This window comes from Saccopteryx leptura, chromosome 5, assembly GCF_036850995.1.
Source record: "Saccopteryx leptura isolate mSacLep1 chromosome 5, mSacLep1_pri_phased_curated, whole genome shotgun sequence".
Classification (NCBI taxonomy): Eukaryota; Metazoa; Chordata; class Mammalia; order Chiroptera; family Emballonuridae; genus Saccopteryx; species Saccopteryx leptura.
The window spans coordinates 220,346,761-220,414,374 of record NC_089507.1 but is presented as its reverse complement, the minus strand read 5'-3'; the positions used below and the strand labels follow the sequence as shown (position 1 = coordinate 220,414,374).

General features: G+C 62.7%; 2 protein-coding genes across 10 annotated transcripts in view; both read left to right on the top strand.

Moving 5' to 3' along the window:
- Positions 1 to 7,439, top strand: part of EEF1A2 (eukaryotic translation elongation factor 1 alpha 2) — a 9,115-nt gene extending 1,676 nt beyond the window's left edge. For both annotated transcript variants that reach the window (XM_066384401.1, XM_066384403.1), the window contains exons 2-8: positions 1 to 39; positions 1,816 to 1,995; positions 2,460 to 2,756; positions 3,990 to 4,140; positions 5,449 to 5,705; positions 6,360 to 6,594; positions 7,034 to 7,439. The exon at positions 1 to 39 is cut by the window's left edge and continues 180 nt beyond it. In XM_066384401.1, coding sequence (XP_066240498.1) covers positions 1 to 39; positions 1,816 to 1,995; positions 2,460 to 2,756; positions 3,990 to 4,140; positions 5,449 to 5,705; positions 6,360 to 6,594; positions 7,034 to 7,161 — 1,287 coding nt within the window. In that variant the 3' untranslated portion in view covers positions 7,162 to 7,439. The remainder of the gene's footprint in view (positions 40 to 1,815; positions 1,996 to 2,459; positions 2,757 to 3,989; positions 4,141 to 5,448; positions 5,706 to 6,359; positions 6,595 to 7,033) is intronic.
- Positions 7,440 to 19,402: 11,963 nt separating this feature from the next.
- On the top strand, positions 19,403 to 61,312 carry KCNQ2 (potassium voltage-gated channel subfamily Q member 2). 8 transcript variants are annotated; one of them, XM_066384398.1, is made up of 18 exons: positions 19,403 to 19,801; positions 32,645 to 32,735; positions 33,162 to 33,288; positions 33,566 to 33,741; positions 34,485 to 34,610; positions 35,786 to 35,896; positions 36,612 to 36,707; positions 38,311 to 38,405; positions 39,952 to 39,981; positions 43,094 to 43,162; positions 44,388 to 44,417; positions 49,246 to 49,299; positions 52,385 to 52,608; positions 53,253 to 53,361; positions 53,808 to 53,939; positions 56,355 to 56,462; positions 59,466 to 59,589; positions 60,109 to 61,312. In XM_066384398.1, the coding sequence occupies exons 1-18, from the start codon at positions 19,506 to 19,508 to the stop codon at positions 60,838 to 60,840; spliced, it is 2,730 nt and encodes a 909-aa protein (XP_066240495.1). In that variant the 5' UTR covers positions 19,403 to 19,505; the 3' UTR covers positions 60,841 to 61,312. The 8 variants fall into 8 exon arrangements, with proteins under 8 accessions (XP_066240495.1, XP_066240496.1, XP_066240497.1 ...); XM_066384399.1 differs by lacking the exon at positions 49,246 to 49,299; XM_066384400.1 differs by lacking the exon at positions 56,355 to 56,462.
- The last annotated feature ends 6,302 nt before the right edge of the window (positions 61,313 to 67,614 follow it).

Here is a 67,614-nt window from a genome sequence, read left to right as displayed (position 1 = left end):
AAGAGGACCATCGAGAAGTTTGAGAAGGAGGCTGCTGAGGTGAGTCTGGGGTTGAGGGGCAGGGGCTCCCACCTCTGCCCTCCGCCGTGAGGGTGGGTTCCCACTCAGGCTGGGCTCACCTTCTCTGACTCCGGGGCACGGGGTTCAGCTTACCTCCTCCAGGGCAGGAGAGGTCTGAGCCCTCAGGGACCTGGTATATCTCAGAGGGTCCAGATGGGAGTGGTTCTGGGGGGGGACCAGGGGCCTCTTCTCTCTTAGGATGTGGTTGGTGGGGGAGGTGGGTGGCTTGCTGCGTTCGGCCCAGGGTCAGAGGTGGTCTGGAGGCTGCATGTCTGACCTGCTCCGAAGGCTCCGGAACACTTTGCCACACTAGACTTGGGGGCCCTGGAGCCTGTCTTTTGGGGCCCCCCAGGGCTGGGTTCCCGTGTCCCTACCACTGAAGTCTGGGGCTGGAAGTGGTACTGCCCTCACTTGTCCCAGGGCTGGGCCAGGACTCTGGCTATTTATAGTTGATTGATGGGCACCTAGCCCATCAGCTCCATTTTCTCGTGTCTGGCTGGGGAGGGCTGCTTGTCCAGCGTGGTGCCCTTTGGCGGGGGGGGGGGGTGCTCGGTTACTAATAAGGATGAGAGAGGCCCCGTAGGCTGACCTCCCCTCTCTTGAAGCTGCTCCTTGGCCCCTGTGGGTGGGAAGTAGCCATGGAGTAAGGGTCTGCTTTCTGCACCCCTTACTCCCCTGTCCCTGGGCTCTGTGAGAGGCCCCTATCTGGGGAAGCTGTCAGGGCACTTGCCTGGGTGAGTGGCTGGGGCCAGGGCCCAGGAGGGGGCAGTTTCTGGCCTCGGGGTGGGGTGAGGGTGCTCTGAGGGGCCTCCCTTTATGCCTGGACCCCAACACTGTGTCACTCCTCCCTGTCAGTCTGGAGCCGGGCGGAGGCAGAGAGGCTGAGGGTGTTTCCAGGGCATCTGGTTCAGGTCTCCTGGGTCCAGTCTGGGTGGTCCCTCTGGCTGGGCGGCCTGGGTGTGTGTGTGTGTGTGAGTGTGTGAGTTTGTGCGCGTGCAGAATCCTGTCTGTACAGGGCCCTGGCAGGAAGCTCTGTCCAGCTGGGCAGTGGCCGGAGCCTCTGTCCTAACGGCATTTCCCGGCCCTGGCGTGGGGGTCTTGCTGGGCGCTGGGCACAGGTGTTTGTAAGCCAGTAGCCGGGCCTTGCTTCCCGGGCTCAGGTGGGGCCAGGGAGGGGGAGGAGCCTCAGCTCGGAAGCCTGGCTGGCCGTGGAAAGAGCTGGAAAGCCAGGCCTTCGCTTGCGACCTCATCGAGCCGTTCTCTTTTGTTCCCTTACAAAGAAATCACAGAGGGTTTTCTGGTTTGACAGCCTGAACCCAGTGGTGCTGTTGGCCTCTGGCGGAGGCGGGGATCTGGGGGGGTTCCCGCTTCAGATAAAGGGGAGCCCCCAGCCAGGGGAGGGGTTTGGCCAGCAGCTTCTCTCCAAGGGCTGGTCCCAGGCCCTTGCGCCATCTACTGGTGAATGCTTGAGTTGCGCCCATTTAAGCCACAGGAGGCTGGACTTGGGGAGCCAGGGTGACCTGTCCCAGGATTGGGGTCTAGCTGTTTCTCAGAGGTTCTCGTGTCCAGCTGCCTTGTTCCAGAGTGGGTCCAGCGTCCCAAGGTCCCAGTGGAGAGAGAGGGGGGCTGGGGTTCGTCTCCTGCCTCTCTTCCGGGCCTCTCTGCTGTGACATGCTGTTCCTGTGGCCCCTGGGACCTGCTGGCCAGGTTGGCCGGGTCCTGGGTCCTGCTCTGAGCCGTGCCACACCCCTCCAGATGGGGAAAGGCTCCTTCAAGTACGCCTGGGTGCTGGACAAGCTGAAGGCGGAGCGGGAGCGTGGCATCACCATCGACATCTCCCTGTGGAAGTTCGAGACCACCAAGTATTACATCACGATCATCGACGCTCCGGGCCACCGTGACTTCATCAAGAACATGATCACCGGCACGTCCCAGGTGGGCAGGCTGCCGGGGCCAGGGGTGGCCCAGGAGGTGGGGCAAGGGCGCCCGTCAGGAAGACTCTTGGGGACCCTGGAGTCATTGAGAGGTGGTTGGGTACCCTCTGCTTCCTTGTCAGGGCACAAGACCCTCCCCTTTGCCACCTCTTGGAACAGAGTCGCCCAGAGAACAGATTAAAGGCCCCAGCAGCTGAGCCAGGCAAGGGTGCCCATTAGGACAGCCAGCCCACGGTCAGGGCCACCTCTGCAGATAGACAAACTCAGAGGCTAGGACGAGGTCCCTGAGATGTGGGCAGAAATTCAGACAGACAGACAGACAGAGGGATGAGCCCCTGCCACTGCCTCTAAGGTCAAGATTCCCAGGCCCCACACCCAGTGACCCACCCAGGCCCGTCTGCTGCCCGGAGGAGGGCGGGACACAGGCAGGGTCTGGGCTCACACGGTGCCGGGCCCCGCGGGCAGGCGGACTGCGCCGTGCTGATCGTGGCCGCCGGAGTCGGCGAGTTCGAGGCGGGCATCTCCAAGAACGGGCAGACGCGGGAGCACGCGCTGCTGGCCTACACGCTGGGCGTGAAGCAGCTCATCGTGGGCGTCAACAAGATGGACTCCACGGAGCCCGCCTACAGCGAGAAGCGCTACGACGAGATCGTCAAGGAGGTCAGCGCCTACATCAAGAAGATCGGCTACAACCCGGCCACGGTGCCCTTCGTGCCCATCTCGGGCTGGCACGGCGACAACATGCTGGAGCCCTCGCCCAACGTGAGTGCCTGGTGGGGGTGGGGGGTGGGGCTGCTCAGACCCCTCCCCAAGCCAGGTCAAAAGCGCAGGGTCGGAGGGCTCGTTCCCAGACTCCCCTCGGCTGAACTGGTCTCCCTTAACCTGTACCATTGTGGGAGGCAGCCCCCTGTGGGTGTCCTTGGGGTCCACATGAGGCTGGCAGAGGCTTCTACGGCCCTTCCTCTGGCTAGAACAATCCGCCCAGGCCAACACTGCAGGAACGGCAGCCGCTGGGGCCCATGTGCCCTGCCGCTGGGCGCTGTGCCGTGGCACAGTGAGCTTTCATACCCTCCAGGGGCCCCTTGGAGCCTGGAGCTGGCTGGGCTCTGGGACGGGCCGAGGGGTGGCTCTCTGCTGGTCACTTGGGCAGTTCAGGACTCTGACTCGGCAGGAGGAGCTATGTGGTGCCTGGCTGTTTTGAATTTGTGGAACCCGAGACCTAGTGCCCAAGCACTGTCAAGCCAGGGCATACCCGGGCCCAGAAGGGTGGCTACTCACTCTGGCCAGCACCGCAGCTGTCCACATGGAGGGAGGCAGACGTGGAGGGGACCCTCGGGAGAGCCAGGAGAGGCAGTCCTGGAGCCCTGTGGCCATGGTTGCAGCTGGAGGACCCCCCCCCCCCCATCTTGCTGGGATGCATGTTTGCAGGTTGTGGATTGTACACTTCCTCACAAGATCTTGTGTAGAGCTGGCTGCACCCTCCACCCTCCTGAGCAGGCCGACAGGACACCCACCCCCACATTCTCCATGTGGGTAGCCTGCTGTATAGCTGGGTTCCCCTCACGGCTTTTGACCTGGTCTGTCTAGAGGACACTGTCCCCAGGAATGGGCCTGGGACGTGGGGTGGCAGGCCCACTCTCCTTATCTCCCCTGAGGCTGGTGGGTTGGGCGTTTGGTGCCAGGAGGCTGCTGGCTCTGCTGTCAGGAGAAGCCCTGGGTAGTGATGTGTTGGCTGCACCTGGAGACCGTGGGCGCAGTGATCTCCGGGGCCAAGGCTGGACTCTGTGCCTCTGGCCTGGCCAGATAACCTTTGTCTGGTCTGGGCCAAGGTGGGTGCTCTGTTTCCCTTTGTCTCCCTGCCCGGTGTCTCTGTGACGTTGGGAGTGTGAGCTGTGAAGGGGCCGGCTGTTTAGGAGCTCAGTGAGCCCTTAGGCAGTAGAGGGTGCGGTGGGCACAGGCCGGCTCTGTGATGGGTGCCACTATCTTCCTGCCCAGATGCCATGGTTCAAGGGCTGGAAAGTGGAGCGTAAAGAAGGGAACGCCAGTGGGGTGTCCCTTCTGGAGGCCCTGGACACGATCCTGCCCCCCACGCGCCCCACGGACAAACCCCTGCGCCTGCCCCTGCAGGACGTGTACAAGATTGGTGGTGAGTGAGGGCGTGGGACTCCCCTGTTGGTCCACTGCACGTACCTAGCCCACTTCAGTCATCTCTAGTTCTCAGACCCCTCTCCTGAGACCAGGGCACCCACAAGGAGCTCCCAAAGCCAGGGTATTTGTGCCTCTCCTCTTACACTACACAATTTCTGGGGTACCACCTATCCATCCCTCATCCATCCTTTATCCATCTTCATCCATCGATCCCCCATTCATCCATCCATCACAATCCATCATCATCCATCCATCGCCATCCATCCATCATCCATCCATCCAACACCCATCCATCCCTCGTCCAACCGTTCAACCATTCATCCATCCATCTCTTCATCTGTCTGTCCGTCTGTCCACTCAAAACCCCATCCATCTATATCCCCCTGTCCAACTGTCCTTTTATTCAGCTTCCCACCTCCACACATCTATCAGTCTGTCCAGTGTCTGCCAGGTCGTCCCCGCTAAGTAAGTGCTTGGTCTTATGCCAGGAGCTAGTGGCACAGGGTGATGGCACAGGAGTGACTCACAGATCTTCCTCTTCCTGGAAGTCCCCATCTTGTAGGAGACAGTCCACTCCAGGAATGAGTAATGCTGTTCATGAGATCATACAGAGATGTAAACAAGTGTGAGACCCATGAGGGTCTGTGGCTAGAGCTGTCAGGGGCCTGTGTGCAGGGTGGGGTGGGGGTGTCATGCTGACCCAGCACAGAGGGCAGCCACCAGCCTAGTCTTTGTCATACTGTAATGCCACATGAGTCTCCATCAGAGCCAGGGAGATGGAGGTGGAGCCTCCCCTGACATACTGTGGGGGAGACCAGACACCCACTGGGTGGCCACACAAGTGTGAGCAGAATCATGGGAAGTGTGGCGACGCCCATGTCCCTTTATGGATAACCCCTGGAACCAGCATCCTCAAAGCCGGGTCAGGCAATCCCAGGTCCGCTGTCCTCCACCTGCTGTGATACAGGTGCCTCACAAGGAGGGGCCTCAGAGAAGGAGAGACTATGTCCCCTTCTGGGACAGCTGCCACCTGGGGGCAGGAAAGGGACCGCTGGTCCAGATGGCCCTCTCTTTGCTCCTCTCCCCTTCTGAGAGGTTCTGAGAACTCTCCTGTTCAGTCCGTTCTTGTCCTGTGGGTTCGGGGGAGCCTCCACTTCTCTGTGAGCCTCTCAGTGTGTCTTCCTCATCCGGGGTCTCCCTGTCCCATCACTCTCTCCACATGACAATGCCCAGCGCCTGCCGGGCACGACCAGGGGCATCCCCTTGTTCCCGCCCACTCCTCACAGCCCCTTTCCTCTGGGCCCAGGCATTGGCACTGTGCCCGTGGGCCGAGTGGAGACGGGCATCCTTCGACCTGGCATGGTGGTGACCTTTGCACCCGTGAACATCACCACGGAGGTGAAGTCAGTGGAGATGCACCACGAGGCTCTGAGCGAGGCCCTGCCTGGCGACAACGTCGGCTTCAATGTGAAGAATGTGTCAGTCAAGGACATTCGCCGGGGCAATGTGTGTGGGGACAGCAAGTCCGACCCCCCCCAGGAGGCCGCCCAGTTCACCTCCCAGGTGGGTGGCCGTGTGGTGACCACTGGAGCCCGTTCCCACAGGGGTGGTAATGGGGCTGTAAGTGGCCACTGAACACCCTCTTGGCCTGGTGCTGGAGAGAACTCGGACCTCTACCCCAAGGCCTGGAGGGTTGATGTGGGGCTCAGAGCACACAGGAAGGGTGGATGTGAGGTGGGCCCAGGTCTGTCCCTTCAGTTCTCACTAAGGTCCCACTTGGGTCCTGAAAATGCTTTTTATCAAATTGTTGCCAGAGACATTGCTGTCATTCTTTTATTCTCTACGTTTTCACAGCACCTTCTTTGATCAACTCTTCACATGACAGCTCTGTAAAAAAAATGGTTTTATTGAGATGTAACTGACATAAAAACTGAGGCCCAGTTTTGTCATTTCCTTTGCCTTCATTCTGGCCAGGCTTGACAGGACAAGCGACCCACTGGCGCTTTCAAACAGCGCACCTGTCTGTTGTTTATCTCTGTTTCAAATGCTTAGTGATGACCTCAGGGTCCGGGTCTGGAGGGACTGGACTCCTATACAAAGCTGGACCTTCCTCCATGGTCAGCACTCTGGGCCCCAGGTACCCGGGAGGTGGGCTGTAGCCTCTCCCTGCTTTGGTGCCCACCTGTCACTGATGGCCTTATGTCACTCCACCCATAGGTCATCATTCTGAACCACCCTGGGCAGATCAGCGCCGGCTACTCGCCTGTCATTGACTGCCACACGGCCCACATTGCCTGCAAGTTTGCTGAGCTGAAGGAAAAGATAGACCGGCGCTCTGGCAAGAAGCTAGAGGACAACCCCAAGTCCCTGAAGTCGGGCGATGCGGCCATTGTGGAGATGGTCCCTGGCAAGCCCATGTGTGTGGAGAGCTTCTCCCAGTACCCACCTCTTGGTGAGTAGGGGGTGAGGGAAGTCCAGTCCCCAGGCAGCTGATCCAGGCCGAGGGCACCAGTGTGGGGGAGGGCAGCTTTACTTTTCTGCTGCTCTTAGAGCTTAGGGGACTCATGGCCTCCTCTTATGGGGCATAGGTGGCCCACTGAGTAGGCCTGGGATGGTGTCCCTCTCTGCAGATGATGGTCCTTAAGTGACACACCCAAGGCCCACAGCTAGTCTAAGTGGCGGAATTTGGACTGACCGCCGCCTGCCTCCAGCGGGCTGCCCTCGATACCGTAGGTGAACCCACAGGCATAGGAGCTTGGCGCCCAGCGCGAGATTCCTTGGCTGGTACCCAGGGCCTGCAGAGGATGCTGCGAGCGCGAGTGCGCACGCGCGCTGCATCCTGGTGGGCGGGGCCCGGGAGCTCCGCCCACCCCTCACGCTCCTCCCCACAGGTCGCTTTGCCGTGCGCGACATGCGGCAGACAGTGGCCGTGGGCGTCATCAAGAACGTGGAGAAGAAGAGCGGTGGCGCCGGCAAAGTCACCAAGTCGGCGCAGAAGGCGCAGAAAGCGGGCAAGTGAAGCGCGGGCGCCCGCGGCGCGACCCTTGCCGGCGGCGCCGCGCCCCGCCCCCTGCCCCGGCCCCGCCCTCCGCCCCGCCCCCGCCCCGGCGCCCCGCCCCCTCGCCAGGCGCATGTCTGCACCTCCGCTTGTCAGAGGCTCTCCGTCAGCGACTGGATGCTCGCCATCAAGGTCCAGTGGAAGTTCTTCAAGAGGAAAAGCGCCCCTGCCGCCCCGGCTTCCGCCTCCAGCCTCTGCCTCGCTCAGTGCCCGTTTTACCAATAAACCGAGCGACCCCAGAGCCGTGTGTGCCTGCTGCTGGGTGGGGTGGGGGCTGCCCGCCGGCCAGAGGGCCCCCTGCGCCCGTGCCCAGCAGCGTCCATCGCCCCGGCCGGCCGGTGACCTGTGTCGCCCAGGGGGGGACTGTGGGGCCTGGTTGCAGGGAGTGGCCCAGCCCAGGAGGTTGGATCCAAGTCCAGCTGGCCTGGCTGGCCATGAGGGGGCTTTGCAGTTGCCCCCATGGGGGCATCCAGGACAAGAATTGGCCACTTGGGGTCTGCAGGCTGGGGGTGGGAGAGGCCGGATGTTTTAGGGTCCCTGGGAGCCGGATGAGAGCTGAGCGCCTCTCTCTCTCTCTCTCTCTCTCTCCCTCTCTCCCTCTCTCCCTCTCTCTCTCTCTCTCTCTCCCTCTCTCTCTCTCCCATACACTGTCCCTCCTCCAGGTTCCCAGGGTTCCCTTCCCCAGCCGGTCACTCGTGGCTGGAGGCAGCACCACATCATTCCCCTGCCCCTCGGGAGGGTGGGGATGGCGGGATGACTCCCTGCTCAGCCGCCGGGTCTGCACAAGGGGTTGAGGTGCTCAGGGTGCAGGCCCCCAAAGTGTGAGAGCCTCCTGCAGCACGTGACCCTGGCTGCAAGCTCACAGCAGCAGGCAGGGACCCTCCCAGTCCAATATCAGAGTCACGGGGACAGAATCAAGATCAAGGCGTCGGCAGGGGCGCCCTCTCTCGGGGGGGAGAGGGCAGGGGGCCGCTCCTCGCTCTCCCCCTTGGCTGTGGCCGCTCCACTCCACAGTCTCTGCCTGGGCGGTCACATGGTCTCCTCTGCCTCCCTCTCACAAGGACATGTGATTGCATTGAAGGCCCCACCTGGATAATCTGGGATGATCTCATCCCAAGATCCTTAATGTAGTCACTCACTTTGGCAAAACCCTTTCTTCCTACAGAGGTCACATCACAAACCCCAGGGATGATGGGGCCTGAAATCTCTGGGGGCACATCCAGCCCATGACCATGGGGATGGAAATGCTGCCAGTCGGGAGAGGGGGCACGCGTGGTTCAGAGATGCCCGTGGTGGGGCTGCTGGGGTCTCCCCGTCGGTCCCGTGGAGGGGATGGGTCCCTGGAGGCTGCATGAAGGGAGAGTGGGACAAGGACAAGGAAGACCCCAGCAGCCGGAACGCACTTCCTGGGGGGTGGGGTGGGGCGGCTGCAGACCCGTGGGGAGGGGTCTGGGCTGACCCACCGTGGTCTCTTAGGAGGCAAACACAGACACAGGAACGCCCAGGCAAATTTGGATTTTGGACAAACAGGGTACTTTTCCACGTCAATCTGTCCCCTATAATATTTACACTGACAAAGTATTTGGTGTTTACCTGAGATTCAAACCAGTCTGTGGATTTTGTCTGGAGACCCTGCCCAAGGGAACTGGGTGCTTCCTGCCCCGGTATCGAGCCCCTGGCCTGACCTGGACCCTCCTTGGCCACTATCACAGGGGTGGGGGTGGGGTGGCGAGCCTAGTGTGACCCTGCAGAGCCTGTCTGCCCCGGAAGCGGTCCTAATACACTTGTCCCAGTTAGAATTAGGATCAAATTGAAGACACCTGCCGGCCTGAGGCAGGGTTGGCGTGGAAACCAGTCCCAGCGGGGTCCCTGAGTTGTCGCTCACCCTCCTATGCAGTCACTGGTCCCCTCTGGGAGCCTGTCCACACACCCGGCCATGCTGCCTGCCCTCCAGAGGGGTGTGCTTGGGATGGGGCCCCAGGTCCGCCCCGGCTGGTGGACTTCCAGGAGCGTGTGAGGACAGAGGTGAGAGCCTGTGCCCGTTCCCATCCACGGCCCCGAGTGGAGGCTGGGCCTTCTGAGGAGGGTCTTTATGCCTGGGGCACCACTTCGGGTGTGGGGTGATGGAGGAGGCAGGTCCAAGAAATTCCAAGCCCGCAAGTCTGAAACCTGGCAGGGCTCCGGGCCTCATTGCACTTTTGGCGACCGACTCGGGGCGGGGCCGCAAGGCGGGGTGGGCGGGGCAACAGTGACAAGAGAGGAGGCTGAAATCTGGTGCCTCGGTCTGGCGGGGCTCGCAGTACCTCCTGGTGCCCACGAGAGGGCAGCACCTCCCTCAAGATTTTCCCCTCTGACTTCTGGGTGGGGGGCTCCCCTGCCTCCAGCACCCTACAGGCTGGGGGTTGGGCAGGGGTCCCATCTCCTGCTGTTTCTGGCCAATCCACACTCAGTGGGAGGGATTTCTGTGTGGGGGTCGTGGCCTGGGGCCAAGTTGAGGTGAGCTGTGCCCGTCTGTCCGGAGGGGAGGCTGGGGGGTGTGCAGGGTGGGGCGGAGTGCCCAGCGTGACACTCAGGGATGTGGGTCTCAGGCTCTCCATGGTCAAATGTGGCTGAGGTGTAGCCTATGGACGCTGAGCAGACTGGAAATGAAAACCGAGACACTTAAAACAAGCACGCACGTCCCTGCACATCATGAGGAATCCTCGCTGTGCAGGACAGACTGCGGGGGAGTCTTCTGGAAGGTTCTGGGGACCCGGGGCGGTGGTCTCGGCAGGGGTGCTGAGTCCCAGCTCTGCTTGTCACACATGCTGAGGACAGGGCAGGTGGCACCCCGGCAGGCCGTGAGAAGGCCCGGATGACCGCTGTGGTCAGCGCTCCTGGGTGCACAATGTCCAGCTCCTGGAGTGACCATCAAAGCGGAGGCCGGGGCGGGCAGGGGTGGCATACCGGGGCACACACTGGGTCCTTTCCCTCCGCAGGCAGGCAGGCAGGGGAGCGGGGTAGGTAGGGGTGGCCTTGGCCTGGGGAGCCCCGTGGGAAGCTCACTGGACAGTGCAGTGGGCTGGTGAAGGGCCCTAGCCTGGGAGGTGGGAGAATCTAAGAGCCGGGGCCCAAGCTGGGGTCACGAGTGCTCACACCTGCTTGGACACCCGGGCTGCCAAGGGGGACGCAGGGGCTCGGAGCATGCCCATCGGTAGAGCTGGTGTCCGAGCCCTGAAACCAGCCTGGGGCGGATGCTTCCACCCTCCCCTGGGCTGGTGAATAATTTAGAGCGGGACCCGACCCGCAGGGACCCCGCCAGCAGCTTCAATCTGCACTGTGGGAGCCTCTGAAAAATTCATGAGCTGGGGAGGCCTCGGGGGCTGCTGAGCTGGCCGAGTGGGATCTGCCCCGGCCCTGGTGGTCCCCGGGGCTCACAACACCCTCCCCTCCGGGCAGGAAGCAACTTCTTCCCTCCCCAGCCTGCAGGGTGTCCTTGGCAGGACAGTCCAGTTTCCTAACAGCGGTTTCAGACCCCTGTGATCACACCCCAGGGTGGTCTGTCACCAGGGAGTGGCCCTTGTGGGTAGCCGTGCGTGGGTCTCTTGCTGGGTGCCGCAGTGGGGTCTGGGTGTGCTGGATGGCATGTGCGTCTGTGTGTGAGCCAGTGTCGGCCATGTGCTCCTGCGTGAGGGTGGCCTGCGGGTGGGGCTGTGCGGATCTGTGTGGGGTGCGGAGTGGGGTGTCCGGAGCCCTTGGAAGCTGGGGCAGTGAGCGTGTGCACATGTGTGCATGCATGTGTATGTTCATGCTCGTGCACGTGTGTATACACATGTGTGTATGTGCTAGAGAGAGAGAGCGTGTGCGTGCGTGTCCATGCATGTGAGCACGTGTCTTGACTCTACCTGCGCTGCTGGCTGGCAGCCTGGAGTCCAAATTGAGCCCCTGGGAGGTGTTCGTGGGCGGCTGGGCCCAAGCCCGCTGGGCAGCTGTCCCTGTTCTGCAGCCACGAGAGGGGAGGCTGACCAGGGTAGCTGGACTGTCAGGGGCTTGAGCTGTGGGGTGGGTCGGGGGGGAGGGAGGAGGGCAGATGGGGAAGCTGTGGGAGCTGTCTCCTTCTGAGGCTTCGGGGCTTGGCTTGCTGCTCCTGGTGTCTCACCGTGGGGGGGTCCTCTGGGGAGGAGGGGGAGGAGAGCCAGGGTGGCCGAGATGCCCATCAGGACAGCCTGAGGTGAGAACAACCCAGCCGTGGTTGCGGCCAGCGTGGAGGTCGGCTCAGCTCAGTCCCCCAGGGTCTGGGCCTGGACTGGGAGCCCAGTGGGGGCTGGAGGCAGGGCGGGGGAGATTCAAGCTGGAGGAGGCCAGAGAGCGTCCAGGCAGGCCTGCAGGGGTGGGGGTCGGGGTGGGCAGGAACCAGATCAGGCTTTGAGCAGCTTTCCTGAGGTGCTTAGCGAGGTGGCCCCAGACCTCGGAGGCTGTCTTTCAGGGCCCCCGGCAGCTCTGGGTGGGGAGGCAGCCTTGTACCTGTAGGCCCCGTGGACACGGTATGTGGGCCGTGGGCCGGGCTTGTGCCTACCCCGACTGCCTGACGGGCCCAGCTCCCAGGGTGGACTCTGCTGACAACTGCTGACCATTGTTTGAAGCTGGGCTGTAAAGCCAGCGGGGGCTCCTGGGTTCCAGGGCTCAGCTCCCTGGAAAGTGGGGGGCGGGGGGGGGGCAATGCAGAACAGAACGGAGTCAGAGGACACATCGAGGGATGGGGAGGGGGTGGAGAAGAGGAGCCGTGCCCAGTCCCCCTTCCATCTTCCAGCCTTTGCCCCTCAGAGGGGGCAGGGCCTAGTGGATGCCCACACCCCATTAGGACCCGGGGTCACTTCCCTGTGGCCGGTTGCTGTGGTCTCCGCAGGGGTGGGGCCTCCTGGGACATGAAGTGACTTCCTCCGTGTGTGTCCCGACACCGGGGCCGTCACCGGCACGCCGGGGGCTGGCAGTGCAGTCTGAGCCGGCCCCCGACATCGATTCATTTATTTTTACCGGAACGCTTATGTAACGCTTATTCATGCCAGGCCTTGCTCTTCTCGCTGCTTTACAAACCTTAACTCGTCATGCTGTCATCGTCTTGGGAAGGCCTTTTTACCACCGCTCCCTGTTTACAGGCCAGGAATCCCCGCCCAGAGGGGTGTGGCGGCCGAGCCAATGTCACAGGCTCAGTGCTGCGGGGTGGGCTGTGGCACCGCACGGCGATGGTCCAAGGGCGGCATTTTGTCATCGAGGCAGGAAGAGGTGACATAGAAACTCAGGGTGGTTGTGTCGAAGTCTGACGTCGGGCCCGCCCTGTTGCCACTGGGCGGCCGGGTGTGGCCCTCAACAGAGTCCTCCCCCACATCCCTGCCTCCCGCCTTCTTTCCCATGAAAATCCTCACCGCTTGGCTTAGGTATGGTCTTATTCTCCTGAGCTTCAGGGAGAAAAAAAAAATCCATTTGTTTGCACTATTTCATACTAAGGTGTGAATGGCTAACTTGCCAGAAATACAATGTGTCTGTAAAGTCCTGGTGCACTTTTGATCAGTCACAGGAAAGCAACAAAAGACGATAGAAATGTGAAATCTGCACCAAATAAAAGGAAAACCCTCCCAGTTTCTGTAGGATGATGTGGCAGCACGTGCGCATGCGCAGATGATGACGTAACACCGTGTATCCAGCGGAGCAGCCCACGGCCATGCCAGTCGAGATGTGGACGGTACAGAGGAAAGTTCAGTGTGTCCTGTGGCTCGCTAAATTCGAATCCGTGACCAAAGTGCAACGTGAATATCGGCGCGTTTATAACGAAGTGCCACCACATAGGAATAACATGACTCGGTGGGATAAGCAGTTGAAGGAAACTGGCAGTTTGGTGGAGAAACCCCGTTTTGGTAGGCCATCTGTCAGTGACGAGTCTGTAGAGGCTATACGGGATAGCTACCTAAGGAGCCCTAAAAAACCTGTGTGTGAGCCCACATCGAACTGCACTGAATAGGTATGAAACTGGGAGAGTTTTCCTTTTATTTGGTGCAGATTTCACATTTCTGTTGTCTTTTGTTGCTTTCCTGTGACCGGTCAAAAGTGCACCATGGCCCTGGCCGGTTGGCTCAGCGGTAGAGCGTTGGCCTGGCATGCGGGGGACCTGGTTTGATTCCCAGCCAGGGCACATAGGAGAAGCACCCATTTGCTTCTCCATCCCCCTCCCCTCCTTCCTCTCTGTCTCTCTCTTCCCCTCCCGAAGCCAAGGCTCCATTGGAGCAAAGATGGCCCAGGCGCTGGGGATGGCTCCTTGGCCTCTGCCCCAGGCGCTAGAGTGGCTCTGGTTGCAGCAGAGCGACGCCCCGGAGGGGCAGAGCATCGCCCCCTGGTGGGCAGAGCGTCGCCCCTGGTGGGCGTGCCGGGTGGATCCCAGTCGGGCGCATGCGGGAGTCTGTCTGACTGTCTCTCCCCGTTTCCAGCTTCAGAAAAATACAAAAAAAAAAAAAAAAAAAGTGCACCATGACTTTAGGGACACACTGTAGGTGCATTTGAAGAGACAACTTTTGTCTTGACCTCAGTGCCATGGACATCCAGGGGTAGCTGGTTCCTGGGGCAGGGTGGGGAGAGCTGCTCTGTGTCGTAAGAAAGCCTCCACCCACGAGAATCCTGCATCACCGGCCCCGTCACGGCAACCGAAGAAGTCTCCAGCCCTCACCAGGTGCCTCCAGGTGGGGGCGACTGGGCGACGTGGCTCTCGTTCTGTGGGTGGGACACCGAGACAGGACGCATCAGCCTGTCCCAGCGGGGTGCGGGAGGGCGGCGGGGACGGACGGGCGATTCCTGTCCACGCGAACCCGGCAGCAGCGGGAGGGGCTGTAGGAACCCAAGGAGGAAGGTGTTTCTAAGCGGGGACCTGGGGTCGCTCGGCACCGTCCTGCCACTTCCTGGACCCTGCTCTGTGCCAACGCCTCCCAGGACACTCGGCGGCCCTACAGAAGCCTCTTGGCTTAGCACTCAGTACACCTGTCAGGTGGGAGCCCTTCTCTCCCTCTGGCCAAGGAGGAGCCTGGTCTCTGTGAGGCTGCCTGACCTGCTCAAGGGCACCGTGCGCAGAGAGCCCACGGGGCACCCTCGTCCACGCTCAGCAGCCGGCGGTGCTGTTGGTGGAGCCCGTGGCGCTGGCAGAGCGGTTCGTTGGGCCCTCCCAGCAGAGCCCGGTGCTGGTTCCAGGCTCCATCCAGCTGTCTGGGCGGATGTGTCTCTGGTTTGCTGGTCAGAGAGTCCAGCCTTCCTGTCCCACCTTTCTGGCTTCCTGTGGTAACCTTGTCCTGAGTGAGGGGTGAGTAGGAGTGTGTGGGGGGGACTCTGACAGCCCATGGATCCTGCCCCAAACTGGACAGCTCTGTCCAAAGCCTACTGGACATCTGGCCAAGCAAACAAGGCATTGAGGCGAGCCTGGGCCGGGCGGGCGGGCAGCCAGGACCCAGATGCTGACAGCCTGTGTGTGGGCAGGGCAGCCGACCGCGCTGCTGGCACGGAGCCTGTCTCCACGGCACGGCGCTGCAGTGAGCTGCCCACATCCTCCCAGAATCCACCCGGCAGCCCCCAGCCACGCCAGCCTCAGGCCGGTCACTGAGGGCACCTCCTGTCCGGAGGCTCTACACGAAGGCCCCCCAAGAACAAAGTGACTGTCCACTTGTGCAAGGAAGTGTCGGTGAGCAGGGAACGGGAACATGTACACAGGTGGCGAGTGCCCGTGTGGCGTGTGTGAGCGTGTGCACATGTGTGTGGGGGTGTGTGCAGGGCTGTGAGTGTCTGCGTGGCTCCTCACTCAGCTTCCTGTCTAGTGGGGAGAGAGGTGACCAGGAGGCAGACAAGCAAGGAAGACAGTGTCAGACTGGGGAGAAACCAGAGCCGAGGGGAACGGCGAGGGTCCCACTGCAGGGAAGACCCCCAGCAGGGCCCCCTCCCTAAGAAGAGGCCCAGGGGCCTCCCGGTGCCAGTGGAGGGAACAGCATTCCTGGTGGAGGGAACAGTTCCTGCAAAGGCTCCTTTGCTTGCTTGAGGCTCACTGAGGTGAGGGGTGGGGAGGTGGGGAGCGTGGGGAGGGTCAGGAGTTGGGGTGGTCCGAAGGCCGAAGGGCCAGGTCACATCGCGGAAGGGTCAGCGGCAAGGAAAGCATCTGGATAAGGTCAAAGTGCCATGGGAGCGAGATCGTGGGCCAACCTCAGCGTCACAGTGTATGAGCCGCCGGGCCTGTCTGTTCCTCACCTCCTATCGGCCGCAGGATGGGGACAATGGCCACAGAGTCTTCATCTGCCCCCCGGTGTGGGAGGGGAGTGTGGGGTGAGAATGACAAAACCTACCACCTCCCGAACACCACCCTCGCTCCTGGAAGCTGTCCCGCGAATGAGGGGGACGTAGGACCTCATGGCACAGGGTTCCTTCGAAAACCCAGAATCTGCAGATTGACTTCTGCCCTTCTGGATGCGTCCAGGCCGCCTCCCTGGCCGAGCCTGTCTCCGTGGTCACAGGAGGCTGACCGTGGACTCCTGGTGGCCGAGGAGGACCCGCCAGCTCCCTCATGCAATTAGCTGGTTTGTCTGCGGCTGGAAGGCTTGCTGAGAGCTCTGACACCTTGAAAAAAAAAAGTATAAATTAAGTTTTACTGAATTTAGTGTAAGCTGTTTTTTTTTTTTTTTTAAGAAGAAAATCAATGCTTTCATATGTTAAGTGTTTTCCTCACTTCCCGCTCCCCTACAAGCTGGACCAGCTGGACAAACACAGCTTTCCCTCCTCCTGATAGTGGAAAATTCCTGGGCTGGGGGCAGGGCTGGGACTTGCTCTCTGCAGAGGCACTTCCTGTGGTCCAAATTATAGGGACGACCAGGCTCTGCCCGAGGCTGAGTGACGGAGAACCTGTCCGCTCTCATTTCCCCAAATTAAGTCTAGTTTCTCGGGCGGCGAAGTGTTCCCTCTGGGCCTCCACTGGGATCATCTGTTTTCTGCAGGCCCGTGACGGGGGGGGAAAGGAGCTCGCTCCCTCTCTGCCAGAGGAGACTGGGGTGCTGGTGCTGGTGCTGGTCCCGGTGCTGGTGCTGGTGTTGGTGCTGGTCCCGGTGCTGGTCCCGGTGCTGGTCCCAGTGCTGGTGCTGGTCCCGGTGCTGGTGCTGGTCCCGGTGCTGGTGCTGGTCCCGGTGTTGGTGCTGGTCCCGGTGCTGGTGCTGGTCCCGGTGCTGGCGCTGGTGTTGGTGCTGGTCCCGGTGCTGGGCAAACAGGCCACTGTGCTTCGCAGGTCCCCGGCCCAAGGCACCAGAGTGAGGCTGAACACCTGGACACCAACACCTTCTCTGTGACCCGTGAGCAGACCAGGGTGCCAACAGAGCAGCAGACTGGGGCTGTCCCCAAGGGCCCCACACGCAGGGCTTCAGGAGCTGGTCCACCTCCGTGTCCACTAGGGGACCAGCCTCACTGCTGATGTCACTCAGCCAGGCCGGCCAGCCAGCCAGGGGAGGCCCCATTCTTCCCAACTCATGTCCCCTGCCTGCCTTGTCTCGTGTTAAGGCTGAGAGAGTAGTCGCCCCCATCACCCCCCCCCACACACACACACACAGGGTCTGGAGAAAGTGGGTTTCCAGGAAGAGTCAAGGCCATTTTCTGACCTTGACCACCTTGGGAAGGGTCACTGTGCAGGTCCCTCCAAGGGGACCAACGCAGAGGTGCTTTGATCTGACCCCTGCTACCAGAGGTTGCGACATCTGTTGACCCCCCCCCCCCACCAGGGCCCCACCTGTGACAGGCTCCGTGGGACATGACAGCGATGAGTCTTACGCAGAGGCCGGGAGCGGGCCTGCGAGGGGAGCTCCCCACAGGGAGGGGACACAGAGAAACACACCGGGGACCGGCCAGACTCATAAGAATGATATGCTGGCTTCTGAGACAGATGTGGCCACCGGCATTTTCGTCACCTCACTCCCTAGTCTGTGCTGGGCCGCTCAGTGTGGCCAGCGACGTGGGGGGGGGGGGACGGAGGGAGGAGGCTCTCGGTGAGGGGGTTCTGGGGACAGTGCGAGCTCGGGGCCGTGGTGCTGACAGGACAGCGCCCGGCTTGGCGGCTGGCCTTCCCGGACTGGAGCTGGGCGTCCGGCGCATCTAAATTTTTCCACTCTTGTCTGGATCCTCCCTGCTGTCTTGGCAAAGATGGCTTGAGTTTGAAAGCTTTTTTTTCCCTCCTCTATTTTTAAATAAATGAGATTCCTGTCACTTGCATGGCATTCACCCCCGCGGAGTGCGTTCGCCCGGGGTTGCAGGGGTTTGTGTGGGTGGGCGGGGACGCCAGTGACCAGACTTGCTGCTGACACATGGTTCGTGGCGGGCACGGCACAGAGTGGAAACATGAATGATCAACAACGAGCCAGCTCATGAAAGGACATCGTGACATAGGAAGCAGATGTTCAAACCTCGGCCAGCACAGGCTGCGTCTTCCGGAACCTACCAGGCGCCTTTGCCGACAAGAGACAGGGGGTCCAGTAGGCTCCGTTGCCAGCCCGGCTGTCTGTATTCCTGCTGGAGGGGGCCTCCCTCTCACCACCCCCCATCCCCGGGCATTGCTTGTCCTTCATTGGCCCTCTTCACTCTCATATCAAAGGCCCAGAAAAGGGACCACCCCCTTGGGAAGAACCAACCCAGCTCAGGGGGTCCAGAGTCCGGGGTTCCCTTTAGCAGGTGCAGGCAGCCCCCACCCCTTTTTGGAGTTTGCTTGTCAGAATTGCAGTCTCTTTGCCCAGTCCTCTGAAGAGTGACGGTGAGGGTCACCCAGATGCCACCCGGATGTGGGTGGGTCGCTGTGTAGAGAATGCAGGGCATCTCTTCTTCCCTTGCACCACCCTGGCCCTTCCCTGGCCTTGAACGGACGACACTGCCACCCCCTTCCGCCGCCTGGGCTCAGCAGGGGCGCAGGCCAAGGGGCAGACCTACCTGATGCGGTGAAGGTGGCTGATGCCTGGGCAGCCGGGAGGGGCGGGGGGGGGGGCGGTCAGGAGTGAGGCCCCTGGGGTGTGCCCGTGTGCACGAGTGGGTGTGTGGCAGCCGCTGCTGTCTGTCCTCGTGCTCTGGATGACTCACAGATCAGTGCTGCGCCTGCACCGGCCATTGTTTTCCGCTGAATTAAAAAGGAAAAACAGGTTGCATGGCTCCTCACTTTGGAGACCGAAGGGCAGGGACAGAGCTGTTTTATAACCCAAGTTACGGGTGACAACAGGCCTCTCATTTGGGAGAGGCTGGCTGTGGTCAGGAGAGGCACCGCCATCCCAGGGGGGAAGGGAGGTTCCAGGGGCCCCTCAGGGGCTGAGGAATCCGTCCCTTTGGCCCGCCAGCAGCAGGTTCCAAAGGAATCGTCACCCGGGACACCTTCAGCACCCTGACTGGGCAAGGCTGCCTCTGCCCAGTTCCCTGAAGGGGGACAGCCTGCTGTCTGTGTCCAGAGCCTGCTCTTCTTTGTCCTGAACTGCGGCGCCATCATCCTCACTGGCCTCGGGCCTTGGTCTCACCCTGGGGCGCACCCTCCGGCTCCTGGCCCTGCCTGGGGTCCCTTCAGAGGAAACCGCCAAGGCCCCACCCCTGACCAGTGAGCCTCATTGTCTGCGGTGTGTGTGTATGGGGGTGCTCTGCTTTGCCTCTTCTTGTAGGACCCTTCCTCTGGGCCCAGTCAGGCCACTTCTCAGGGGTTCTCCCCGGGATCTCTCCGCACACCCAAGGGACAGGGTGGAGGTGAGACTCAGGCAGTGTCCACCCAGAGGTCAAAAGCACACCATCTCCCTGGGCTGGGTCATATAACCGAGAGCGTGGAGAGGGCCTGAACCTCCTCTCTGTGCTTGGAAGTATCCAGTCCAAGGGCACTAAGGCCGCTCAGGCATGCGCTAGCCTGGTCCTGCCCATCTCAGAGGTGACCAAGGGGCCTGTGCTCTCGTCAAGGCGCACGTGGCCGTGGCCGTGGGAGCGAGAAGGGGTCGACCCGGCGGCAGAGCTGCCTAGCTCAGCCGGTCCTGCCTCCCTTCGCTTCCCGCCCCTTCCTTCCCTCCCGCGGCCGCCTCGGCGTCGCTGGGGTTAACGTGGGGGGCGGGGCGAGGCGCCGGGCGGAGCGAGGTGGCCGCAGCGTCCCCGCGCGAGGCCCGGGCCGGCAGGATCGCGGAGCCGCCGCCACTGCCGCCGCCGCCACCTCGGCCATGCGGCTCCCGGGCCGGGGGCCTGGGCTCGGGCCCGCGCCGCCCCCTGCGCGCCGCCCCCACTGAGCCCGCGCCCCCCGTCCGCCGGGCGCCGCCGGCACCATGGTGCAGAAGTCGCGCAACGGCGGCGTGTACCCCGGCCCGAGCGGGGAGAAGAAGCTCAAGGTGGGCTTCGTGGGGCTGGACCCCGGCGCGCCCGACTCCACCCGGGACGGCGCGCTGCTCATCGCCGGCTCTGAGGCCTCCAAGCGCGGCAGCATCCTCAGCAAGCCGCGCGCGGGCGGCGCGGGCGCCGGGAAGCCCCCAAAGCGCAACGCCTTCTACCGCAAGCTGCAGAATTTCCTCTACAACGTGCTGGAGCGGCCGCGCGGCTGGGCCTTCATCTACCACGCCTACGTGTGAGTGTCCGGGCCCCGTGTGCCAGGGGTCGACCCGGGGCCGCGTCCCCTGCGTAAAGCGAAGGGCGCAGATTGGAGAGCTTTTTGGAGAGATCTGGCAGGAAGGAGTTCTGGGGTGCGGGGTTCAGGTCGGGGTGGGGGCGCCGCTTCCCCGTTCTTTCCCCCCCCCCCCCCCCGACGCGCGCACGGTCTGGCTGGGTTGCTTCGGCCCCTCCCCCGCAGGGTGGGGTGGGGAGCACCCCAGCTGCCCCTCCTCAGCCCTCCGAGGCCCCTCCCCACGGCCACTGCACCAAACAAAGGGCTGGCTGGGGAGGGCGGCCGCGCTGCCGGTCCTGCCTCTGGACCCGGACTCCTCGGGGGGTCGCCTTGGTCTAGGCTCCCCTAAAGGAGAGTACGATGGGGAAAGGGTTAGCCTCCCCTCCCCAGCCTCCCAAAGCCACTCACTCCATCTGGGGTGAACTTCTGGGTTGCTGAAATGGGGAGGGGTCCTAAAATGACTCCCCTCCCCCAGCCCAAAGCCAAGGGCAGTTGACTCCTGTCCCGTGGTGCCTGCTCTGTTCCCTGACCCTGCCTGCACCCCTGACTCCCCCTACTCCCAGGCAGCCCTGACCCCTCTCTCTACAGCTGCTAGCTGGAGGAGCAAGTGTGTGCCCGACTCCCCCCGCTGCTCAGTCTGGGCTTTGGACCCCTCCTTGGCGGTGTGGACACCCAGGAGGAGGGGGGCTGCTGTCTTGGACCCGCCAGCCCTGCCCTAGAAGGGGCTTGTCCGTCTCCCCAGGTGTTCAAGGCACTTACGGCTCCGGGGGCAGGGCCAGCGGCCTCGGGCTGGCATCCTGTGCACATGGGTATTTGTGTGGGGTGTTTGTGCGAGAGTGCGTGTGTGGCCTGTGTCATCAGCGTGCACAAGCCTCTGAGCGTGCAGACACTCTCTCTCCCATCCCGGCAAGACTGGGCCGGCTCGGCCATTTTGTGTGAGAAGCGTTTTGGGATGGGAGGTAGAGACAGATTCTGGGAGACTGTCTCCACCTGCCCTCGTGCCCACCTGGGATGAGAGGGGTGTGTGTGTGCGCCACTGAACGTGACCCACTGAGTGTGCCCATGAACCTGGGGCTGTGTGCTCTGGACAGAGCCTCTATGGCATGGGGGCGAGGACCCTGGGAGGGGAATTGCCAGGCTGCTTGTGAGGAGGGTGTCCTGGGTGGGTGGGGGGGACTATATCCCTGGGAGGTACCTGGGCACTGTCCCCAGCCCCAGTGACCAGCCACCTTGGAGTCCCAAGAGATTGTGGCTGCGCTGGCATGGTGAGGGTCAGCCCCCACTGGCCCCCCATGGCGACTCTGGCTCTTCCCGGGCAGGCCCGCTCAGATGTGCTGTTCACCCTTGAAGGGCCCTGTGTCTCCTCACCAATGACCCTCCCACTGCCACCTCCCTCCTCACCTGGCTGGGGGCCAAGGGGCCTGCCAGTGGGACCAGCTCTGGTCATCCAGGTCCTGGCCCGAGGTGACTTCTGGTACATAGACAGCCCATCCTGACAGCTCAGCGGCTGCCGGAGTGTTGGCTGTGCTTTGGACATGAATGTCCCTGGATGGCAGCATTTCCTGGGGGCTCCCTCTGTGTGACCCTGTCCCTGGCCCTGAGTGGCCTCTGCGTGCTTGGGCCTGAAGTGGTCGTCCCTCTGTACCAGCTCCCTTCTGAAAGCTGCAGTGCTCAGAACCGGAGGCTGGTGTGTGTGTGTGGAGACCAGGGGCCTGGCTCTACTCTCGTGTGCATGGGTCTGTCATTTCTTCCCTGGGCAACTTTGAATCGGGCCGGCGGCCGGCAGTGGGGGGCTCCAGGGGCATTGGCCCAAACTATCAAGGCAACCCTGCCCGCAACCTGCCAGCTCCAGCCCCTCCCCGGCCCCTCGGCCGAGCACCAGCCTTCCTGAGCGCCCCTGGCCCCCGGCTCACTGGCAGGGGGCTCGCACTCAGGGAAAGGCAGCCCCCAGGTAGGCGACCTCTCCTGGGGAGTGGGTCCGCCAGGAACGGTCTGCAGCAGCTGGCGGGTTAGACGCTCAAGTCCAGCCGCGGAATCGCTGAGGGCCTGGTTTCCCCGTAAGCGAAGTGGACACAGTGGACACAGCAGGGCCCGGTGGAGCTGAACCCCAGGGGCTGGCACACAGAGCTGTCCCCATGGTGACACGCTCGTCCTGCCAGTGGTGCCCGTGGCTCCTCGTCCAGTGCCCTGGCCTGGAATTCTGCCCTGCCGGGGAGCCCAGCTCCACCCTGCTCGGGAGGCCTTTCCTGCTCTCCCCGGGGCGTGGCTGCCCGGCGCCCTGCTCCCTTGCCCAGCTCAGGCCCATGGACAGATTCATGTTTTGGTTTGTGGATCTTTAATTAAATGATGTTCAGTTCAAGCTCCTCCTCTTCGCCGGGTGTGCGTTGAGCCCGGGGAAGCCAGTGGAGCTTAGACACAAGGTTCGGGGAGCTTGCAGTCCCAGCCGGAGACCGGTCCTGGGGTCTGGGGCAGCGCTGAGCCCTCCTGGGCCACCTTTCTTCTGCCTCTTGTCCCCAGAGCCTGGTTTTTGGAAGGTGGAGGATCCCCAGTGGGTCCTGGAGGGCAGCTGCTGTCAGAAGTGGGAGGGAGGCGACTGCCCAGTGGCCTCCGGGCTTGATGGGCATCAGGCCAGCTCCCCCCCCCCCCCCCCCCCCCCCCCCCGTCCTCTGCGGAAGGGACTTTCTTTGCAGACCTGCTCTGGGCGCGGAGCCATGGCCGTCTCTCCCTCGGCCTGTGAGCTTCTCAGAGGCACTTCTGGAGACAGGAGCCGTCCCCGTCAGGAGGGGTGGGAGACTCCATGGTGTGGGCCAGCCTCAGCAGAACCAGCCGGGACTGGAGGCCCCAGCGGGTCCTTCCTCTCTCTGCCTGTGCTGGATGGAGAGTGGGTCCGGAGTGGGCGGACCCTGTCCTGAATGACTGCCCGCCCCGACCTGGGCGAGCACTCTGGGGCGCACGCGGGTTCAGGGAGAAGCTGCCAGGTCCTGGCTGGAATTCTGGGAGAGAGACGTGAGAGTTTCCATGGCTCCCTCATGTCGCCAGCAGAGACAACCCCTCCGGTGAGGAGCTGGGCGGCGGGGTGGGCAGGGGTGCGGCTGTGGATTCTCTGACCCACGTGCACCCCTCCCGTCATGGAGCAGGCATCCAGGGCCCTGGGGGCGGTGCCCCCCGACAGCGGGGGTGTCTGTGTGTGAGAAGATTCCCAGGCACAGGGTCTGGAGTTTGTAGGCGCTTCTCAAAGGGGGGGGGGTGTCGGCCACAGAAAAGGCCCCAACCCCCCGTCAGGGGTGCCTGTCTGCTCAGAAAGTCCATGGCGGGGGTCCTGGGAGCGCCCCCGTCCCCTCCATCACAGGAACCCCCCACCTGGTCTGCACGTGGCTCAGGCAGAGGGGAGAGGCGGCCATGTTTGTCAGGCGCCTGCCGTGTGCTGGCCCCGGGAGTCTCTCGCTGTGAGGCCCCGTGTCACTGGTGGAGAAACTGAGGCCGGGAAAGGTTCCGTGAGGAGAAACTGAGGCTGGGAAAGGTTCCGTGAGTCCCAGAGTCGCCCCACTCAGGCTGAAAGGGCGCCTTGCCTCCGAGATGAGCACGGGGCAGCGGGTGTCTGGCCCTCTCAACGCCCGGAAGCCGCTGTGGGCGGCCAGGAGGCAGCCGTGTTTAAGACAGGCCGGCAGAAATGCCCGCCTCGGTGGCAGGAAGGCTTGACCAGCTCACTCTTTGTGAGCTTATCTCTTGGGCGGGGCCACCCAGCCCCCTGGGGAGGCCTCCAACACTTCAGGGGCCTGTGGCTGGGGGCGGCTGGACAGGTGTTATCCCCTCCTCCTGGGACGGAGGCCCTTGCGTGTCCAGCCCAGCTGGGGCGCCTTCCCCTGCGTGGCCTGGAGTAAGTGCCCAAGCGGGCTCCCCGGGTGGGCGGGAGGTGGAGACTGTGCCCTCAGCCTGGGGCCCCCCACCTGCAGGCCACCGTCCTCCCTGGTCCGACTGCACTTGACGGGTCAGCACGGACCTGGGGGGAGTGGCCGGGGCTGGGTTCTCAGCTTCCTTCCAATTTGAAAATGCCTGTCAAATTGTGGTTTCCAGGGAAATCTGGACTCTCAGACTGTCCTGGGCGGTCTGGAGGCCAGCCTCCGACATCCTAGCAGGTTTGCTCACCCTCACCCCGTAATTTAAGGCAAAATCAGCACACGACAACAACCTCGTTGTTAACCAGTCTGCTCTGACCGAGGAGTCAGTCTCCACAAACCTCCTGTGTCTGCAGGTGATAGGGGGCGGGAAGCTCAGTGCTGAGCGGTGTCACAGGTCAGCGCAGAGAAAGTCTAGGGTTTTATTAGAAATCTGCCCAGGTCACCTACGGGGCTGGTCTCTGCGGAGACTCATAAGGAGGCGGAGCTCGGCGAGCCCCTCGGCTCAGTCTGGACAGTTCTCAGTCCCGTCAGCTCGTCCCTGGGTCTGGATGCCCAGAGAGGGCCTGGTGCCTGACCTGCGTGGAGGACAACACTGGCACCAGCTTCTGCAAAAAAAAAAAAAAGGCTTTTATTGCAGGGTCAACAGGCAAGGAAGGTCAGTAGGCAGGGCTGGAGTCTGTCTCCCTGATCTAGGGTTTGGGTGAGATTTGAGGGGTTTCAGCACTGGGTTGTCCTGGACAGCACACCCTGCACTTCTGAGAGGGCTCTGGCTCCAGGTCCTGGTCACATCCGGTCCTTTGGTTCTGTGCTGGCAGGGGCTAAGGGTCCACAGGTGTCACTTGTGAGTGGGGCATCCGAGGTTTCTCCTGGTTCTGGGTCTGGTCAGAAACAAGGCAGGGCCGCTCCGAGCTGGTTCCGCAGTGACCCAGGGTTTTGGGACCGCGGCTTAGTCGTGAGGCCGCACCGTGGACATGAGGCCTGGGTCCGAGGCTTGTCGGGGGGACTGGCCGCCTTCCTAAGGAGACTCGAGCCCTGCGCTGCCCAGGTTTTGAGAGATGCTCCTGTCTCGCTGGGGGTCGGTCGCGAGGCTTTTCTTGGAAAGGGGTTTTCTTGTCTTGGCCCCGCGATACGTGTCCTGCAGGAACGGGTGAGAAGGACCCATCCCTGGACGGTGGGTGTTGGGGTTTGATCTCTCCTCTCAGGTGCTTCACACACTTGCTGTCTCTCAGCCACACTGAGGTGCGGGGCCCCAGGTGAGGTAGGTGCAGGCCCGGCAGGCTACCGGGACCCCCCAGCAGACAGCGAGGAGACGCCTGCTCGGGGTGGTGACCTGCCTGCCCTCGAGCAGGCTCTGGTTTCTCCCCCAGCCTCAGGCTGACCAGAGCCTCCGACCTGTGGCCCGGCAGCAGGCGGGTCTGCTAAGAAGGCAGGGCTGTGCCTTCCTGGAAGCTCCTGGCGGAGGGCTGTGGCTGCACCGCTTGGGGGAGATGGGAGGGTGGGCGTGTCCCGGGCCACCAGACCCCAGTCTGACTTGGCTCTCCGGGACGCGTGGATGGTGTCCTTCCCGATTGTGTTTGCTGTCTGCAAATGTGAGCTCCTCCTCACCCGGGTCCTGTCCAGACCGCTCTATCCCTACGTGGAGCCTCGGTGCTGAGATAACTGGAGAGCTGAGTTTTTCTTATGGGGGGAGGTGGTGAACCGCGTCCAGGGGCCCGTCCTCTAGAAGGGGGTGTGGTGGTGGGAGGAGCCTCGGAGAGCCCTTTGCCAACGGGTGTTGGCTTCCTGCCTGCAGGGTGCTAAGCTGGGCCCTCCGGTGGGCAGGTCACCCCAGGAGCCTGGCGGGGTCCGCGGGGGTGGGGTGGAGAAGTTTGTTCATCCAGAGACCCAGTCTCCAGGAGGGACGGGGTGGCTGCCTGGGACGGGCTCTTGCAGCGGGAGGGCAGGGCCTGGAGGCGCTGGCCGTGGTCCTGAACACGAGCCCGCCCGGTGGCTGTGTCTCCGAGTGGGCGCCAGCCCCGCCCTCGGTGGGTGCGGGCGCGGCCCCACGGGCGCTCGGGAAGGGGCTGTGTGTGGGGACCACTTGGTTCTCTCTCCAGACTCGGCTCTTCGTGCGCACGGGAGTCTGCTCCCCAGTGAGCATCCGTCCCGACGTGCGCGTTTAGGGAGCTGGGAACTGAATTAACGTCATTGGGAAGAAAATGGGTGTTTGACCCAGGCTATGGGACAACAGGCCACGCTGTCCACCCAAGCAGGGGGCGCTGCGGCCCCTTAACACTTGGTTACGGTTTATTATGGGTTCTGATTACAAAAATGACATTGTAGGAAATTGGGAAGATCTCCTACAAATTGATCTCCGTTGAGTTATTTTTCCAATGTCTGGGCTCATGTATGCATTTCTTTTTTTTTTAATTTTTAAAACATTTTTTATTTTTCCAAAGTTAGAAGCAGGGAGGCAGTCAGACAGACTCCTGCATGTCATCTGTGCATTTCTTTTTTTAAAAATTTTTTATTGATTTATTTTTAATTATTTTTATTTATTTATTTATTTTAGAGAAGAGAAACAGAGAGAGAGAAAGAGAGAGAGAGAGAGAGAGAGAAAGAGAGAAGGGTGGGAGGAAAAACAGGAAGCATCAACTCTCATATGTGCCTTGACCAGGCAAGCCCAGGGTTTTGAACCGGTGACCTCAGCGTTCCAGGTCAACACTTTATCCACTGCGCCACCACAGGCCAGGCATCTGTGCATTTCTTAAAATGAGACAGGGCTTAGACACTGTAATCCTTTCCTGTATTAACGATAACCTGGTGACAATTTCCTCACAGAATTCCGAATGGAGGTACATCTTCTGGTGCCTCCCAGGGCAAGTGACAAGGTGGCCCTGTCCCCAGCTCCCAGCTCCCCTCCCCCTGAGCCCTCGGTGGCTCAGGGGAGGAGACAGTGGCTGCAGGAGCCAGTCTTGATTGGAAGATGGGCTCTGAGTGGTCACACGTCCCGTGGCTGACCCAGGAGTTGGGCCCAAGACTAGCCCAGGAGATGGCATGTTACAATGGGGTCCTGCCTGGGGTTGAGCCCTCCATTGCTGGAGACGTGTGGATGGGAGCCGAGAGAGCACTCACGAGGGACGTTTCCAGGGGACCAGTGTGCCCAAGCTGTGGGACGTGGGGCTAGGGGTCACCTGGGAGCTGGCTGGAGGGTCCTCAGGATGAGTCTGGGGGAGACTGATGTCATGACAGCCTGGGGGACAGAGGGCAGTGCCGCCCTTTTGGGGGTCTCCTCCCCAGCTCTGACCCTGCTTGGTGCCTCTATGTGACAAAGCTGATGGCCCAGCAGGGCAGGGGGAAGGTGGGACCCTCAGGGGCAGGAGTCAGCCGTGGTGACCCCCTGCTCAGGCCTGCTCCTCGGACAGAGCAGGGCACTTGCAGGACCCCAAAGGTGCCACGTTGAGGGCGTGTGTGGCAGGAGAGCTCGGGACGGGCAGCAGGACTGGACCTCCCCGAGTGCGCTGGGGCTGGCGGGGGTAGGGGTCACCTGGAGCTGACAAAGACAGAGCTCAGCCTAAGCGGTGGAAGGAGACACTTCCATGAGGGGAGCCCTCCCCCAGGTCAGGAGACCACCCTCCCCGTGGTGACACACACACACAGAGTCACCACTCAGTCTCCATGAGCAGGTGTCCTTCGTCTGGCGATGAGGCTGGGACCCTTGTGGGTGGGTGGGGGCCCTGGATGGGGGGGTCTGCAGGGAACAATGTGTGGGGCTGTCAGCTGTGCCCCCCCCCCAGTCCAGCCCTGTGGTCTGTGGATGGTTAACGGGAGCAGATTCCCCAGTGTGCAGCCACCATCTGTCTCTGGGGACCAACCGGGAGGCGCCGGGGGAAATGGCCTTCACTGAGTCCTGAGCCAGCGGGTGTCCTGCCAGGCCTGGCGTCCTCCAGACCTGGCTGCACGGGACAGCCCTCCACGTGACTCGCAGCTCCCGGGAGCACCTGGGCCTTCACCAGGGTGCCCGCTCTTGCTGGGGGAGGGCAGGATCCTGACCTCCACAGCTCCCCGCCCTGGAAAGCACCCACGCTGAGGCTCAGGAGGGGTGTTGGCCACCCTGGGTCACTGGCCAGTGGGGGACATCGAGGGGTCCTCCTGACAGCACCTTCCTGCCCTGTGTTGGGAGAGGTGGGGCTGGACGAGGGGTTGGTATGGAAGGGCTATGGACGTGGAGTGGCTGTCCGGCCAGCTGGGGGCAGGGCCGGGTAGGGGCAGGATGGGCACAGGCGGCTGAGGCTTGAGTGTTGAGCTGGAAGCTGGACCTTCTGAGGGCTGGGATCTCCTGAGTTGTGGCCTCTCAGGTCCGAGGCGTTTATGAGCACCGTTTATGAGCACCTGCTGTCTACGAGGGAGGTTCCTGACTCCCCTCCCCACACCCTTGGGCTCAGGTGGGAGCGACCAGGACTTGCCACCCTCAGAGAAGCAGGCTCAGCCAGGTGCCTGGTGGGTTGGACTAAGGGGGGTCTGCACCGTGTTGACACTCGGTCCCAGGAGAGGGGTCTGCGTGCACATCCACCTCCGGAACGCGGCCTCCGACCCTGGCGAGCCCCCAGCGTGATTCTTCACGTCTGGTGGACGCCCGGAGTGGCCGTCAGCAGCCAGGCGCGCCGTCACTCCGCAGATTGGAAGTGGCAGTGGGTCCTCAGGGCAGAGCAGTTTATTAGGGGGCGAAATTAGATTCCAGGCTGCAGAGCCGCTGCGGTCCTCGCAGAGGAGGGGCAGGGGTTCCCCCGGGGGGAGGGGCGCCACCGTCTTCTCCGGCTTCTGCTCACCCGGCAACCACCAGTCCCTGGGATTGGTCAGAATGGGCGTCATTCTGGGAGAGGGCGTTTCTGCAGACCCCTCCAGGGGAAGGGGGCTGGGCTCAACCCTCAAGGACGCCCCTCCCCCTCACAATGACGAGAGCACCTTCCAGCTTTGACGGTTGGTCAAGTGCCCCCAGTTCTAGCCTGTGGGGGGCTCGATGTCAGGGACCTCTCCTCGCCCACCTCTCCAGCTCGGCCCGAGAGCAGCCAGCAGGGCCAGGGGAGGGGCGCTGTGACAAGACTTACCCCCTCCCACCCCTGCCCTTCATTTGTTCAATGCTTGTTTCTTTAAATACTTCAAGTGAGATGAATAACCCCAGCCAGCTCCTGAGTCAACCTTTGGAGGAAGAGAGGGAGTCTGTTCTGGGGGGGTGTATGGAGGGGGGACTCCATCCTACCTGCACAGAGACACCCTCCCTGTTGCCCCCACCCCTCCAGTGGAGGCGGCATTGGCTTTGTCATCTTTCTCCACAAGAGAAGTATTTCCCGGATTCCGATGGGGGAGTGGGGAGGACAGACAGACCAGAGGGGGGTTCTCCCCTTGGTGGCGGGTGGTCCCCTCACAGTGAGCTGCTGGGCAGGCAGAGTGCACGTGTGCGTGTGTGCCTGCGAACGCGGACCTGCAGGTGCGGCCGGGGCTGCCCACCCAGAGGGGTGTGGTCAGGCCTTGACGGGGGCTCCTCTGGCCGATGCCGGTGCCTCCCCCACCCTGGTGGCTGCCCTCCCCTCCCAGCTGCCCTGGGCCCTCCCTGCCCGCCTCTCCGACATCCACCAGCCTCTCCGCGCTCAGGATTCGGCCCTGCATCCTCGTTGTTTAAAAGATGGGTCCGCCTCTGCTCTGGGCTAGGCTTGTGCCCCTGACCTCTCGCTGCTGCGTGTCTGACCGCCCTCTTGGCCGCTTGCGACTGATGGGGGGAGGCTTTGGCCGGCACAGGGCCTGGGCGTGCACCGGGGACGACGTGGGTTGTTCCTCAGACGTGACCCACGGGCCGTTTTCCCACCATTCAGGTGAGCGCCACCACCGGAGGTCACGTCCCATGCTGGTCCCTGGAATCAGGACCAGCTGCTTGAGATGCTTGTCTCCTTGGCAACCGCTGCCAGGACCTGCCTCTCCACTTCGAATTCATTATCATAATTAGTCTTGGGCTGTGGGAGAAACCTCCCTCCTATCTCCCCATCATTTCTTTCTTGCGGCCAGGACAGCTGGGCGGGAGAGAGGGCTGCTGCCCCGGGCTCCCAGGCCTGGGCGTGGTCTGGGTATTGGAGCGTTGGAGGGACGGGCGGTGCTGGTATTTAGTTGTGGGCTGGTAGGGCTGCTCACCTGCCCGTCTTCCTCTCTGGAGGAAGCAGATCCCGGCTCTCATGAGCCACACGTGTCCTCTGGGACCTGAGGGCGTCAGTGCTGTGGGCACACAGGGCTGCCTCGAGGGAGCACAGCATGCTGGCCCTGTCCCCTCGCCCCTCTCCATGGCCTCTCCCGATGGGAGGAAGTGGGGAGAGGGCTGCTTTCTGACCCACAGCTGCCTGCTCCCAGAACTCGGGGTGCTCGGGAGCCCCAGACAGGCACAGTGGGCAGGTGGGTGGGGAAACAGGCAGGAGCACCCGCTGTGCTCACAGCCGCGAACGCCTGGGGGGGGGGGACTCGGCCCCGCCCAGGTGACACCTCGATGGACTCGGGCTGGGGCTGTGGTGGTTCCCCCCCACCACCCTGCAGGAGAGCGGAGACTTGTGTCTGAGATTGGCCCCTTCCGGGCTGGACCTCGGTGATGCGTCCCGTTGCCGAGGACGCTGGGCTGGACCTCGGTGATGCGTCCCGTTGCCGAGGACGCTGGGCTGGACCTCGGTGATGCGTCCCGTTGCCGAGGACGCTGTGCCCAGAGACCGCGAGGCCAGAGGCAAAGCCCCCGCCGTTCTCTCGAGGCCTCAGTCTCCCCGTCTCTAAGTTCCCCAGCGGGGGGTCCAGGAGGCTGCTGTGTGCTGGGTGGGGAGCTGGCCGGTCACCAAGGTGCTTTCAGCCGGAAAGAGGCCTGGACATGGTTTTCTCTGCTGTTCAGCTGCTTGGAGACGTGGAGGAGGGGTCTGCAGCGTGATGTGTGGGGAACCTGTCGTCTGTGCTCTGGGGACGTGACAGGGACAGGCACGCAGCCTCCCTGTCTGTCCCTCTTCCTCCTCCTCCTCCTCGGGTGTGGGGTGTGGGCATTCGGAGCCTCCTTCCTGAGCCCGCGCGAGGCCTCCCCCACCGGGAACCATCTGTGACCGTCTGTTCCAAAACTTCAAAAACAAGCCTGGAGCTGCTGTCGGCACTTCCCCGATGGGGCCGCTGCGGGTGGTGGTTTGGGGGCGGCCCGTCTTCTCCCTACACCCCATCACTACCTACTGGGACGGGCTAGGCAGGGTGGCTAGGTCGTCCCATCCCGGAATGTTCCGGAATGCCCTCAGGAGGCAGGGGTGAGAGGGCCTGGTCACCTCGGCACTCCTGAGGAAGGTGTTTGGGTGGCATGAGGGACGTCTGTGTGGGCGCAGCCCTGCACTGCATTGGAGTTCCACGGCTCCCAGGCCCTGCCTTCGGGCCCCAACCTGGAATTTCCCACCTCCCACCCCCCGGGTGACCCTCTCTGGGCACCGACGCGCCTACCCCGTGGCCGGGTCGGGAGGAAACACCACCAGGCAGACAGACAGCTTGAATAGGAGGCACACGACATAATCTGGACTTTTTTCCAGGGCTCAGTTAATTGAATAAATTGGCTAACGAGCAAAGGAAATTAATTGCGGCTTTGAAATGTGACCGTTTCTCTGCGGGCGTTGCGTCTGCGCCAGGAGGCCCCGTCTCTGCCTGTCACCCGCCATCCACACCTCTGCCCTGTCCACGCTCCGGGGAGGGGCCGGCCAGCCCCTGCCGTCTCCAGGCTGTGGGGCGCAGGGGGCGGGGCCAGCGGGGGCTCCCTGGTGCTGAGCGCACTCTCGGTGCGGCCCCGGCTTGGGCTCAGGCAGGACGTCCGGTAGCCAGACACAAGCAGGACAGGGCAAGGTGGGCCCAAGTGGGTGTCACTGTGGCCAGAGTCAGGTTGTACGATACAGCGTGGGCCCCAATCGGCCCCCTCCCCCCACCAGGAGGCCAATGGTCTCGGCTCCTGGAATCCGTGGACGTGGAGCTGGATGATGGCTGTCCAGGTAGCAAGGACACGTGGAAGGGGCATGGCGTGGCCCTCCTCCAGCTGCCCCCTGCATGGGCTCCGTGTCCCTCAGGAACCCTGGACCAGGTCCTCAGCCATCTGGGGCTCTGCTTCTCTGAGACCCCACCCCACTCTGTGTGCTCTGGCTGGGCGCTCTGGACAGGGCCCTGGTGTCCACATTGTCTGCACGGCGGCTCTCGGTGCCCAGTAATCAGGAACTGACAGGGCAGCCAGCAGACGCAGGTCTGTGGATGGGACCCCCACAGGGACATCAGGTCACATAGGACGGGACACCCATGTGGGCACCGGCTCACACAGGGAGGGACCCACTCCCCAAAGACACCAGCTCAGGCATGATGAGAGTCCCCACACTGACACCAGCTCACACAGGACAGGACCCCCCCCCTTGCCCCCCACATGGACACAGGCAGGGCTGTTTGTGAAGGTCAGTGTCAACAGGAAGACAGAGAGTTTCTGCCTGAGAGCCTAGAGCAGAAACGTGAACAAGGGAGAGCGGGCTATTCGGGCGCCGTGCCTTCGCCGCCGGGGGGGGGGGGGGACCCTCCTCTGGGCGCCGTGCCTTCGCCGCGGGGGGGGGGGACTCTCCTCTGGGCACCATGCCTTCGCCTCCGGGGGGGCGGGGGGGGCGGGGCGGGGGTGGGACCTTCCTCTGGGCGCTGGGCCTGCTCCCCTCCACTCTGAGCTTCAGAGATGCTCCTTCCGCAGGAGGCTGTCAGGGTTGACCAGACGGATGAGGGGCGTGAGTGACAGTGGGGGGTGCATCCTGGGGGTGGCCTCGGCCAGCCGGCCGGCCGTGTGCCCTCTGCTCTGCTCTGGCCCTGGCTCCCGGCCTCCTCCGGGTCAGCACCGCTGACAGTGTCGCCCTGGTCCTAGGTTCCTGCTGGTCTTCTCCTGCCTGGTGCTGTCTGTGTTCTCTACCATCAAGGAGTATGAGAAGAGCTCAGAGGGCGCGCTGTACATCCTGGTGAGCCTGCGTGGGTGGATGGGGAGCGCCTCCGAGGAGGGGTCCCCCTGCCCCGCCCCAACACCCCAACACCCAGTATGTCCCAGCCTGACCCGGCCTGGTCCGCACCCTGTGTCATCACAGCGATGGACTGCCCCCACCCTCTTGAGGACCATGTGGCCCCTCCACCATGCAGATGTGGGGTTCTCACTGGCAGACAGGGGTTGTGAGGCTCACAGCCATCCCGTGGGGGGCAGGGGCAGGCGCCGTGGCAACCACAGTGTAATTTCTGTGTTGTTTCTGGTGACGGAAGGGCCTCCTGTCCAGAAGGCCCCCACTGAGGAGCCCTCCCTTCCCGGCCCTGTTGGGGGCAGGACCCCAATGACACCAGCTAGGCCAGGCCGCCCCAGCTGCCCAGCCCTGGCTCAGTTGCGGCCTCCCCTGCAGGAAATCGTGACCATCGTGGTGTTTGGCGTGGAGTACTTTGTGCGGATCTGGGCCGCGGGCTGCTGCTGCCGGTACCGCGGCTGGAGGGGGCGGCTCAAGTTTGCCCGGAAGCCCTTCTGTGTGATCGGTGAGGCCCAGTGGGGGTGCAGGATGGACGTGGGCCCTGGAAGGAGCCGGCAGGCCGGACGAGACCGCGGGGTGTTCCGCCTCTTGGTGTCAGAGCTGGTGGCTAACGCGGCCTGAGAGGCAGGGGTGCCGGCAGGGCTGCGCAGACATCCTCACAGCCCCCGCACCTGATGCTGTGCACGTGCCTCTGTCCATCTGCCGGTTCTCCTGGAAGCGGGGGTGGGGGTGGGGTGGGGGGCGTCACCCCCGCAGCCGCCTCCAGCGCCCCGTCTCCACAGACATCATGGTGCTCATTGCTTCCATCGCGGTGTTGGCCGCCGGCTCCCAGGGCAATGTCTTTGCCACGTCCGCGCTCCGGAGCCTGCGTTTCCTGCAGATCCTCCGGATGATCCGCATGGACCGGCGTGGCGGCACCTGGAAGCTCCTCGGCTCGGTGGTCTACGCGCACAGCAAGGTGCACCGGCCGCGGGGGCGGGGGAAGGGGTGGGGGGGGCGCCAGGGCTGGCTGGCGGGGCCCAGGGGGTCTGTCCGCTGGGCCTCACCCACGGCCACGGGCTCCGAGGTCAGGCGAGCGAGCTGGGATCTACACCCCGGTCACTGCCCCTTTAGGCTGAGGCTGGTGGCGGTTGCCGGCGGTGGGACCCATCACCAATTCCTCCCCACGTTCTAGGAGCCCTGCCCGTCTGTGCCACCCTGGTCGTGGGCGTCCTCACTGGCCTCCCCCCCTATGGCTCCCTACCCACTGACCCTCTTGTCTGAACCTTGAGGCGGGGGCTTGGTCAGCTGGACCAAGGATGTTGGTCTCCCTAGGTGCTGGAGCCCTCCTCAAAGATGACGGGTGGTCAGGGTGTCTTCCCCAGACTTAGGGAAGTGGAGGTAGAGTCTCACGTTCCAACGTCCTCTGGCCCAGTGGCCTGGCGGTTGCTTGGGGGGACACTCCCAAACCAGGACGGAGGTGTGTGCTGGGTTGTCCTTAGCCGCCATACTCCCAGATGTGAGGTGCACAGGTGTGGGGACACCCAGGAAAACCAGCCACCTTGTCACCTGCTCCAGACTTGGGGACATGTGGCTAGAAGCCGCCGGCCTGGACGGCTGGGGGCTCCGTGTGCTGCCCTTAAGCCCCGGAGACTCAGAGTCCCCCGCTCCGGCAGGGAGGGCGGGACTCTGGCCAGCCGCTCTGATGCGGCCGTCTTTCAGGAGCTGGTCACTGCCTGGTACATCGGCTTCCTGTGCCTCATCCTGGCCTCGTTTCTCGTGTACCTGGCGGAGAAGGGCGAGAACGACCACTTCGACACCTACGCAGACGCGCTCTGGTGGGGCCTGGTGAGTCCCGGCCGCGGGGCTCGCTGTCGTGTGGGGAGGGCGCGCTCGCCCACGCCCTCCATGGGTCCCCCCACCCTGGGGCCTGGAGTGGAGACTCCTGGCTCTCTGTGGCCTGTCCTGTCTCCCTGGAGCCACCTGCTGGCCACACGTGACCGTGCAGATGCACTGGCCCATGTGTGGATGGCACCAGGCCTGGCCCAGGGGGTGGGTGTCTGTGGCCATGGTGACCATCTTTCTTCCTGCTGGAGGGTCAGAGGGGCCATCCTGCCTGTCACATGAGGAACTGGAGAGTTTGGAAAAAGAAAACAGACCCCTGCTCCCTGGGTTCCACCCTCTGGGCTGCCCCCGCCTAGGGTAGGTCCGGAGCACTTAGATCTGGGGCCCCTGCTCATGGCACCTGCCTTCCCAGCCCCTCAAGGCCCTTTTTCTGTCACGTGGAGGCTACGAAAGTGATCTCTTCCGACAAAGGCCTTCCTGGGTCATGCCGGGAAGGGTCCCTTCTGCTCCCGGTGTGGACGGCCTGTGACAGGAGAGTGGAGCCCTGGGGACCAGCAGGTCCTGCATTGCCCCCATTCGCTGACCAACCTCAGCCTGACCCCTCCTCACCCATTTCCATGGACACCCCCTGGCAAGGGGCTGCGTGTCCCTCCTTTCCAGACACTTCCTGGGGGGGGGGTCAGGACACTCAGCCTGGGGACATGCTTTGACTCCCATGGTCCCATTGTCTCCTGGGACCCCAGACCCGCTGCACAAATGCTGGCCGTGTGGCCTTGGGCACACGTTCAGGTCCAGTTGCTGGGAATTGTGCGTGTCTCACCGGGCACTGAAGTCACCTTTAGTCTATTTCTGATTATGTCACTACGGCCACAAGCCCTGGAATGCATGTCCGTTGATCCAACCCCCACCCCCTGTGAAGAGAAAAGAGGGGAGATGTGGGGAGTTTCAGTGTGGTTGTGGCTGATGCTGACCTGGGCTCAGGGGGGGTGTGCGGGGGCGGCAGGAGAGGGGGCGGCAGGAGAGGGAGTGGCTTCCATGTTCCTCCTGCTGCGGGGAGTCCAGCCTGCCCTGTGGGGTGGGGGTGAGCCCTTCCTGAAGAAGAGCATCTGGTACAGGGTCACCGGCCCCTGAGTGGCCACTGCCAGGCCTGGCTAGTGACCCAGCTCACTGTCCTGCAGATCACCTTGACAACCATTGGCTATGGGGACAAGTACCCCCAGACCTGGAACGGGAGGCTCCTGGCAGCAACGTTCACCCTCATCGGTGTTTCCTTCTTTGCTCTTCCTGCCGTGAGTCCTGCACCCCTGCCTGCCTTTGGTGGGGGTGAGGTCTGGGGTTCCCCAGGGGAGCACAGGCCGCTCTGGGCACCGTCCCCTAGGGGACTGTGGGTTAGGAATGGGGCTCCTGCAGGATCCACGGCCCTCCAGGAGCTGGAGGTGGCATTTTAGGTGTGAGGAGCCCCCCAACTGGGGCTGTCCTGGCCTGGGTCTGATAACTTCCATAGCATGTCATCCGAGAGCTCTGAGCATCCCAGGCTGTGACTTCTGACTCCACATCTATAGGGCACTGTCAGCTCCACTCACTCTAGTGGGACTTGTCAGCAAGGTCCCCATAACCAGGATCAATGCTCCACGGTGACACAGCGCCCATGTCAGGTCTCCAGGGGAAAAAGACCCCCATCTCCTTCAGAAAGGGTGAGGGCTCTGTTAACTGTTCACCCACGGCTGGGCCGGGCAGGGCAGAGAGGCCACTGTCCCAGGCGGCCCCTTCATGGGGAGTCCGCTCTCACTCGCCACGGTCTGGGCAGGTCAGGGAAGGACAAGCCGATGTGTCCTTTACCCTGAATCCAGGCACTTCCCCCAACCTGGTCTCCCGGTGATTAGGGGCAGAGCAGGTGGGCAGTGGAGCCCAAGAGGCAAGTGTGGGGTGGGGGTGGGACCCCCAGGGACACCCTGGGGTCACACCGTGGTCCCAGGGGCACGGTGTGACCCCAACGACTTGCAGGGCATTTTGGGGTCTGGCTTTGCCCTGAAAGTTCAGGAGCAGCATCGACAGAAGCACTTTGAGAAGAGACGGAATCCCGCTGCGGGCCTGATCCAGGTGAGTCTAGGTGGCCCCACGTGTCTGGGCACACAGTGTATAGAGATGTCATTCAGAACTATGACAGCAGATGTTCACACTAAATCGGTATTAATTCAAACGAGGTGGTTAAACATGTACGATGTTAAAAATTGTACAGTCATAATCCCCAAGGTAACCATTAAGAAAATAAATATAAGAGCTCAAAGTATATATATATATAGAGAGAGAGAGATAAATAGAACTTTATCAAAATTGATAACACCCAAAATATAAAAAGGACTCTCACAGCTCAGCCCAGTTGGGAAATGGACAAAGGACTCCAATAGACACCTGTCCGCTGATGTGCAGGCGGCCCACAAGCACATGAAAAGACAGTTCAGCCTCTCCAGTCATCAGGGAAATGCAGATCAAAGCCACGGCGAGACACCACGTCCGCTAGGGCGGTAGAAATAAGGGAGGTTGTGTAGGTGGGGAACGTCCGCTGCTAGTGGGAACGTGAGATGGTGCAGCCACTCTAGAATAAAGTCTGGGGTTCCTTAAAAAAACAACAACACATTAGCACGTGACCCGGCAATCTCACATTGAAGTGCATACATCCAAAAGAATTGAAAACAGGTGTTCAACCAAGCAGGTTCAGGCCAGTGTTTGTAGCAGCTTTATTCACAGATGTCCAAAGGTGGAAAGGACTCCCGTGTCCATCGATGGGGAATGGGTAAGCAGCACTGGTGTCACTTATTAAGTGTTGAATAATATTCAGTGTTGAATAATACTCAAATTGAATATTATTCATCCTTAACAGGAATGAAGCACAGGGGTGGGTGGGCCTTGGAAACACGTTCTGTGCAAGAAGCCAGCCCCAGAGGCTGTGGGTTCTGTGGTTCTGTTGGTAGGAGACCCTTGGGGACTGTGCAGAGTGGTGCTTGCCAGGCCTGGGTGTGTGTGTGTGTGTGTGTGGGGGGGGTGACTGCTAAGGAGAGTGGGATGATTCATTCTGAGGTGATGAGAATGTGCAGCCAGAGGGCGGTGAGGGTCACACCACACCGTGAGTGTACCGAGTGCCACTGGACTGTAGACTTTACACGTGGTTAGAATGGGGGGTTTTGTGTTATTCTAACACACGACAGTAGGGGACAGAGACCGGGCTGGGTTGAAGACAGGGTCCTCCTGAGGGTCCTGAAGTCAGGGATGGTCTGGCATCAGTCTAATCAGCAGTCCGGGACCCTGTGGTTTGCTCAGTTTGCTCCTCACACACACACTGTGTGTGGGTCGCCATGCTGGGAGGGTGGAGGCCCGTGTCTCCTGTCCCCCAGCTCCTGAGGTTGCGTAGGCCACCTACGTCTCCTCAGGACTAGGAAGGCAGGAGGTGACCACGAGGTGCCAGGGTATAACTGCCAGGTGTCAGGTGATACTGACCCACAAAGGAACAGACTGCTCACTGGTGCGGTCCACCTGCCCCGCGGCCACACCCCACCAGCTGAGATAGGCAGGCATGAAGTCCCGTCTAAAAGAGGGGCAGGGGACAGGTAGGTGCCTGGGGGCCCTACGAGAGGTGGGAGGGCCCCATGTGGTCGCTGTAACCCAAGCAGGGCCGTTGACCTACTTGCTCCTGTCTCCCCTGTAGTCTGCCTGGCGGTTCTACGCCACCAACCTGTCGCGCACCGACCTGCATTCGACGTGGCAGTACTACGAACGCACGGTCACCGTGCCCATGTACAGGTACTGCCCGCCCACCGTGACTTGCCCCGCCCACTCCCTCTCTCCGCCCACTCTGCCAGCTCCGCCCACCCCACCCTGCTCCGCCCACCCTGCCAGCTCCGCCCACCCTGTTCCACCCACCCCGACTTGCCCCGCCCACCCTGCTCCACCCACCCCGCCCTGTTCTACCCACTCTGCCTTGCCCGCCCCCCTCACACTGTTCCCACCAGCTCCGCCTACCCTGCCTGCTCCGCCCACCCTGCCAGCTCCACCCACCCTGCCCTGTTCCACCCACCCCGACTTGCCCCGCCCACCCTTCCAGCTCCGCCCTGCTCCGCCTACCCTGCCAGCTCCGCCCACCCCTCCTGCTCCACCCACCCTGCCAGCTCCGCCCACCCCACCCTGCTCTGCCCACCCCGCCCTGCTCCGCCTACCCTGCCAGCTCCGCCCACCCTGCTCTGCTCCGCCCACCTCACACTGCTCCGCCCCACACCACTACACCTCGGTGGCTTTTCGTTTCCCGTCTTTTCTGAATCCCCATTTTTTGGTTGTTCATTATTTTGATCGATTTTTGTTTATTCTTTTCTTTAAAATGTATGTACTTTTCAAAACGGAGTCCTGTGTGTGGTTTATTTCGCTGTTGATTTTGCTTTATTTTTCATCGCTTGCGACTTGTTTTCGCCTCCATCCCCTCCCCCCCAGGCTCCCGGTCACGTGCACGGTGTGGGTGTGGAGGGCACTGCAGAGAAGGATCCCCGAGAGCTCGGGCACCTGTCCTAGGCACAATGACCCTTGGGGCAGCCCCAAACTTTAAAGGACCAGGGTCTCTGCATGGGGGAAGGAGGGTGACCACACAGGACCACAGAGAAGCTTTAGGATCAGGAAACCCACCTGCCTTGGGGTCCCAAGGTGCCCTCGGGTGGGTGAGAAAAGGTGGGTTGTGGGGCCTCATGCTCAGCAGGCAAAAGGCTTTCCAGACAAGAGCAGCTGCCGGCCGGGACGAGAGTGGCCACCCCAGGATCTGTCTGTGTCCAGCTTTTGCTTAGATGGAGGTCTGAGGTGACAGGGGCTGGGGTCCTCCCAGTGTTCACATGGGCCTGATGCCCTCGGGTGGGTGGGTACCACCCTGCCCTCCGCCCTGCGGGGTGAAGCTGAGCCCTTGGGCTTCTCAGGCCGCGGAGGCCCTTTGCCTGCTCCAGGGTTTCCACCAGGGAGCCTTCACCCAGGGGGGCAGGACAGGGTCCTCCTGAGGGTCCTGAAGTCAGGGATGGTCTGGCAGGCCAGAGCTATCCCCACCTGCTACCAGCCTCCGTGGGGATTTGTCACCTGGGGAGAAGACGCCATTCCCCTCCCCCCTTCCCGTGTCCACCTGGAACACTCCGCTGTCCGTGCACTGTGCCCCGCCCCCACTGCGGCAGGGTGACCTCGCGCTAATTTTCTCTGTTCTGTTGTTTCCCCTGCTCCCCTCGACTATTTTTTTCTTTTCATTTTCTTTTTCTTATCCCGTTCTTTTTTTTTTTTAAATTTCTGTCTTTCCCCCTTGTGTATGTGTGAAAACACTTGAAAGCTCGCAAGCTCAAACCTACGGGGCCTCCAGGTAGGAAATGCATGGGACAGAAAGCGTGTGGTGTGGTCTGTCCTCTGTGTGGAACTGTCACGGGGCCACCCTGGTGGGCAGAGCCAGTGGCCACTCTGCCAAGCACCCTGCACCCCTCCCCAAGCCTGTGGATCTCCCTGCCTCAAGTGGCTGGGCATTGCCCTTGTCACTCTGTGTCCCCTGCCTGGAGTGCTCCTTCCTTACCTTCCCTGGTTCCTTCTCTACTGTGCCCTGCCTTCCTCAGCCGCTTTCTTGTGCTGGATCTGTCTGTCCCTGGTCATCTTCTGTTCCTTGTCCTGCTTCCTGCCTTGTCTCGGGCTGGGTCCCTCCCTGGTGCCTCCACCCCACCCCACCCCATGGGCCCCCCTTATGCCCAGCACAGAGATGGGGAGACTGAGGGCTCCCACGTCCTAGCTCGGGGACATCCCAGCTCAGGGGCTTCCCAGCTTGGGGACATCCATTCCAGCTGGCCCTGCTCCTGGGGCTTCTGCTGGGGAAGCTCGCCTCTGGGCCTGTGTGAGACCCCCCTGTGGACTTGATGCCCCTGTCTTTTTGCTGTAGCTAGAGGTAGACACAGGCCCTGGGAATGGGGGGGGGGTCACAGTCTCTCCCTGCCAACCCTGATCAACACAGGGTGGGTTGCTGGGAGGAGACGGTCATTTGCCCACAGTGCGGGGGGCAGTGAGCTGCTATAGGAAACTTCACCCCATGTGGCTCTCCTTCCATCCCTGCTGGGCGGGTGGGGACCATGCAGGGGTTCCCTGCGCTGCCCTGCCCTTCCCCATGTGGACAGAGCTGGGGGCCTGGGCAGAAGTGCCATCCTGCCACTGTGGGGGGTCACATCTTTGGTGGCGCCTTGCCTGGAACTGTGTTAGAGAGTTAACCCCCGTCACTCCTAGAGAGGAAGAGGGTTCTGGGCAATGCAGGGCCAGGCTCCATGGGGGGCAGGCCCTGAGCCCCCATGGGCATCTCCCCCACCCCCCTGCCTCCACTGCTGACCCCGAGGCCTCACTCGGAGGAGAAGGTGGTGATGGGAGCAACGCTCTCCCTCAGCAGACCTGGAGCTCCTGCAGCTCTGGGCAGCCTGGGCAGTTGGGGAGACCTTGCTTCAGGCCCTGACAGGTTCCTAGCCCTTGGAGGTTCCCCGGTTCACTTTCTCCGTCCAGGCCAGAGCCCTCAGGGTCTGCAGAGGTGCCCTTCCCCCTGCCGCTGGACCTGGGTGGCTAGAGCTGTCCTCGGGCCGGCTGACCCCCAGATCAGCTGCTGCTCTGTCCTAGGGGGTACACCCTGACGTGTGTCTCCAACCCTGTCGGCACACCGCACCCTTGTCCTCCACGACCGGCTGCCCTCGGCGGGGACGGGGCTGAGTGTGTCCCACTGTGGGGTCTGGCCCTGCTTGTGGTACCTGCATATTCCTGCCCACGGCTCTTCCCGCCCGTGTTCTGTCCCTGCTGCTGTGTGTCCAGGGCATGACGTCCCATCTGCGTGTTCCTAACCGTGGACCCGGGGGGGGACGGACAATCCCGCGGTCTCTGCTCCCATGCCCAGTCCTGGAGGCTCTGTTGCACCCATAGCATGAGTGACCTGACTGCCCAGGCTTCCTGTCTACTCTGGACCCATGAGCACAAGGGACGGTCCTAGGGATGGGGGAGGGAGAGAGAGCTCACAGGATTACCCCTTCCCCGGTGTGTCCAGAGCACCACTGACCCGGCTTGGCTGTGCTGGGGCTGTAGACGGGTCAGTGAGTGGTTGGGCTCTGGGGGGGAGGGAGGGACGTGACTGGACAGTGGAGGAGTGTGGAGGGGCCAAGAGCAAAGCCAGACACGATGGGGCCAACAGTCAGGGTCATGTGTGCAGTGGAGTCCTCCGTCTGTATTTTGGAGTCAAGGCAACTGGGAGCCACTGAGTATTTGAGGGTGAGAACGACAGGATCCTGTCACCCTGAGGGTGGCAGATGATCAGGCGAGGTGGGCTTCAGACTGGCCTGGAGGCAGAGGGACAGGAGGACTCCAGAAGGCTCAGGGCTGAACCGTGGGAGGGGACACCCAGGCCCAGGAGGAGAAGGTGCGGAGGGACCAGAGTGAGGCCCGTGTGGCTGGGCTCCGAGTGAGGTCACCGCGGAGTCCTGGATGGGTCAGAGGTCCCCAATCAAGAAGGGTGGAGGCTGTGGGGAGGGTTGGAGCTGGGGGGGGATTGTAGTGTGATTTTAGGGAGTGCTTGGGACTAACTCAGCAGGGCGAGGGCCGAGTGGGTGTCACACCAAGTGGGGGCTGGGATCATGCAGGGTGAGGGGTGTTTCCTCCTCAAAACAAGGTGGGAGTGTGAGGGCAGGAAGTGGCGAGGAGCCGAGTGGGGTGGGAGGGGACGTGAGTCCCAGGGGAGGCCCTTGCTCGGTCCTGTGATTGGAAGAGGGGAGCCTGGGGCCTCCCCAGGAAGCTCCTTGGTCTGCAGACCTCCTGCTCTGGTGTGAGGGCACGACCTTGGTTCTACTCTCGGCCACTAGGCAGTTTGGCCTGGATCTGCCCCTGGGTCAGCAGGTGGGGGGCTGGGTGTGAGGCTGTCCTGGGGGGGTGTGACTGGGTCTGGAGAGAGGGGGGTTTGGAGCGGAGTCAGGCCTGCTGTCCAAGGTCCCAGGGCTCCGCCCCATCTAGGCAACTTCTTTACAGCCCAGCAAAGCTTCTCCGTGGCCTGACCTTGCCCCGGCACTGTAGGGTGGGGCGGGGGGTCTGGGACCCTAAATATGTTGGGGACTGTGTCCATAACTGTGCCCCCTCAGGGAACAGGAGGGTAGAAGCCCCCGGCCTCTGCTCCGGTGCCCTGCTTGACCCCTTCCACACGGTCAGGGGCCGGGGTGTCCCTGGATAACGACCTGGGTTCCACTCTCGCCCCTCTGCTGTGCATGCTGGTCACCGTGTCCAGGGCCAAGGCCCCAGGAGAGGTGCAGCCAGAGAGCGCAGACGGTCCCCTGCCACGGACTTCTCCTCTTTCTGCCGGTGACCAACCACACCCCAGATCTCCGGGGTCTGTGTGTGCAGTGGCCGCTGGCGGGAGCCGGATGAGGTGTCCTCGGGCTCGGGTGGGTGGGAGAACTCACTGGCCTCTCCACCCCCAGGCTGATCCCACCGCTCAACCAGCTGGAGCTGCTTCGGAATCTCAAAAGTAAATCCGGACTCACGTTCAGGTCAGTGGAGGGGCTCCTGGCCGGGTGGGCCAGGCATGTTGTCCTCCTGAGGGGTCCTGCCGCCCACGGGAACTCGGCAGGGGTCAGACCCCCGGTGCAGACTGGCCGTGGGGACCTGATGATATCCGAGTGCTTGGCACAGATAAGAGTGTGGAGTGGAGAGGAGGGTGGCACCCCAGGTGTCCGTGCCGAGATCTCTGAGTGGGGCAGAGCACCTGTGGCCCCCACCGCCCAGAAGACGTGTCTGTGCCCCAGAATGCGTGGGTGCAACCTTATTTGGGAGGAGCCTTTGCGGATGTGATTAAGGGAAGGATCTGGGAGAGAGACTGCTCTGGATCAGTGCCCGAAGTCCATGAAGTGTGTCCCCCCAAGAGACAGCAGAGACGGGGTGAAGCGTCCACCACGTCCAGGGACGCCTGGGTCCACCAGGAGCAAGGGAGGGCAGGAAAGACCGTCCCCAGCAGCCTCGGAGGGAGCTCTGACTTCTGAGTCAGCACGTGCAGAAGTGGCCTGAAGAGGGCGTGACGGGTGGAGGGCGGTGTTTGGAGAACGGTGCAGACCGTGAGGGCGCAAGAAGCGGCTGCTGGGAACGGGGGCAGGAGAGGCGACTGCTCCAGCCCGTCGCTGGGGCGATGGATGTCCAGGAGCCCCAGGCGAGGTCTCGGCGGTCTGTCGCAGGCAGCCGAGTCGTGTGCAGGGCTGGGTGGGCAGCAGGGCCTGCACGGAGGCGCTGGGACGTTCGGCGGAGGTGTCCAGCAGGGCGTGGGCGGGCGGCCTGGTTTCTCCCGCGGCTGATGGAGAGATGTGGGAGGGACGGCTGAGCAAAGAGACCCAGCCTTCCAGACGCGGGGGGCGGGGTGCCGGCTGTCCAGGCTGCCAAGGACCGTCCATTGCGAGGCCCACTGGGGGGACGTGTGCTTTGAGGAGAGGGCCGCAGACAGGGCGGGACAGCTTCCATGGGGGAGATTCCGAGACGGGTGGGTCCACCCTCTTGGCGGAAGCAGGCACGGAGACCAGGCGTCCAGGAGAGAAGTGAAAGGCTGGATTCCCTCTTTCCTCCGGGACCTGCTTTCTCGGGGGTACAGGGTCGTGGGCTGTGGGTGTAAGCAGGGCAGGGCCGGGAGCAGAGCTGAGATGGGGTGGGCACCAACGGAGACCTGCTGGGCCCTGGGTAGGGTGTGCCTGGCAGGGCCAGTCCTGACAGTCTCATTGCTTCTGTTTGAAGGAAGGAGCAGCAGCCGGAGCCGTCCCCCAGGTCAGTGCCCGCCCACGTCCTGTGTCTGCACCTGTGTGTCCCGAGGGGCTTCCGGTTGAGGGTGTGTCTGGACCCCTCACTGCGATCGCCTGGGGGTGATGAGGACACCCTAAATCCTGCGTTCCCTGTGAGCGCAGGGCCTGGGCTCCTGTCGTGGGGATTCCTTGAGCCTGACCAGGCGGTGGCGCAGTGGACAGAGCATCGGACTGGGATGCAGGAGGGAGGGATTCCTGCGAGGGAAGCCAGCCCGGATGAGAAGTCCCCGCAGGGCCAGTGCCTGGGGGTCAGGGTCAGTCCCCGCAGGGCCAGTGCCTGGGGGTCAGGGTCAGTCCCCGCAGGGCCAGTGCCTGGGGGTCAGGGTCAGTCCCCGCAGGGCCAGTGCCTGGGGGTCAGGGTCAGTCCCCGCAGGGCCAGTGCCTGGGGGTCAGGGTCAGTCCCCGCAGGGCCAGTGCCTGGGGGTCAGGGTCAGTCCCCGCAGGGTCAGTGCCTGGAGGTCAGGGTCAGTCCCCGCAGGGTCAGTGCCTGGGGGTCAGGGTCAGTCCCCGCAGGGTCAGTGCCTGGAGGTCAGGGTCAGTCCCCGCAGGGCCAGTGCCTGGGGGTCAGGGTCAGTCCCCGCAGGGTCAGTGCCTGGGGGTCAGGGTCAGTCCCCGCAGGGTCAGTGCCTGGAGGTCAGGGTCAGTCCCCGCAGGGCCAGTGCCTGGGGGTCAGGGTCAGTGCCTGGGGGTCAGGGTCAGTCCCCGCAGGGCCAGTGCCTGGGGGTCAGGGTCAGTCCCCGCAGGGTCAGTGCCTGGGGGTCAGGGTCAGTCCCCGCAGGGTCAGTGCCTGGGGGTCAGGGTCAGTCCCCGCAGGGTCAGTGCCTGGGGGTCAGGGTCAGTCCCTGCAGGGTCAGTGCCTGGGGGTCAGGGTCAGTCCCCGCAGGGTCAGTGCCTGGGGGTCAGGGTCAGTCCCCGCAGGGTCAGTGCCTGGGGGTCAGGGTCAGTCCCCGCAGGGTCAGTCCCCGCAGGGTCAGTGCCTGGGGGTCAGGGTCAGTCCCCGCAGGGTCAGTGCCTGGGGGTCAGGGTCAGTCCCCGCAGGGCCAGTGCCTGGGGGTCAGGGTCAGTCCCCGCAGGGTCAGTGCCTGGGGGTCAGGGTCAGTCCCCGCAGGGTCAGTGCCTGGGGGTCAGGGTCAGTCCCCGCAGGGTCAGTGCCTGGGGGTCAGGGTCAGTCCCCGCAGGGTCAGTCCCCGCAGGGTCAGTGCCTGGGGGTCAGGGTCAGTCCCCGCAGGGTCAGTGCCTGGGGGTCAGGGTCAGTCCCCGCAGGGTCAGTGCCTGGGAGTCAGGGTCAGATGCGGGAGGAGGGCCGCTCTGAGGAGGGGCCTTCACTGCCCCTGTGGAGGGGGCAGACCCTGGTTTATTGAAGGTTTCACTGCCCCGGTGGAGGGGGCAGACCCTGGTTCATTGAAGGTTTCACAGAGAAGTGGAAAGGTTCCTTTTTAGCACAGGGTTTTCTGTCTTTTGGGGGGCCCTGCGTGGTCACCCTTCTATTTGCAGCAGGCCGGTTAGAGATCCCAAGAGGGGGTGGTGGCTGCCCACTCTCTTCTTGGTGTCGTTAAGAAAATGCAGGTCATGTCACAACTTCACGTCTGATGCACTCCAGCCTGCCTGGGGGTCCCTGTGCTGAGTTCTCTGAGCTCTGGGGCCCCCCAGCACCCTGTCCACACGCTATAGAGAGAGGCTCGTCCCCTAGAGACCAGAGGCACTACGCTCCCGCCCTGGCGTTGGTGCCCTGCTGGACCGCTGGCCGCTCAGCTGGCTGCTAGGGGTGGGGGGAGGGAGTTGGGGTGAGTCCACCCTCTCCCAGCATGAGAGGAGGGCACAGTCCTCCGAGGTCCCCAAGAAGGGAATGGTGGCTGGTGCCCAGAACTGACGACGAGATGGGCAGCGCTTTGCCCTGAACTGACCCGAGTATGAGCAGTGAGGGGACCCCTCAAAGAGGAGATGCTGAGGAGATGCACAGGCTGGTCCGGAGTTGATTTAGTCCCGGGGGAGGCGGGGGCCGGGCTCTGCCCTGCTGGGCATCTGTGGGTGGGCAATCTCTGTGCCTCACCTGCCTGCCCGTCCATCTGTCCATCCGTCCGTCCGAGGCCCCTGTGGCTGGCCGGAGGTGGCTTCGTGTGCTCACGGCCCCAGCTTTTCTCCCCTCCCAGCGACTGTGGTCTCAGCCTCTCTCTCTCTCTCTCTCCTCCCTGCCCTCCCCTCCCCCCACACTGGAAATCTCGCCCCCCTACCCCAAGTGCCTTTAATCATGTCACTGCCCTTCTTGGGCCCTTTGGTGTGCGCTCGCTCTGTCTCTGGGGACGAGGTGCTGACCCAGAAAACAGGACTCAAGGTGAGGACACGGGAGCCTCCCCCGGGCTCTGTGGTTTGCTCGCTGCTCCCCCGCACCGGTCCTCCGTCGCCTCCCCCTGTGTCCTGTGTCCCTGCCTGCCCACGACCCAGCGGCTCCTCCCCAGGGCCAGCCTGGCCCAGACTCCTCCTGGGAACCCAGGGCCTGCCTCTCCCGGGAGGCACACCTGTCAGCCAGGTAAGGGAGGGCGGCGTTCCTACCCCCTCCCTGGGGCAGCCACGAACTTCCCTCTTCAGCACCATGGCAGGCCTGTGAGGCATCGTTCTTCTCCTTGTCCCCACGAGGAGGTGGGTGTTCCCAGGCTGCCCGGCAGGTGATCCTGTGCCATAAAGTGCAGTTGGACGGGGATGAATGCAGGGACCCTCACTCCGTTCCTGTGAGACCCCCTCTGGGGCCTGGCTCGTGGCGGGCACGCACCATGGCTGTGGGGGTGTCTGACCAAAGCCGTTGGCACTGAGGTCGGAGCTGGGGGCTGGGGTGGCCAGGGGTCTCGGGCTGTGCTGCTCTGGGTGTGTCCCTGACCCACCCTCTGACCCTTTCCCTTTCTGACTGCCCACTGCCCCTGCCCTGCCCCTGGAGGAGACCCCTGCCCCTAGCTGCTTTGCCCCTTGTCCATGTGGGTCCCCCCCCCCCTGTCACGGGCATGTCTGTCCAGTCTAGTTGTGGTGAGTGTCTGTGCTGCGTCTTCCACCCTCGTGGGCCCGGGCGCCCTGGGCGTGAGGCTGCGGCTCTCAGACTGGGGGTGCGCTCTGGTCGGCTGACGTGGGCAGAAGACCCCAGTGGCGGTCCGTAGCCCAGCGAGGCCGGGCTGGAGTTGGGAATCCTCGGGTGGGGGGGCAATGGCAGCCCACCTTCCCCGGCTCCGTGGGGTCTGAGGCTGTGACGCCCCACATAGGGGCGTCTCACTGAAACGAAGCAGTTAGCGAGCTGCTCCTGTGTCAGGGGCGGTCACTCCATCAAGATAGCAGCGGACGCCGTTGCCAGCGCGGTGTGGGGGCCCAGGGGGCCCTGGGAAGCGCTTCCCGGGCAGGTGACGAGCTGGGTGTGCAGCCTGAACTGTTTGCAGGAGCTGGAAGCAGAGCCCACCCCCACCGCCCTCTTCTTTCTCCAGGGCACAGCCCGGCAGTGGGGGGCTGCAAGTGCAGGCTTGGATACCTGGGAGGAGCTGGCTGAGGGTCCTCGCCTCCAGCTGTCCGGCGGCTCTGAGGGACCTGTGGCTGACATGGGGGGCACCCTGGGAGAGAAAATATGCCCCAAATTTGAGGGGCTTCTGTGAGCAGTCAGAGCTGCCGGGTGGGGGTCTGGGTCCTGGGAATACCAAATCACTGGAGGGGTTTGCTCCATGGGAGATCACTTGCTGGGCCCCAGCTGCCTCCCACCAGGGTCAAGCCACCCAGCAAGTCCCGTTCTTCATACAAGTGACAGGGCAGGTCCCACAGGGAGGAAGCTGGTGGGACGCACAGGGTCCCTCCAGCGCCGGGCTCCGGGAACCCTGGACTCACTGGCTCGCCAGAGGTAGCAGCTAGGTATGTCCTGGGTGTGTGAGCGGAGAGAGGCAGCTACACACCAGCAGGTGCACCAGTGTTTCAGTGAACGTGTGGATGTGGGGCCCTCCTTCCTGGAGCTGAGACCACACAGGTGCGCCTGGGTTCCTCAGGTGCACAGTTGGAGGACTGCTGTCTCAGGGGGCACCCGCTTCAAAGGGGGAGGGAGAAGGAGAGACCCCAGGAACACGGACGGGTTTCTTGTAGTTCTTGTTTGTTGCTTTCATTTTTGCTTAAAAATTTGCGTGTTCTGGTGTAGAGGTGAATCCCAGGCTTGTTGGGAGGCCCTGGGGGTGCTGAGCGTTGGAGGAATGTTTCTTGCAGACTGCACCCCAGCCCCGCCCCGGGCAGGCCCACCTCTGACCCGGGCGGCTGGCTGGGCTCAGTGAAACCTCACCAATTGGTTTGTGAAACCAAACTGCACGTCCCCACCCCCCCACACACACCCCCTGCCCCCAAAAGTGTGCTTTCCGGAACTCTGTCTATCTAGAGTAAGCCTTTTGCAAAAAAGTCTTAGCCTATGTATTATTTTTTTGTTCGCATGAATATAGCAAAAAATAATACAGCTTTTTAAAAGACATGGCCCCAAGCTCTGACTCTGGAAGGAAAAGGTATTTTTGGAAGAAAAAAATAACAACAACAACAAAAAAAAAAGCGGAGAAAAAAATTTTTTTTTCTCTCCAAAAATAAGGGACTATTTTCTTTCCCAGGCCGGCAGAAGACAGTGCGGGCAACTCTTTAACGGTCCTTGCCCAATGCAAGCTCTGTGGCTGGTGGACCCCACGCCCCGCGCTGCCCCCAGAGGGGCGCCGCGGTGCCTCCGGTTACCTGCGCTCTGCGCCCCGTACGCCCGGCCCAGGCCCCCGCGCAGGGACTAACTGTGCTCTCCTCATTTCCAGTCAAGGCAGACCGTGCAGAGAGGGCCTGTGTGGATGCTGTCCGGGACACTCTAGGTACCGCGGACGCGTGGCACGGACGACCATTGCTGCACGGCTCTCCCGCCTCCAACACCCTCTGCCTATTAGAGGTTCTAGATGAGCCGTGGAGAGGCCGTCCCCGGCCCCCCAGCCCTCAATTCTGATTGGCAGCTCAGCCCACGGCCCCACGGCCCATGCGCGGGGCGGTGCTAGGCGCTCTCTGATTCCAACTCTTTCTCCCCAAGCCGAAGGAGCTCCGCTCCAAGCAGGAGGGCGCCGGCCAGGGGCTGTGCAACCCAGAAGGGGCGCCAGTCCCCCCGCCCCCGGGTCCTGACGGCTCTGGGAGGCTTTCTCTGCGTTCTACCTAGCACCTCTACTAGGCACCTGAGGACGGTTCCCCCCGAACTGCCGCCTCACTGCCTGCCGGGGCAGCTCCGTTCTGCGTGTGTGCCCAGCTCCCCGCGGTCCTGACACACCAGACAGACCAGAAGGCCACACAGGTCCACGGCTCCCCTTCCCACGTGCGGCCTGGTTTAGGGCAGGCTGGAAACGGGCCAGTGGAGAAGCGCCCACCCTTGGCACCGTGGGGTCCTTGACTGCACCATTCTGCTCCCCTGCCCACTGTCAGCTGGCGGGTGTGGAAGTGTCTGTCTTCCTGCTTGCTCCCCGCCCCCCCTGCCGCCCTCATCTCTCTCCTGCCCGCCCCCCGCCCTGACCAGAATAGCCCTGCAAGGTGTGGGCAGCTGCTCACCTGTTGTCCTGTGCATGTATGTGGTCGGTGCTCAGCGGCGGGCATCCGGAGGGGCCGTGCAGCAGGCTCAGGGCCCTGGGCGGCCACATGCTTGCACCTCTGCATCTGTGCATGTTCCAGACCCTTCTCTGCCTCAAGAGGGGCTCCCACTCGTCCATGTGGCCTGTGTGTTCATGGACGTAGGGTGCTGTGGGGGACACTTGCAGCCTCAGGAGGGGAGATCTGGGCCGGGCAGAGGCTGTCCTGCTTCCCCAGAGCTGTGTCCATGCTGCTTCTGGCCACGGGCTGCTCCTTCGAGTCAGGGGCTGTGTGGTCAGAGGGCCAGGAGCCTAGACCAAGTTCGGTCCCGCTGTGCACAAGTCTCACGAATGTCCCTTCCCCCTCCCCGCTCTCCCTGGGCATCCGTGGTCCAGCCGCGGCCACTGGGCAGCTCTCCGTGGATGCCGGCTCCCTCCCCGCTGAGCTGGCCCGCTGTGCAGACTGGGAGGTGCCTGAGCTCAGCTGGGGTCCCGCCTGCTTGCCTCATCCCGGTCTGTGGCTGGCCCCATGTGTTTAGAATGTTCCCCAGGTCGGGGGCCAGGCAGGGAGGGGAGCTGGACGTCAGCTTTCTCCTCCAGACCCTCTTGAGTGAGCTCCCAACCCTATGTAAACACCAAAGGGCAGAAGCCTCGAAACCACCCGTCCCACCAGGGGCCGTCTGGTCAGAGCCCCTCCCAGGCCTTGGCCTCTTTCTGTCCTTGGCTTGTGAGGTGAGGGAGGGCTCTCACCCACCCCCACCAGTGTTTGCGTATCTGGAGCTGGGGCAGGTCTGGGGTGGGGGGTGGCGAGGGCCTACGGGCACTGAGCCTCAATGACTAGGGAGGTCCTTCTTGGTGTCCACCCTGCGACATCTTCCACAGAGTCTAAGTGGGTGGACTGCGGGGTTAGGCTGGACCAGGGAAGGCTGCTTCCTGTGGCTCCGTCCTCATGGGGCCAAGTTTCCGTGGACCCTGGGGTGGCGTGGGGCGGCAGGTCCCACAGGGGGGTGCCCAGCTCTCCTGGCTGGGTAGGACCATTACTTTTCTTGGTGTCCCTGGATCAGCTGGTGGTCTTTGTTGGGAGGGGACCATAGAAGAGGTCATCTATACAGAGGCCCCATGACACCTGGGGCTGGTACCCCTCAGTCTCCCCCTGCCCGTTGAAGCCTTGCCCTTGTTTGGGGGTTACAAGCTCGGGGCCAGTGTCCTGAACAAGCTGAAGTCCTGGACCTGTGCTCACAGGACACAGGATGCCCAAGGGCTCTAAGGGACTGTCTAATCCAGCGGTTTCACACCTTGGGGCCATCTGTCCAAGGGGCTTGTCTCTCCATCCTGCAGAGATCTCTCAACCAGCAGAGACTGTGTGGGGTGCAGAGTGGGAGGGGCACCGGCCTCCTCTCTGTGGCTGGTCATTTCTGCACTACCTGATGAGTGTGTCCAGGCTGTGGGTTCCAGCTAGGACTGACGGAGGTGACTGACCCCGGGCAGCCAGGGTGGGGTTGGCGATGTATGAGGGCTTAGCAGGTGTGGTGGCTTCCCAGAGGGCCCCCCATGGTTACGAAGGGACGTGGACAGGGAGGCCCGAGGACCCCCCACGGGGCTGTGGCTGGATGGCTATGGTACCCCCCTCCCTGTGGCCTCGGGCCAGGGCTCAGGACAGCAGGGCTGTTACAGCTGAGGTGGCCGGAGGAGCAGGCCCATCCCTCCATCCCCCAGGGGCCAGAGGGTCAGTTCCCACTGCATCCTGGGGTCGAGTGTGCAGCCGGCTGTCCCTGGGCGGAGGGGAGGAAGACAGGAACCGACCGCCACAATGCATCTAGTTCTCCTGTCCTCACCCTGCTCCCTGCGGCTGCAGAGGAGCCCAGGCGTCAGCTGCACACTGTCCCCCTGCTGACCCCGGGGCAGCGACAGGGTGTAGAGGGCAGACAGAGGACCTGCTGGGTGGCCAAGGGCTCCCATGGGTGCCCAGGGAGAAGCCGCTGCCGCTGGGCGTGTGGGACCTGTCCCGCCGTGCGTGTCACCTGGAGAGGGAGGCCTGGCCGGACAGTGCGGATGGGGCTCAGGCCCCTTTCGGTGTTAGACAAAGTCACTTAAGAGTCTGCCGATTCCCCAGCCAAGCCAAGCACGGGAGCCAGGTCAGGACCCCGACGTGGGGCTGACCGCCCGCCGTCTCCCTGGCCGCCCGGGCAGCTGCCCCTGGACGGCTGTCCCTTTGGGGCCGGGTCTGCCTCTGTCTCCCATCCACGGGGGCCGGAGTCAGCTGAGAGCAGAGGATGGGGCTGAGTGTTCCGTCCAGAGTGACTTCTCTCGCTGTCTTTCTGTGTTGTCTGTCCGCCTGTCCTCCGGGGAGCAGTCAGAAGGTCAGTTTGAAAGACCGTGTCTTCTCCAGCCCCCGAGGCGTGGCCGCCAAGGGGAAGGGGTCCCCGCAGGCCCAGCCCGTCCGGCGGTCGCCTAGCGCCGACCAGAGCCTGGAGGACAGTCCGAGCAAGGTGCCCAAGAGCTGGAGCTTCGGGGACCGTAACCGCGCGCGGCAGGCCTTCCGGGTCAAGGGCGCCGCGTCTCGGCAGAACTCGGAAGGTGGGTCCTGAGGTCTGTCACCCTCGTGGGGTCTGGCCGCTCCCGTGGGTGGATCCAGCACCCACTTGATCTGTTCCTTCTTTGAGGTAAAATTCACGTGATGGAACGTGAGCCGTGTTAAAGTGAGCAACTCGGAGGCAGTTAGCACGCTCACTACTGGTTCTAGAACATTCCATGCAGCCCACCCCAGGAGCCCCGTGGGCAGTCACCCCAGCCCTGGGCACCCCCACCCAGCCCATCTCCCTCTCTGAATGTGTCCCGGACCCGCACGGGGACCGCACGGCGTCTGTGCTCCAGGGTCTGGTGTCCAGGGAACCCCCCCTGGGCTCCTCCGTCACGCACAGAGGTCAGCTTCGTCCCTCCTCACTCAGAACGATGCTCTGGAGTGGCTGGACGTGGACGCACCCCACTCTGTCCCTCCCTCTGTCCCCCCACAGGAATGCCCTTTGAGCCCTCACGTCGTACCCCGCAGGCCACGGGGGGCGGGAGGCGGAGGAGCTGGGAGAGCACAGGGTGGGTTCTAGAGCATGTGGACCGGACGGGGTCGCCCAGGGTCGCCTGAGGGGTCCCTTGATGAGCCTGCGCCATGCACCAAAGGACCCGTCCCCTGTGTCCCCTCACGGGCTGTGTCTCCTTCCATCCAGAAGCAAGTCTCCCCGGGGAGGACATTGTGGATGACAACAAGAGTTGTAACTGCGAGTTTGTGACTGAGGACCTGACCCCGGGCCTCAAAGTCAGCATCCGGGCTGTGTGGTGAGTGACCCCGGGTGTCTGGGGCCAGGGGCCCCCCTCACAGAGCCTAGAAAGAGGCAAGGTCACTCTGTCCCGGGGATGCGGGGCTTTGGGGAGCTGGTGTGAGGGCATGTGCTCTGGGGTACATCTTGTGGCTGACACCCCTCAGTCCCGGCTCCTCACGTCTCAGCGTTCACCTGCCCATCACCCGGGGCTGTCAGTGGACGGCCAGGAGCTGACCCCACACAGGAATCCGGGTGGACGAGGGTCTGTCTGCACAGCTGGGCCCAGGAGTTGCCGGTCCACTTGGTGGGTGGGTGGCCCAGGTAATAGGGACAAGTTGTCCAGTGTACACTCTCAGAGCCGCTGGGAGGGCCCCAGGCAGGTGGGCTCTGGCACTGGTCCTGCTGAGAGGGTGGCCTGTGCTGGTCTCTGCCTGGGGCTCACGGCCCCCACCCCACCCCCAGTGTCATGAGGTTCCTGGTGTCCAAGCGGAAGTTCAAGGAGAGCTTGCGGCCGTACGACGTGATGGATGTGATTGAACAGTACTCGGCTGGCCACCTGGACATGCTGTCTCGCATCAAAAACCTGCAGTCCAGGCAAGAGCCGCCCCCGGCCCTGGGGCCAGTACTCCTGGGCCAATGCTGGCCCGCCACGAGCTGGGGAGATGGGTGCCGTGGGGTGAGCTTGCACGCTTCTGCCAGCGGCGGGGCAGTGGGCAGGGCGGTGGAGGGAGGGCAGGGTGCCAGCCTCGCTCGCTGCCACCCCGGGCCCTTCCTCTCGGCCCAGGCGGACTCTCTGTCGTGTTTGTTTCTTACGCCTCTGTTGTCTCTCCCTTCCCCCCATCCCACTCACGCTGTGCTGGGCAAGTGTGCACGTGTGCCTATGTGCACACACGTGTGTGAGTGCATGAGGTCGGTCTCTGTGTGCCTATGTGCACACGCGTGTGTGAGCGCACGATGTCGGTCTCTGTGTGTGTGTGCACACGCGTGTGTGAGTGCACGAGGTCGGTCTCTGTGTGTGTGTGCACACGCATGTGTGAGTGCACGAGGTCGGTCTCTGTGTGCCTATGTGCACACGCGTGTGTGAGTGCACGATGTCGGTCTCTGTGTGTGTGTGCACACGCGTGTGTGAGCGCACGAGGTCGGTCTCTGTGTGCGTGTGTGCACACGCGTGTGTGAGCGCACGAGGTCAGTCTCTGTGTGCGTGTGTGCACACGCGTGTGTGAGCGCACGATGTCAGTCTCTGTGTGCGTGTGTGCGCGTGAGCGTGTGGTGTTGGGAACAGCCGCTCTCCTGAGAGGTGGAGGCAGGGGAGCTCCTGGGCCCTGGCAGGTGTAGCTTGTGCCCCTTGGCCCCTGCTTTGCCAGGACAGAGCAGCTCATCCACCCGCCCCGCCTCCCGGGCAGGAAGCGGCTGGGGTGTGTGCAGCGTGGCCGTGGCGGGCACACTGCTGTCTCCAGGCCTACGTGTGTGAGAACTGTCTTGCTCACCCCAGAAGCCACCTGTACATGCATGTGTACAGACATGAGCAAGGGCCTGGGGCACACCCAAGCATACCTGTGAACAGGCGTGTGCACAGCGCTCACACAGAACCATGGCCATCCCATGTGCACACGCGTGGGTATACACGCACACATAAACATGCTCTTAGCCTGGTGCCCACAGTAATGTACCCCATAAGTGCACACACACGCACACTGAGTACATGTGTGCTCACAGGCACCCGCCCTCCACATGTACAAACAAGCCGTGCACTTGTGTGCTCGTGGTGCCTGTGAGCAAGCCACACAGCCCTGGTTGTGAGCTCCCCTGAGTGGATCTCGTGCTCCTGCCTGCCAGAGCCCCTTCCCGCCGTGACCCCTCAAATTCTCCATGCCCCACCGTGGACGCCTGGCCCTGGCTGCAGGAGGGCTTGTATGGTCAGCGGACAGGCCTAAGGGGCAGCCCAACTCCCAGCCCCCAGAAGGAGTGAAATCTTTAATCTGGGAAGTCAACATACTGTGTTTCAGGGGGGCCTCCCCTGTCCTGCTCCCAGGTGTCAGAGGAGGGGGTCTCTCGGCCTTAAGCTGCTCCTGTACGGTGGGGTCAGGAGTGACACCATCCTCTGGCCGGGCTCGGGCTGAGAAGCCAACTGCTCAGCATCCTCCCAGACCATCAACCAGACCTGTGCTGTGCATGTGAGCACATGTGTGTGCAATCGTGTACATGGGGAGAACATGTGAGTGAGAACAAACACATGCGCATGTGCAAATATACCAGGCGTGCAAGTGTGCAATGTGCAAGGGTGTGTGTGCAATTATGCACATGGGGAAACAGGTGAGTGTGTGAGAGCAAGCACGAGCATGTGCAAACACACCAGGCATGCCAGTGTGCGCAAGGGTGCATTGAGCAGCACGTGTGAGCGTGCACACAAATGTGAGCATGCACATGTGTGCATATGGGGGTGTGTGCCCGTGTAGAAGTTGACGTGTGTGCGCTGTGAGCACGAGTGTGCACACATGAGCATGTGAGCAGACATGTGTGCACACGAGCAGGCTGGGTGAGCATGCACATGTGTGTGCGCGTGTGAGGACAGTCTGCCCGCTGGGCCCCCTCGCCCACTTCTCGGCAGGGGTGGTGCTCACCAGGCCCTCCTGCCCCAAATTCTCCCCTCCTTCCCTCTTCGTCGGGGAGAACCAAGAGCTCCCCCATGCAGCCATCTGTCCGTCCGTCCGTCCGTCACTGGCCAGCAGTCCTGAGTGTTGTTGGGAAAGCCGGTGCCCCTGCCCTGGGCCTGCTGCACTTTGCCCCGCACACGTGCATGCTCGCCGGACAAGCTGGGCTCGGCCAGGGCGCCCACGGGAAGGACCGCGTGGGCGTGGCGTCCAGGCCGGTGCTGTCAGGGGATGTGGCTGTAAGAAGCGTCACTCTGCAGCTTCAAGCTGGGTGTTCCTTCTGTGTCTGCCAGCCCCCCCCCCCCCCGCGAAGCTTCACAATGCGTTGCTGGTGTCTCTCTTCTCGTTCACTCGCCAGGATAGATATGATTGTGGGTCCCCCGCCCCCTTCAACTCCCCGGCACAAGAAGTACCCTACCAAAGGACCCACGGCCCCTTCGAGAGAGTCACCCCAGTACTCACCTAGGTCAGGATGCACCCCGCTTCCGCCTGTGTCTGTGGACGGCCAGCCCCCCCACTCCAGGCCACATGACGGCAGACCCGCACCGCTCTTCCAGTGGGATGGAAGAGACGCTTCTCTGTTCTCTGTTGCTGACACAGCCAGGCTAGGGGACGGTGCTCCTATGCAAGGCCCGGGGTGGGTGGGGGGGGCGTGTCAGGGCTGCTCCCCTCGGCAGGGTCCTGGGGAAGCTTTCCAAAGATGCCCTGTGTGACGTCCTCCAGGGATGGGGCTCCCTGGGCAGAGGCCGAGGCCAGCACCCCAAGGACCGGGGGGTGTCCAGATGGGCCGGGAGGAGCTTCAGGGCTCCAGGTACCACAGCGCCCTTGCCTCTCAGCCCTCACGCTCAGCCTGCCCGCAGGGTCGACCTGGCCGCAGGTCCCATCGCTTCTCTTGCCTCGAACCCTGTGGATAAAGGGGGAGTCAGGTGCCTGGTGAGTGCAGGAAGCCCTGTGTCCAGTTCCCAGCTGTCAGTGCCACGGTTAGTAGGGTCGATGAGGAGGTCTGGCTGATATGCTGAGGGCACACTCAGGTGGTGAGTTAGTACACGCAGGGTCTTCAGTGACACATTCAGACTCGGGAGCCCTCCAGCGTCCCTGGGGCCATTTAGAAGATGCCGCGAGCTGTCCACCTCCTCTGCAGGTAGTGGCCCCTGTAGCAGGGCTGGGAGGGTGAGGCGAGATGCGCCTGACCACACAGACAGCTCGGGGCGTCTGGAGGCCAAGAGTCAGCGCGCTGGTCCCCTGAACCTGGCGTTCTCCGTGGAGGCCTGACCCGGGACAGCCCAGACAGTATTTGCTGAGTCCCCCGCTCTGCTGTGTCCCCCAGCCCCCATGGATGTGGTGCCTGAGACACAGACGTCTGACCAGGTGGTGGCACAGTAGATAGAGCGTCAGACTGGGATGCAGAGACACAGACGTCTTTCTGGGCGTTGCTTGCAGGGGGCGGTGCCTGGTGTCTCGAGTCACGAGCAGAGAAGGCTCCGCAGACCTCCCAGACCACTGCAGCCGGAGGGCACAGGGCCAGGCTGAGAAGGAGCCAGGACAGTCTTGGCACATGGGGGTTTAGCCTGACTCTGAGGCCTGAGGCCCAGGGGCAGGGGTGACTCAAGCTCCTCAGAGGACCCTCTCCCAGCCCCCCCCATCATCATCAGCAGCAGCAGGTGGAGCCCTTGGCCAGGGCTCCTGGGGGGCAAGCCAGGCAGGTGGCCGTCATGTGGCAGGGGTGAAGGCGCTGAGCCCCAGTGCCTGGACTGTATGGACACATGGAAACACTGAGAACCCCTTCTCCCTGTTCATTTTCCACTGGCATCTGCTTGGCGCCCGGGGGTCCACCCGCCGTCCCCTCCCACCCTGCTGGCCCTGTGGTGCATGAGTCCAGCATGCAGCCCAGTGGAGCATGAGGAGGCTGCACCGTGGCTGCCGCAGCCTGAACCCCTCTTCTGCTTCCCGCAACAGAGGAGAAGTCCCCCTGAGTCCCCCCATCAGAGGCAGGCAGGGTGGCCCTGTGGTCAGGAAGGAAGCCCAGATGTGGCCCCAGCCGGCTCCTGTGGCTTCTGTACCCCAAACTTGAGAAGTGAGCTCTGCACGGGGGGCTGGGGCCTCGGCCGGGGTCACTGTCCAGCTTGGCTGCAATCTGACTCCAGCGCTGTCTACACAGCAGGTTCTTGGCAGCTGACCCCACAGCTTGCAGATAGCCAGACCCGTGATTCTGAGGGAGCGTCCACACACCCACGCTCCTGCGGCCCCTTCCGAGCTCTTCCTGCTCCACATGGGGTCAGGGGACACCTTGCTGGCCACACAGAAGCCCTGTCCCTGAAGGAAGCTTCCTTCCCTTCCTGTTGGCATTTGTGATCTAAGACCTTGTTTGAGAACAGCTCAGCTGTGTTCTGCATCCTGCACACGTGCGTTCACACTAAGCACTTTCATGCACACACATGTACACAGATGTACTCATGCACAAATATACACCCATGCACATGTACGCACGTGTACACATGCTCATGCATGCACGATGCACACATGACACATGCACATGGCACTGTGCAGACATTGCACATGCCACACACATGCACGCACATGCACATATGATCGTGCATGCGCAATGCACACATTACACACATGCACACGACACTGTACAGACACTGCCCACACACCATATACACATGCACACACATGTACACATGCTCATGCATGCATGATGCACACATGCACATGGCACTACACAGGCACTGCATAGACCACACACACATGTACAATGCACACACATTATACACATGCACACGGCACTGTAGACATTGCACATGCCACACACATGCATGCACATGCACATATGATCATGCATGCGCAATGCACACATTACACACATGCACACGACACTGTACAGACACTGCCCACACACCATATACACGCACACACATGTACACATACACGCACATGTGTAGACATTCACAGACCCTCTCTCTGGTTGGCGGTGGCTCTGTCCCCTTGGTTGTGCGTGGGCCATTTCCATGCTGGTCTGTGTCCTCTGCTCCCCGTCCTGGTGCATGGAGCCCAGCTCACTGTCCCTGCCTCCCTGCTTCCGTTGTTCCTGCTGCAGACGGTTAACTCTGTCCCACCAGACCGCTGGGCAGAGGGCTCAGGGGCACATCATGAAGGTGGGAAGCTCAGGCAGAGGCGGGGCGGGGGGCGGGCAGAGCACCTGGGGCGGAGCTGAGGGGTGAATGGCCCCAGGACCTTCATGTGCCTCCTGGCTAATGTGCTGGCCCACTGGAATGGGGTGGACAGGGGACAGGCCTGGATGGTCCAGAACCAGGTGAGAACAGGTGCCCGGCATCCATCTGTCCTGGCACCTGCTGCCCCCAATCGGCTCTGGGATCCGGGGGGGCTGTGGCCTGACCCAGGAGGAGAGGGCCGTGGGCCGTCACGCCCACCGGAACTCATGCTGGGGGGCGGGGTCTCTTCCCGGCAGAGTGGACCAGATCGTGGGGCGGGGCCCGGCAATGACAGACAAGGACCGCACCAAGGGCCCGGCCGAAGCAGAGCTGCCTGAAGACCCCAGCATGATGGGCCGCCTGGGCAAAGTGGAGAAGCAGGTGGGAGAGGCCGGGGGCTGTCCTCTTCTTAGCCTGGGGGTGTCTGGGAGTGGACGCGGCAGGGGCAGTCCCTGAGTGTCTGGGGATGTGGGTGGGGCCCACCAGCGTTCAGGAGGCTGCACCGGGACCTCACACTCCCTGAACCCCTCTCTGGTCTGGGGCTCCTCCCCTTCCACAGCACAGACCCTCAGGGCCAGAAACACAGTTTCCTCCTCCTCCCCTTGCCTGGCTGGGACTCACTGAGAGATATCACATACTGGGAGCCCTGTGGGTGGCCTCCTGTCACACCAGGGCCTCGGCCCCACTGCCCTCTCCTGGATCCACACACAGGAGTTCCACTCAGCTCTGCTTCTGCCCGCCGGGGGAAGGGGAGGCTGGTGCCGTCCTCCGTGGTGGCGGCTCTAAGGGGTGGGCCCACGGTGGGCAGCAGGACAGACAGACCAGCAGGAGGCCTCTGCACTCCGAAAGCCTGAGGCCACACACCTTGGGGAGCAACCTGCCCAGCCGCCCCTCTTGCAGGTCCTGTCCATGGAGAAGAAGCTGGACTTCCTGGTCAGCATCTACACGCAGCGCATGGGGATCCCGCCCTCGGAGACCGAGGCGTACTTCGGCGCCAAGGAGCCGGAGCCCGCGCCGCCGTACCACAGCCCCGAGGACAGCCGGGAGCACGGAGACCGCAGCGGCTGCATCGTCAAGCTCATTCGCTCCACCAGCTCCGTGGGCCACAAGAATTTCTCGGCGCCCCCGGCCGTGCCCTCCGCCCAGTGCCCACCCTCTACCTCCTGGCAGCAGCAGGGCCACACGCGCCAGGGCCACGGCACGTCGCCCGTGGGGGACCATGGCACGCTGGTGCGTATTCCTCCGCCGCCCGCCCATGAGCGCTCGCTGTCCGCCTACAGTGGAGGCAACCGGGCCAGCACGGAGTTCCTGAGGCACGAGGACGCGCCGGCCAGCAGGGCCCACGAGGGCGCGCTGCGGGACAGCGACACGTCCATCTCCATCCCGTCCGTGGACCACGAGGAGCTGGAGCGCTCCTTCAGCGGGTTCAGCATCTCCCAGTCCAAGGAGAACCTGGACGCGCTCAATAGCTGCTACGCGGCCGTGGCGCCCTGCGCCAAAGTCAGACCCTACATCGCGGAGGGCGAGTCGGACACGGATTCGGACCTCTGCACCCCGTGCGGGCCCCCGCCACGCTCGGCTACGGGCGAGGGCCCCTTCGGCGACGTGGGCTGGGCCGGGCCCCGGAAGTGAGGCCCGGAAACTTCCAGGCGGGACCCTTGGGGCCTTTTCTTGGAGTCACACGGTGGGTGCCCATGCAGGGTGTGCTGGTGTCCACAGTGCAGGTTGACAGAAGTCTTTTACCCACTAGGGCCTGCCAGGCGGCTGTGCCCACTGCAGACTGCCAGCCCCGGTGCAAGCAGGCAGGGGATGGTGCAGGACGGGCCCCTGGTGTCAGGGTGTCGGCGTGAGGTCCGGCAGCAGGGCCAGTGGGGTTCCCACTGAGGGGCAGGCTCGTCCCTGTGAAGACCCACCCATGCGCACGGCGGGGACAGTGCCCCTTGTCTCTGGGTGCCCCTCCAGAGAGCTGCCGGTCAGCCCCGCCCAGCCTCCCCCTGTGTTCTGAGTGTCCTGTGGTGGGATTCAGCCCTGCGTCCAGGGCCCTGGCCTGCAGAGGAGGGGCAAGGCCTTGGGACCATGTGGGGACATGGCGATGCTTGGACCTCCCAGTCTCAGCTCTGGGGAGGGGGTGGGGGGAGAAGCCTGCTCCACAGGCTTCTGGAAGGGGGTCCTTGGGGCTTTCCTGGCCACAGGACTTCTGGAGGGCCTTCGTTCTCTCTGCTATGCCCTGGCTGGGCACCTGTCACCAGGCTGCGGCCAGCACTTGGATAGAGACCTACATGTGGGCAGTGGTGGGGGGTGGCTGAGGACAGCACCCTGGGCTGGGCTGTGTCCGGGGTCCCAGAACTGGGTGGGTGTGGTGAGCAGATTCTCTTGCTGTCCTTTGTTGGGGTCTTGTGTTGCCTCTCTCCCATTGGTACCCCAGCAGGACCCAGGGCTGGACGAGCCCATAACCTCTAGAAAGAGCTTTCAAGGTCCCCAAATGTCGTTAGGCGAAGGCAGCTCTCACCTACAGGCTGTCTCTCCTGTCCCCCCCCCCCCCCCGTTCTTCTCCACTGACTGGGCCCGTGGCTGTGGCCTCCTGGTATCTTGGAAGTCAGGGACACTGGTCCCCACCCTGGGCCCTCGGGCTCAGGGACTCCCCACACTCCTGTTGTGGGCACCTGGCCCGAGGAGGTGCCGAAAGGCAGGGTGGGCTCCCAGCAAACAGGGTGGGGCTCCTGGCACTTGAGGTGATAGCCAGCAAGCCGGATGCCTGGTGCCCTCTGAGGCGGTGACCCCGCGTGCAAGGGGCTGGGCCCAGCGAGGCCACCGTGTAACCACTGCCGCCAGCGCTGGGTCCAGGACAGCCTCAGCTGTCCCCTCACGCAGCGGATGTGAGTCTGCACTGACTTGGACCTGAGCAGTCAGTAGGGAAGTCGTCCCACCCTCTGGGAAGGACTTTGAAAGTAGTTTTGGGGGATAACATGGCCCCAGAGATCAGGGTCCTGGTGCTTGGAGGTCTTTGGAAGCCATGTCGGCTGTTCATGGTGGGGGTCTCTGTTGCAGCCTCTTGCCTGCTCCTCACCATGGCCAGGACTCCCGTGTCCCACCTCTGCTGGGGTGGCTGGCTAGGCACTGGGGGGTGGGCTGGTTCCTGAGCTTGTTGGCAGCAGTGCCCAGGGTGGGAGGCCCCGTGTCTGTCCACGTTCAGGGCTGCTGCCTCCCAGGAAGTCAGGTGTGGAAGCTGCCGTGTGGCCCCGGGGGCGAGACACCCCTGCTGGCCCTGCACCCCAGTGTCTGCTCCGTGCACCCCAATGTCTGCTCCGTGCACTCCCTAGTTCTCGAGAGCACTTGTTTCTCCAGCCTCAGGCCCCGCAGTGATGAGAAAAGTCCCTGTGTAGACAGACACCTCAAGCGCTGGGTGTGGCTGGCAGGAAGTGACCCAGGCACATGGCTGCTCCCTCTCAGCTTGCCTGTGGGTGACCTTGGGGCTGGGTCACAGGAGAAACGCCAGCTGCCGGCCCCAGGCAGGGGTTGAGCAGGCGGGTCCCTGAGCCACACGTGTCCTCGTCTGACCCCGGCCCCGCAAGCTGCTTCCGCGGCCCTGGGAGAGTTAGAGCCGGGTCCCCTGTCGGATCTCAGCCGTCCTGGGCTGCAGTCCCCGAGAGGAGGGCCCCTGTGCCCCTGAGAGGTTTCCACCCTGTCCCACGTCCTGTGTGCCTCCTGGCCCCAGAGCAGCTCAGGCAGACGGCGGTGCTGGGAGTCGCTGCCAGGAGGACCTCTGAGGTTGCAGGAGGGGCTGAGGCCACGGCTCTGTGGGGGGGGTGGTCTGGGGAGACGATGGGGTCGAGGCTCGTCAGGGGCCCCCAGACCCAGGCCTGAGCCACACGGCCCCGCAGTGCCCGTCCACTGTGTGGGCTGCCACTGGACAGAGGCTGGTGTGGCTTGGGTAGCTTGCACAATCTCGGGTGTGCCCATATCAGAGTGCGACTGAGGGCACATGTTCCCAAGACAAGCGCATGTGTTAGCTGGAGCACACACCCCTGTGCTCACTCACATGCCTATGTGCATGCAGCACACACAGTCACACGCAGGCACACCTACCACACATGCTCACACATACAGAAGTAGGTACAAGCATGCACATACACATGAACATGCCCCCCACGTGCATAGTGCACATACTTACATGCATAAGCATACAATATACACCTCACACGCACATACATATAAACAAGCATGCACACACATACATACCACATACACACACACATGTATGCCCAAGAATACATGTATCTCACATGTGCGTGCATGTGCCCACTCACACATGCATGCTCGTGTGAATGCACACAGAGGCACATATGTGCATACTCACACCCACACTCACCCATGTGTGCACACACCCCATTCTGACTGGGCAGCCCTTTGACCTCTGTCTCCGGCTGCTGCGAGGCACAAGGAATTGGGAAGGTCAGGGCTGCAGAGGTCCTGCCAGGTGGAAGCCGGGTGGGGCTCCGGCCATCCGGGCTCCTGGGCAGAAGTGGCAGAAGGCCCCTTGGAACCCACCCAGCGTCCCGCCCTGGCCTTCCCTCAGCTGATCAGTAGCCATCCAGACTGCTGTGGTGGCCAATGCCCCAAGACGGCCTGGGCTGCACCAGGGAAGTCCCGGCACCTGTGGGGGTGTCCAGACGGGTCGCTGAGATGCTGGCCAGCTCCCTCTGTCCCCATGGCCGTGTGGTTCGACCTGGTCATCACCAAGTGGGGTGCCGCCCTCTCCTTTGACTGGCTCGATGTCTCCCTCTCTTTTTCATGTGGAATCATGAGCCAGGGCCTCACACTGGGCCCCCTGGAGGATGCAGGGACCAGCCAGGTGGCAGAGGGCTCCTTCCCGGCCCACCTGCCCAACCTGGCCTTGCCAGAGGCCACAGCTGCCTGCTCAGCAGCACCGCCCACCCCGACTCCGAGACCCCATGCCGCGAGGGCTGCTCCGTCTGGCCAGCCGCTGTCTAGTCGCCCGCCCGTCTGAGCCCAGTGCCACCACCTGCCAGGCAGCGTCCTGTCTTCCGTTTCTGAGCTCGCCAGCCTGCCTCCTCCCCGCTCAGGCCGTCCCCACCCCCGTGGCTGTGGACTCGAGGTGTCCACACAAGAGAGCAGGGGCACCCCCTTTGTCACCCCCACATTCAGAGACCCTGTCCCCGCTGTCGTAGAAAGAACTTGGTGCCGAAACACTTCTCCTGTGTCCCAAGGCCCAGAGGGGTGATGGGCGCCGGGGGAAGGGGAGCTTTGTAGAAACACGGGTGTTTGTATCGGTTTCACATTCACCCCGCATTGTAAATAGTGTACAGACAGTCGTCCGCTGCCCTCAGCAGGGTAACACCACAGACCCGCCCCCTGTGACCCCTCGAGCGGGTCTCCAGGCGGCCTGCCTGTACGCACAGAAGCTGGGAGTGAACCCAGAAGGCTGGTGGGGCCCAGCCAGGCTGACCTAGGCCAGCTGCCCTCCTGTGTTCATGCCCCCGGGGGCAGGCTCTATTCGGTTCCCACCAAGCACTACATAGAAACAACCCAGGAGGGCTTCCTAGAGGAAGCGGTGTGGTGGGATCAGGGCCATGCTTCTCTTCTCGCCAAGGGATCTGGGAAAGCTGGCTGCCCAGGCCAGAGCATGCCGGTGTCTTGTAAGGGGTGGGGCTGCCAGCAGACTCAGAAGTCTGTCTGCTGGGGGGGGAGGGGGTGCGGCGCGAAAGGCTTTAGGAAACAGGGTAGAGAGCGGGAAAGGGACGCTTCTGAAGAGATGAGATCCCTTTTCCAATCTTTTAAAGTCATTTGTGGGGTTGTGTGTGGGGGGGGGGCGTTGGGTCATCTCTTGTTTTGGACACTTGCAAGGGTGCCCCTGGCTGACAAGGATATTATGACAGGAGGGAGCCCTTCCGGGGATGTCTGTAGTCTTGGGGCTGTGTGCACGTCACCGCGTGCCACACACCCAGCTCTGACTGGTTTTTCCATAAAGTTGTTGCCTTAATGCACGCTGACGGGAATTCATGGAGGTCACCCCATGCGCCCTTGGTGACCACCAGGCACCCACACCGCACCCCGCCTCCTCTGCCTGCTCCACGGAGGGCGCAGAGCGGATGGATCTCACGGCCGTCCCACACTCACCGGGGCCCCGATGTGCACATCCGCCTGGACCCGCCCACGGACGCCCTCCGCCCGAAGGCAGCTGCAGCTTCCCCCACCTGTGCCGTTGCCTTGGCCGTGTTTGCACTTTTGTTCATGCTCCAAAGAATATTTCATAATGCCTTGCGTGTGCCGCGCCCTGGGTCACGGGGGTGCGCCCTGCACCATAGCGACCGGGCCTTTTCTCCGTGAACATGTCGCCCCCGCACACGTGCGTCTCGACCGCACTGTCAGTCTCCAAGGATAGACGCCCAGGGAAGGGGTCCAGCTCTCTAGGATCGTGAGACGCCGACTCACTCCACTCACTTGTCAGGTTGACGCTCGTACCTGAGAACAAGCCCAGCGCTGGTTCCCCGGGGACTTCGGGTATGGAATCTGGCGGCAGAGATGCATGTGGAAAGTTCTGGAAAGTTTTACTGCCACGGGACGTGTCCGGGTGCCCACTGGACCTGTGCACTTAGTAAAACGCAGTGATTCAACCTGGAAAACGCGTGGCCTCTTTCTTCTTGCACGCGTCTCTGGGCTGCTGGCCTGTGGCACTGGCTTGTGGTGACAGGGACAGTGACAGCTTTTGTCAAGAGGCCACTGTGCTCCCGCAGTGGGGGAGTGGAGGGCTCGCTGTCCAGGCTCAGGACACTGGGCTCTGTCAGCGTCCTCTCTCTGCCACAACTAAGGACCACAAGATTCTCTCTGTTGCCAGGAGCAGCCTCTGGGCCGGAGGAAATGCCAGTGCGATCCTGAGTGTGGGCTCTGTGCACAGGGGTCTGCGGTGGGGACAGCCTAGGCACTGGTGTCCTTGGAACCACCTCCCTCTTCCCTTGGCACCTGCCCCGTCACTCCCCTCACCTATGATTTCATCTCATTCTCAACCTCCGGGTACCTGTCAGGGCCCACCTGAGCGAGGTACTTGGGGGTGTTCTAATCCTGCCCCCACCCAAGAGTCCTGGGGAAGGGCTGCACTGGGTGTGCACTGAGCGGCTCTGCCACTCTGCCCTCTGAATGCTCCTCCCCCCAGACCCTCCCTGCCCTCCTGGGGGGCGGGCAGCCCAGCAGGACTCAGGACCTCGACTGATCCCCACTCACGCCCAGCTGGCCCAGATGCTGGCTCTGCAGTGGGTGCGGGAGTGAGGACAGGTCTGGTATGCCCAGGTGACCAACCAGAGGTTCATTCTGCAAGGTTTCTAGAAACCTCTGGGCTGGGGTGTCTTTTGGGGAGATGATTGGAAGGTGCTTTAGGTGCATCTCAGCTGCTGTCCACAGGCTGGGGCTCAGCCACTGAGCTCACTTCTGCACACCGACCGCACTACCCAGGGTCCTCTGTGTCCCCCACCAGTCCCTGCTCGCAATAAGGGACTGAGGGGCTGCAGAGCCATCCCAGGAGACTCAAGACTGTGCCACACTGGCCCCGGGTACCCGGGTTAGCACAATCCACTCCGTCCGGATTTCTCTGCAAACCCGAGGGGGCTGGTGAAAAACCCAGATCCCAGAAGGCTACAGATGGCTAAGTCAGAGCGGACAACGAGGTGGCAAGCAGGTGGCATCCAGACCCAGGTCTCCAGCTGGGGGGTAGGAGTGCTGTGGACAGGGCAGGCGGATAGGGCTCAGATGAGGGGCTACTGCACACCACTGAGGGCCAAACTGTCCCTCTCAAGGATTCTGTCCTAGGGGCACAGAGAGGGGGCCTAGTGTCCAGCACCTCACCCTCTGCCCAAGCTCTCCAGGAGCGAGAAGGTGGTGACTGGCATTGTCCAGGGTCTGGGGAGCCCCCCACACACACAATCACAGGTGCCCCGCTTGGTATCACCCGGGTTCCACAACATTGCAGGCACCTCTGAGTGTCCTGAGTGAGCAGGGTGCAGGGGACCCAGGGGCCGTGTGCTGCATGCAGTCTGAAGGGGGCTGTGGTCAGTGGAGTGACAGGACACAGTGTAGACCAGTGGTCCCCAACCCCCGGGCCGCGGACCAGTACCGGTCCGTGGGCCATTTGGTACCGGTCCGCAGAGAAAGAATAAATAACTTACATTATTTCCGTTTTATTTATATTTAAGTCTGAACGATGTTTTATTTTTTAAAAATGACCAGATTCCCTCTGTTACATCCGTCTAAGACTCACTCTTGACGCCTGTCTCGGTCACGTGATACATTTTTCCGTCCCACCCTAAAGGCCGGTCCGTGAAAATATTTTCTGACATTAAGCTGGTCCGTGGCCCCAAAAAAGGTTGGGGACCACTGGTGTAGACAGAAGCCCTG

Coding starts and splice junctions, on each gene's coding strand:
- KCNQ2 (XM_066384398.1), top strand. CDS start 19,506: ATGGTGCAGAAGTCGCGCAACGGCGGCGTGTACCCCGGCCCGAGCGGG. Junction 32,736..33,161: donor AGGGCGCGCTGTACATCCTG/GTGAGCCTGCGT, acceptor CCTCCCCTGCAG/GAAATCGTGACCATCGTGGT. Junction 39,982..43,093: donor CAAACCTACGGGGCCTCCAG/GTAGGAAATGCA, acceptor CTCCACCCCCAG/GCTGATCCCACCGCTCAACC.